Source organism: Staurois parvus, unplaced genomic scaffold, assembly GCF_062004578.1.
Source record: "Staurois parvus isolate SC_StPar_1 unplaced genomic scaffold, SC_StPar_1.0 ptg001376l, whole genome shotgun sequence".
NCBI lineage: Eukaryota > Metazoa > Chordata > Amphibia > Anura > Ranidae > Staurois > Staurois parvus.
This window is the reverse complement of record NW_028319172.1, coordinates 180,530-252,618: the sequence shown is the minus strand read 5'-3', so window position 1 is coordinate 252,618 and position 72,089 is coordinate 180,530. Positions and strand designations below refer to the sequence as shown.

The 72,089-nt window shown below is 45.4% G+C and overlaps 1 protein-coding gene across 1 annotated transcript; it reads right to left on the bottom strand.

The window, feature by feature from the left end:
• Nucleotides 1–11,870: 11,870 nt before the first annotated feature.
• Nucleotides 11,871–50,966, bottom strand: LOC149436329 (T-cell surface glycoprotein CD4-like). The gene is made up of 9 exons (XM_089661714.1): nt 50,841–50,966; nt 48,318–48,479; nt 42,465–42,602; nt 38,153–38,389; nt 29,856–30,176; nt 24,001–24,243; nt 20,692–20,822; nt 16,004–16,071; nt 11,871–12,747 (listed from the first exon to the last, which is right to left on the bottom strand). The coding sequence occupies exons 1-9, from the start codon at nt 50,887–50,889 to the stop codon at nt 12,714–12,716; spliced, it is 1,383 nt and encodes a 460-aa protein (XP_089517840.1). The 5' UTR covers nt 50,890–50,966; the 3' UTR covers nt 11,871–12,713.
• Between the last annotated feature and the right edge of the window lie 21,123 nt (nt 50,967–72,089).

Here is a 72,089-nt window from a genome sequence, read left to right as displayed (position 1 = left end):
CACCAACTGTTGTCACCTTCTCACCAAGCTGCTTGGCCATAGTTTGGTAGCCCAGTCCAGCCTTGTGTAGGTCTACAATCTTGTCCCTGACATCCTTGGACAGCTCTTTGGTCTTTGCCATGGTGGAGAGTTTGGAATCTGATGGTTTGATTGCTCCTGTGGACAGGTGTCTTTTATACAGGTAACACAATGAGATTAGCAGCACTCCCTTTAAGAGACTGATTCTAATCTCCGCTTGTTACCTGTATGAACGACACCTGGTAGCCAGAAATCCTGCTGAATGATAGGGGATCAAATCCTTATTTCCCTCATGAACATGCAGATCCGTCATCATTTGTTAGATGCATTTCTGCTGAATTTGTTGTTGCTATTCTGTCTCTTAGTGTTACAATACACCGAACATTCCATTTTTAGACCGATCATTTCTTTGTGAGGGGTGAACATTCAAAATCAGCAGGAGATCAAATACGCATTTCCTTCACTGTAGTTAGTCTGGCTGAAAAAAGACAAAAGATCATCCAGTTCAACCATTAAAAAAAAAAAAGTTATAATCCTACACCCACAGTTGATCCAAAGGAAAGCAAAAAAAACCAGCAAAGCACGATCCAATTGGCTCCTGCAGGGGAAAAGCATGATCAGATTTGCTCCTGCAGGGGAAAAGCATGATCCGATTTGCTCCTGCAGGGGAAAAGCATGATCCAATTTGCTCCTGCAGGGGAAAAGCATGATCCAATTTGCTCCTGCAGGGGAAAAGCATGATCCAATTTGCTCCTGCAGGGGAAAAGCATGATCCAATTTGCTCCTGCAGGGGAAAAGAATGAGCCAATTTGCTGCTGCAGGGGAAAAGCATGATCCAATTTGCTCCTGCAGGGGAAAAGCATGATCCAATTTGCTCCTGCAGGGGAAAAGCATGATCCAATTTGCTCCTGCAGGGGAAAAGCATGATCCAATTTGCTCCTGCAGGGGAAAAGCGAGATCCAATTTGCTCCTGCAGGGGAAAAGCATGATCCAATTTGCTGCTGCAGGGGAAAAGCGTGATCCAATTTGCTCCTGCAGGGGAAAAGCGTGATCCAATTTGCTGCTGCAGGGGAAAAGCGTGATCCAATTTGCTCCTGCAGGGGAAAAGCGTGATCCAATTTGCTCCTGCAGGGAAAAGCATGATCCAATTTGCTCCTGCAGGGGAAAAGCATGATCCAATTGCTTATTTCCACTGCACTGGAGACATAGCTGAAAATCAAAGGGAATAAGCGGACCACCCTCATACAAGTTTGCTGTGGTTGAACCAGGGGCGGACTAACCATTTGGAAATTCGGGCACTGCCCGAGGGCCCGGGGTCAGTAGGGGGCCCCATGAGATGCCCCTGGTACCTTTTTCATAGGCTTTTTTGAGTTTGGGCAAGGACACAGGGGCCCCATGATCCCCTATTGCCCCGGGGCCCCATGAGTTGTCAGTCCGCCCCTGGGTTGAACCACATGTCCCTGACATAGGCAAAGCTGTCCTTCTCCTGCTGCCCTTTTTTTGAAATATTCATAATTTTACAATTCTCTCTTTCAAGAAGTAAGAGGTCCTCGATCTCCGAAACCAACATAGAAAGGCCACCAAACAATCTGCTGATAAGGCCTGTGCTTGTAATTTCCACGGGGAAAAAATGCAATTGTAGATCCAGTTCACTTCCGGGGTGTTCACACTGAAGCCCTGATGAAGGAGGCGCTTGGACCCCCGAAGCGCATTGGATTCTTTTTAGATTGTACCCCTGACTTTCAATGGAATAAAGTTGTATCTGGACCTCTTAGCAGTGGTGTGTCACTTCAATTTCAGTTCTATTTACAAAACACTACAAGCAGGGGGCGGACTGACAACTGATGGGGCCCCCGGGCAATAGGGGATCATGGGGCCCCTGTGTCCTTGCCCAAACTCAAAAAAGCCTGTGAAAAAAGGTACCAGGGGCATCTCATGGGGCCCCCTACTGACCCCGGGCCCTTGAACAGTGCCTGAGTTTCCAAATGATCAGTCCACCCCTGACTACAAGCCAAGAAGACTGTGGAGATCCTCTGGGGTGTAGAAGCCGCCTGCCCAGGAAGCAGATCATTGTACACCAACATCAATCATTTACGCTAAAAAAAAGAAGCCGGATAATATTTTACGGCCAAGATTGCAGATTTTTTAGGCACCCTGAGAGGCCAAACAACGTATTAAAAAAAATAACTTTTATTTATATAAAAATCATATAAAAACCAATGTTAACATTGAGATTACATTCAGGAATCCCTCCAAGAAGGAGATGACTCCATGCTTAACCCTCTACACCATATGCAGTACACATCGCCATATTGGAAAAGTAATGTTGCATCAGATACTATTCCTGTACAATCAACGCGTTTCGCCTATGCGTATGGCTTCTTCAGGAACGTGAATTCTTTGTAGAGGGAAACAACACTACTGTATATGAAAAACAAGAAATAGACAACCTCAATTTCATATAACATAATATGATATCACATATACAGTGATTGAAATCCTGCAGTGCCCGCAAGGTCCCTCTGCTCAAGAAAGCACATGTCCAGGCCCGTCTGAAGTCTGCCACTGAACATCTGAATGATGCAGAGGAGGACTGGTGAAAAGTGTTGTGGTCAGATGAGACCAAAATCCAGCTCTTTGGCATCAACTCAACTCGCCGTGTTTGGAGGAGGAGGAATGCTGCTTATGACCCCAAGAACACCATCCCAACTGTGAAACATGGTGGTGGAAACATTCTGCTTTGGGGGTGTTTTTCTGCTAAGGGGACAGGACAACTGCACCACATCAAAGGGACGATGGACGGGGCAATGTACCATCAAACCTTGGGTGAGAACCTTCTTCCCTCAGCCAGGGCATTGAAAATGGGTCGTGGATGGGTGTTCCAGCACAGGGGCGGACTGACCATTTGGAAATTCAGGCACTGCCCGAGGGCCCAGGGTCAGTAGGGGGCCCCCTGAGATGCCCCTGGTACCTTTTTCATAGGCTTTTTTGAGTGTGGGCAAGGACACAGGGGCCCCATGATCCCCTATTGCCCGGGAGCCCCATGAGTTGTCAGTCCACCCCTGTTCCAGCATGATAATGACCCAAAAAACACGGCCAAGGCAACAAAGGAGTGGCTCAAGAAGAAGCACATTAAGGTCCTGGAGTGGCCTAGCCAGTCTCCAGACCTTAATCCAATTGAAAATCTGTGGAGGAGCTGAAAGTTCGAGTTGCCAAACGTCAGCCAACAAACCTTAATGACTTGGAGAGGATCTGCAAAAGGAGTGGGCCAAAATCCCTCCTGAGATGTGTGCAAACCTGGGGGCCAACTCACGGAAACGTCTGACCTCTGTGATTGACAACAAGGGATTTGCCACCAAGTACTAAGTCATGTTTTGTGAAGGGGATCAAATACTTATTTCCCTCATGAACATGCAGATCAGTCATCATTTGTTGGACACATTTCTGCTGAATTTGTTGTTGTATTCTGTCTCTCAGTGTTACACCGAACATTCGATTTTTAGACCAATCATTTCTTAGTGAGGGGCGAACATTCAAAATCAGCAGGGGAGCAAATACGCATTTCCTTCACTGTACAGTACATATAATATTCAGGAAACTGTTGGACTTACACAAATATGGCGGCAACCAATAAAATCCAGTCTAGGGGCTGGACATAGGGAACGCAAGTATAGATCGCCCATAGGAGGGTACAGAGAGACAGATCGGCATTTGTCTACGATCCCTTAGATAGAAGAAATATCAATACACGAGTACTACTGGACTCCCATTTGCTACATTGTATTCAAATGAAAAATGATCGATATAAGACTAAAGCAATACCAATGCCAACAACTACTTTAACCACTTCTGTGCCGCCCTATATGCGTATTTATTACAAAATATATAAAAAATATTTTAAAAAATACATTTCAAATGAACTGTATTTGTTTAAAAATACAAATCTACATTTTTGGAATGCATTTACAAATATATGGAAAAATATGTTAAAATGACTTTTTATATGTTAAGAAAAATCTGAAGAATATATTTTAAAAATAAATATTTTAAAAAATATATATTTTTTAAATATATTCTTCAGGTTTTTTTTTTTAACATATAAAAAACGTGCTTTCCTATGGGACAAGTTCACATCAAGTTGCCTTTTTGGTTCTATAGACTTCAATGGAAACGCTGCAGAAAAACACGTAGTGCCTAGAAACAAGAAAAAAAAAATGCAAAACGCTGCAAAAATGCAGGTGCGAAAAAAAAAAAATTCCGGACCCTGCATTCACTATATCCAGTCTCCCCGGACCCTGCATTCACTATATCCGCTCTCCCCGGACCCCGCATTCACTATATCCGCTCTCCCCGGACCCTGCATTCACTATATCCGCTCTCCCCGGACCCCGCATTCACTATATCCGCTCTCCCCGGACCCCGCATTCACTATATCCGCTCTCCCCGGACCCTGCATTCACTATATCCGCTCTCCCCACACCCCGCATTCACTATATCCGCTCTCGCCGGACCCTGCATTCACTATATCCGCTCTCCCCGGACCCTGCATTCACTATATCCGCTCTCCCCGGACCCTGCATTCACTATATCCGCTCTCCCCGGACCCCGCATTCACTATATCCGCTCTCCCCGGACCCTGCATTCACTATATCCGCTCTCCCCGGACCCTGCATTCACTATATCCAGTCTCCCCGGACTCCGCATTCACTATATCCGCTCTCCCCGGACCCCGCATTCACTATATCTGCTCTCCCCGGACCCCGCATTCACTATATCCAGTCTCCCCGGACCCTGCATTCACTATATCCAGTCTCCCCGGACCCTGCATTCACTATATCCGGTCTCCCCGGACCCCGCATTCACTATATCCGCTCTCCCCGGACCCCGCATTCACTATATCCGCTCTCCCCGGACCCTGCATTCACTATATCCGCTCTCCCCGGACCCTGCATTCACTATATCCGCTCTCCCCGGACCCTGCATTCACTATATCCGCTCTCCCCGGACCCTGCATTCACTATATCTAGTCTCCCCGGACCCTTACATCAGGGTCCCCGTCATATTGCCCCCTTACATCAGGGTCCCCGTCAGAGTGCCTCATAATGGGCACAGCGGGGCGTACAGACCCGGGATCTGGGTGCATGGCGTGTATGATTGTCATACTATCCTCTTTTTTTCCCCTCCATTCACCCAGATGTTACTGAAGCTTCATGTTCTGTGTCGGCATAATGACCACAGAACCTCCTATATCAGGTGTCCCCATCAGAGTGCCCCCTTACATCAGGGTCCTCATCAAAGTGCCCCCTTACATCAGGGTCCTCGTCAAAGTGCCCCCTTACATCAGGGTCCTCGTTAGAGTGCCCCCTTACATCAGGGTCCTCGTCAGAGTGCCCCCTTACATCAGGGTCCCCATCAGAGTGCCCCCTTACATCAGGGTCCCAGTCATAGTGCCCCCTTACATCAGGGTCCCCGTCAGAGTGCCCCCTTACATCAGGGTCCCCGTCAGAGTGCTCCCTTACATCAGGGTCCCCGTCAGAGTGCCCCCTTACATCAGGGTCCCCATCAGAGTGCCTCCTTACATCAGGGTCGCCATCAGAGTGCCCCCTTACATCAGGGTCGCCGTCAGAGTGCCCCCTTACATCAGGGTCACCGTCAGAGTGCCTCCTTACATCAGGGTCCCAGTCATAGTGCCCCCTTACACCAGGGTCCCCGTCAGAGTGCCCCCTTACATCAGGGTCCTCGTCAGAGTGCCCCCTTACATCAGGGTCCTCGTCAGAGTGCCCCCTTACACCAGGGTCCCGTCAGAGTGCCCCCTTACATCAGGGTCCTCGTCAGAGTGCCCCCTTACATCAGGGTCCTCGTCAGAGTGCCCCCTTACATCAGGGTCCTCGTCAGAGTGCCCCCTTACATCAGGGTCCTCGTCAGAGTGCCCCCTTACATCAGGGTCCTCGTCAGAGTATCCACTTACATCAGGGTCCCCATCAGAGCCCCCTCCCCCTTATATAAATTGTCCCAATCAGAGTGATGATCAGTGGATTCACTCTTCTGGAGGGGCACAACTAAAATCTGGGGGGGGGGGGGAGAAGTCCACCCCAGCACCCCCCTAGATCCATGCCTGATTGAAAGCATTTTACTCTGGCTGGTTGATGAGTGCAGAAATGACCTGTTGATCCTGCCAAGAATCCAGTGCCTTCTGCAATGGTAACATTTAGGCTTTAGGGGTTTTTTGTCCTCCCTTGGAAATCTAAAACCGCGTTGTGCAGACGTGTTCAGCCCAGGGGCGGACTGACCATTTGGAAACTCGGGCACTGCCCAAGGGCCCAGGGTCAGTAGGGGGCCCCATGAGATGCCCCTGGGACCTTTTTCATATGCTTTTTTGAGTTTGGGCAAGGACACAGGGGCCCCATGATCCTCTATTGCCCGGGGGCCCCATGAGTTGTCAGTCCACCAGCCATGTGTGAGCGTTCATTCATTCCATTGGGTAGAATATGAATTTATTCCGGCCATTTGAATGAATGAACGCTCAAGCACTGGACACGCATATCACTTAGGCGCGGTCACATGCGTCGCGTGTTTTGTGAGGGAGAACGTCCCTCTCCTGAACATGTATGTGATGGGTTTTTTTTCTGCCTCTCAGCTCCCATAAACACCTCTGTGTGCAAGAACACGCGGGCCAACGTAGGCGGGCGTTCACCTGGCAGATGCCTTTCAATGTGGCGTGTGCACAAGGCGTTACATTGTTTCCAGTTATCTCTGCCTACTACAGAACCCTTCCCTATGGTATGGAGATGAGGAGAGGGGGAGGGTTCTGAAGTCATAATTTCCTATCCTACAATAGAACATTTCCATGGATACAGTGCAGTGAATGAGCGTTGTCATCCTAGGACAGGAAGCGTGTTACTGGCAGGATCACCAGAATAAAACAAGGGGGAGGGGACGCCTTAAAGTGTTACTACACCTACAACAGTACAATCAGTCTGTAGATGCAGTAAAGCATGCTTGTTATACTCACTGTGGAACCTAAGGGGTTAATCCTCCGTATTGTGTAAAAAGGCTGTTTTGATCCTGTCTTCTCTGATCCTCCTCTTCTTTTACTGTCCCCAATCCATCTGCTGATAGAACAGAGCCTTGGGGGCACTCTGCATATGCTCAGTCTGGTGTGTTCAGGGGCGGACTGACCATTTGGAAACTCGGGCACTGCCTGAGGGCCCGGGGTCAGTAGGGGGCCCCATGAGATGCCCCTGGTACCTTTTTCATAGGCTTTTTTGACTTTGGGCAAGGACACAGGGGCCCCATGATCCCCTATTGCCCGGGGGCCCCATGAGTTGTCAGTCCACCCCTGGGTGTTTTTGTTTATTTTTTCTTGGGAGAGTGCATGTGATCAGCTCAGGGCCATCAGTGCTGTCCAGACAGAGGGTCAGGGGTCATGCAGCCTCATAGGACAATCAGGGAAGAATGAAAACGTCTCCTACAAGCTTTACCCAGTGCTGTGCTGGACACTGATAGAAGTCACAAGACTGCTATATACTGATGACGAGAAAAGGCATTTAGCAGTTTATATTTTACTAAACTAATTGCATTTCCATGTTGTGTGTACTGTAGGAGACCAGATATAGTGAATGCGTGGTCCACTCTGATGGGGACACCCGATGTAAGGGGGCACTCTGATGGGGACACCCGATGTAAGGGGGCACTCTGATGGGGACACCTGCTGTAAGGGGGCACTCTGATGGGGACACCCGCTGTAAGGGGGTACTCTGATGGGGACACCCGATGTAAGGGGGCACTCTGATGGGGACACCCGATGTAAGGGGGCACTCTGATGGGGACACCTGCTGTAAGGGGGCACTCTGATGGGGACACCCGATGTAAGGGGACACTCTGATGGGGACACTTGATATAGGAGGTTCTGTGGTCATTATGCCGACACAGAACATGAAGCTTCAGTAACATCTGGGTGAATGGAGGGAAAAAAAGAGAATAGTATGACAATCATACACGCCATGCACTCAGATCCCGGGTCTGTACGCCCCGCTGTGCCCAATATGAGGGGTTCCCGCCATCCCTGTGCCGAGTTCCCGGGTCTGTACGCCCGCTGTGCCCATTGTGAGGGGTTCCCACCGTCCCTGTGCCGAGTTCCCGGGTCTGTACACCCGCTGTGCCCATTATGAGGGGTTCCCACCATCCCTGTGATCAGTTCCCGGGTCTGTACATAGTAGATGGATGACCTCACAAGTTGGAAGCCCCCTTAGACATCTGATGGACACGGATTCAGTATGTTACCTGCTCTGTAATGGTTGTGCACAGGACAGCCCGAATCCTCTTCTTTTTGGGTCCCCCGCTGGTGGTCCTGGCTTCTCCTCCCAGCCAAGTGCCCCCAATAGTAGCCTCTTGCTATGGTGGCACTCCAGCAGGCTTGCTCCCAAGCTGCTCTCTTTTGAATGAACATTGTCTATTCACACACACAGAGCATGGCTCGGCCTCAGCCTCACTCTCTCCTCATTGGCTCACTGGCTGTGATTGACAGCATTAGGGGCCAGTGGCTTCCAGTGCTGTGTGAGCCAATGAGGAGAGAGAGACCCGGGAGAGGCGGCGGCTGAGGGGGGAGCTGCACTCAGAAGGTATTTTTACCTTAACGCCCAGTGCCCTCTCCATGCGTTTCAGTTGTTTTTTTTCTGCATCCAAAACGCACAGAAAGGAGGTGATATGGTTGTCAATGTCATAGTTCACATCAGCGCTTGCAGTTCCGGTGCGTTCCGGGTGCAGAAAAAAAAGTAGAACAGCATTTTTCCTGCACAGAACTGCACTGGAACGCGTTAAAATGCATAAAAACCGCACTGGAAAGCACTTCTTCCTACTTAAATTTAAGAAAAACAGAGGGAAAAAATGAGCGGGAACGCATCAGAAACGCACCAGTTGCTTTAAAAATGCACCGGGACACATCAAAAACACATAAAAAAATGCACATGTGAAAACACACCGGAACGCGTCAAAAAGGCAAAAAAAATGCACCAGGAACACCAAAAACATGCATGTGGAAATACATCCGGAACGCATCTGGACTGCGTTTCTATGGTGTGCATGTGAGCTGCTTTTTTTATGCATCCAAAACGCACAGAAAGTAGGTTCTATGGTTGTCAATGTCATAGTTCACATCAGCGCTTGCAGTTCCAGCGGGTTCTGGTTGCAGGAAAAAAAAAGTAGAACAGGCGGCATTTTTTGTGCACAGAACCTCACAGGAACGCAGCAAAACGCATCAAAAACGCAGCATAAACACCAGCGGGGGACTGACAATTCATGGGGCTCCTGGACAATAGGGGATCATGTGGCCCCTGTGTCCTCGCCCACACTCAAACCACACCCAAAGCAGCCTATGAAAGGTACCAGGGGCATCTCATGGGGCCCCCTACTGACCCAGGGCCCTCCAGTTTCCAAATGGTCAGTCCGCCCCTGATAAACGCACTTCTTCCTATTTATATTTAAGAAAAATAGAGGGGAAAAAACGAGCGGGAACGCATCAGAAAACGCTTTAAAAATGCACCAGAACACATCAAAAACACGTAAAAACTGCACAAGAATGCACCAAAAATGCACATGTGAAAACACACCGGAACGCATCAAAAAGGCATAAAAATGCACCAGAACGCACCAAAAAGCCCGTTCACACTCCATGCGTTTCAGTTGCTTTTTTTCTGCGTCCAAAACGCACAGAAAGTAGGTAATATGGTGGTCAATGTCATAGTTCACATCAGGGCTTGCAGTTCCGGTGCGTTCCGGGTGCAGAAAAAAAAGTAGGTCAGGCGGCATGTTTCCTGCACAGAACTGCACTGGAACGCGGCAAAACGCATCAACAACGCACCAAAATGCACTTCTTCCCATTTAAATTTAAGAAAAACAGAAGGAAAAAAAACGAGTGGGAACGCATTAAACCGCTTTAAAAATGCACCAAAAACACACATGCGAAAAACCCACCATAATGCATCAATAACGCACCAAAATGCACCATAAACGCACTTCTTCCAATTTATATTTAAGAAAAATAGAGGGGAAAAAAGGAGTGGGAACGCATCAGAGACGCACCAGAACGCTTTAAAAATGCACCGGAACACATCCAAAACGCACAACTGCACAAGAATGCACCAAAAATGCGCACCTGAAAACACACCGGAACGCGTCAAAAAGGCATAAAAAAATGCACCGGAACGCACCAAAAGGCCGGTTCACACTACATACATTTCAGTTGCTTTTTTCCTGCGTCCAAAACGCACAGAAAGTCAGAGATCTGGTTGTCGGTGTCATAGTTCACATCAGTGCATGCAGCTCCAGCTGCAGAAAAAAAAAAAAGTAGAACAGGTGGCATTTTTTCTGCACAGAACTGCACTGGAACGCACATGTCCCTATTGAGGGCCAGTTTCACTCTCCGTGCGTTTTAGTTGCTTTTTTTTTCTGCATCCAAAACGCACAGAAAGTAGGTTCTATGGTTGTCAGTGTCATAGTTCCCATCAGCGCTTGCAGCTCCAGTGTGTTCCGGTTGCAGGAAAAAAAGTAGAACAGGCGGCCCTTTTTGTGCACAGAACTGCACCGCTACGCGGTAAAACGCACCAAAAACGCACCAAAAACGCTCCAAAAACGCACATGTCCATATTTAAACTGAAGAAAAAGAGAGGGGAAATAATGAATTGGAACACATGAAAAACGCACTGGAAGGCAAGTGGAAAGGCCTCTGGACTGCGTTTTCCTGGTGTGAAGCGGCCCTTAGCATAGAATTATTTGGTGTCTCTACTTACAGCAATAAAAACGCAGAGAAGACGATCCTCACAAATATTTTTATTACATTTCATTCCAGTACAAAGAACAAGCGATTTCAGTCAATGTAACCCTAACTGGATGCCGTTTTCAGAAGCTCCGTGTATCATAAATAATTGTTTTTTTTTAAAGAAAATCCTGTATTAACCTTTTTTTCCCCAGAGCTGCTGATCTACTGCGACCTCTTTGCAGCTACTTCACGCCCGGCATTTCAACAGGAGGGCTTCTTGACGGTAACAGCAGTGGAATGTAATGTGTGTCGGCTCAGCTATTTCAAATCTCCATCAGTAGCCCATGCAATGGAGTGACAACGCAGGAGTGCATTTGTAACACCAAGGTCAGGTTGTTGTCACCCTGTAACAGGAAGTGCACCAGGACCCCCGGGGCAGGCTTACCACGTATTATTTTCATGAAAGCTGCAGATTTAACTCGGGGTGCTTTAATCAGGGGCGGACTGACAACTCATGGGGCCCCCAGGCAATAGGGGATCATGGGGCCCAAACTCCTTGCCCAAACTCAAAAAAGCCTATGAAAATGGTACCAGGGGCATCTCCTGGGGCCCCCTACTGACCCCAGGCCCTCGGGCAGTGCCTGAGTTTCCAAATGGTCAGTCCGCCCCTGCTCCCAACACAGCCAGAAAACTCACCATGCTGTGCAGGAGGGCATGTCAGCACAAGTCTAGGCCATTGGAGGACAGGCAGGCTGTGCTCCCAACACAGCCAGAAAACTGACCACACTGGGATGGATGTGCTCTCATGCCAAGTGTGGTCTGGGGACTGCAGGAACACCAGGGATTTCACACAAAGGAAGCAATACAAAGAGAACAGGAGACTTTTTAACCCAATTACACGGTACAGCCGGCACAGATCAGGAACAGGGCCGGACTGACCATTTGGAACTCAGGCACTGCCCGAGGGCCCGAGGTAAGTAGGGGGCCCCATGAGATGCTCCTGGTACCTTTTTCATAGGCTTTTTTGAGTTTGGGCAAGGACACAGGGGCCCCATGATCCCCTATTGCCCGGGGGCCCCGTGAGTTGTCAGTCCGCCCCTGATCAGGAATATGAAATGTTGGGGGTAACACATTCTTCAACGATCACCTTGTTGTCTATTATACATCGTAGGACCACCAAGTGATGGAATGCACAGTGTTCTGGGTTTCTGGGTTTTTATTCCCAGTGCAGACCACTGCAGGGCACTGGTGTAAACTGGGAGCATCCAATCTACAGCCAGGGGCGGACTGACAACTCATGGGGCCCCCGGACAATAGGGGATCATGGGGCCCCTGTGTCCTTGCCCAAACTCAAAAAAGCCTATGAAAAAGGTACCAGGGGCATCTCATGGGGCCCCCTACTGACCCCGGGCCCTCGGGCAGTGCCGAGTTTCCAACTGGTCAGTCCGCCCCTGTCTACAGCTATTATTCTGCAGCCCAGCGCTGGTGTGAATGAGCCCCGAATCCACGCACGGGTTTGGTTGCATCCATATTCTGACACATTCTGGTAATGAAAAGGTTAACGTAACTATATACAGCAGGTCTCTCGCCAGGGTACAATGCGGTAAAAAGCACGCGGCAGGAGCGGTTTTCACGTAGTAGTGATGAATTGTGCGTTGTTCTAATCATGGTATAGGATTAGCAGGTTAATACCGCGCAGTTCTATGGCAACCGGAGATTAGATGAGAAATACTCCGCATGACAATTTACACATACAGTATAGAAAGCAGAATGGAATAATACAGGAAGTCGCACGTTCCTGGCGGGATCAACCGGCTGCCAGCCTATGCAGGGAAGATGACGTCCTCCCTTAAGCCCTTTATGGAGAGCCAACCCGCTTGGCAATGCAATTGTGTCCTTGTAAGAATCATTATAAAACTTTCTTCGGAACAGTAAGGGATCACACGTTTTCTTTAAGTCGTTGCACTGGAAACCTAAAAAAAAAAGAGAATTTCGTGACTTACACTGGAAAAAAATGTAAAAAATGAAAAGGTTCAAAGAGAATGAAACATGAACCCCACAAGGAGCTCAACAATACCTACACTTGTGGTCCTCAACCCTACTGAGATCATGGTCCAGTACGTTCTTCCGAAACCTTCCCACAGTATGAAAAGTTTATACTAACCCAATAAAAGTATGGGGATGCAAAATATGTGGGGGGTTTGGGGGGATCTGTGGGGGCTGAGGGCTCTCAGGGGGCCTGGGGGCACTGTGGGAGATTGAGGGGCATGGTGGACCACTATTGGAGGTTGATTGGCACTAACACAATAAAAGTATAGGAATACAAAATATGGGGCTGGATATCACTGTTGGGGAATTGGGTTCTGAAGAGGGTTTTCAGGAGACTTGGTGGCTCTGTAGGGGATTATGGAGGGAGCTGGGGTCAACTGTGGGGGATGGGGTCTCTGGGTCTTCCTAGGAGGCTGGGGACTTTATAACAGCACTGCAGTAGACTGGGGGGCAAACTGTTGGAGATGGGGGCACTATGAAGGGTTGGAGGCTCTGCAGCAAGCTAGGGGGCACTTTAGGAGGCTGGAGAGCGCTGTGCGGACGGATAGTTCTCAGGGGGTTTGGGGGCACTGTGGGAGATTGGGGGGCATGGTGGACCACTATAGGAGGTTGAATGGCACTAAGATTGACAGTAAGGGTATAGGAATACAAAATATGTGGCTCTGTAGGGGAATCTTGAGGGAGCTGAGGTCAACGGTGGGGGGTGGGGTCTCTGTAGGGGGCTGTGGGTTTTCCTAGGAGGCTGGGGGCTTTATAGAGACACTGGGGTAGACTGGATTGCACTGCAGGGACTGGGGGCAAACTGTTGGAGATGGGGGCATTATGAAGGGTTGGAGGCTCTGCAGCAAGCTAGGGGGCACTGTAGGAGGCAGGAGAGCACTGTGGGGACTGATGGCTCTTAGAGTGATGGAGGGCACTCTGGGAGATTGAGGGGCATGGTGGACCACTATAGAAGGTTGATTGGCCCTAACATAATAAAAGTATAGGAATAAATAATATGGGGTTGGATTTCATTGTTGGGGGATGGGTTTGGATATCACTGTTCGGAAATTGGGTTCTGAAGGGGGTTTGCAGGAGACTTGGTGGCTCTGTAGGGGATTATGGAGGGAGCTGGGGTTAACTTTGGGGGGTAGGGTCTCTGTAGGGGGCTGTGGGTCTCCCCAGGAGGCTGGAGGCTTTGAAGAGGCACTGTGGTAAACTGGAATGCACTGCAGAGACTGGGGGCACTGTTGGAGATGGGGGCACTATGGAGGGCTGGGGGCTCTGCAGCAAGCTAGGGGGCACTGTAGGAGGCTGGAGAGCACTGTGGGGACTGATAGTTCTCAGGGGGCCTGGGGGCACTGTGGGAGATTGGGGGGCATGGTGGACCACTATAGGAGGTTGAATGGCACTAACATAATAATGGTATAGGAATACAAAATATGTGGCTCTTTAGGGGAATCTTGAGGGAGCTGAGGACAACTGTGGGGGATGGGGTCTCTGTAGGGGCTGTGGGTCTCCTTAGGAGGATGGGGGCTTTATAGACACTGGGGTAGACTGGAATGCTCTGCAGGGATTGGGGGCAAACTGTTAGAGATGGGGGCACTATGGAGGGTTGGAGGCTCTGCAGCAAGCTAGGGATCACTTCAGGGGCCTGGAGAACACTGAGGGGGATGATGGTTCTTAGGGGGCTGGAGGGCATTGTGGGAGATTGAGGGGCATGGTGACCACTATAGGAGTTTGATTGGCACTAACATAATAAAAGTATACGAATAAAAAATATGGGGTTGGATTTTGTTGTTGGGGGATGGGTTTGAATATCACTGTTGGGGAATTGGGTTCTGAAGGGGGTTTGCAGAACACTTGGTGGCTCTGTAGGGGGCTGATGGCTCTCAGGGGGCCTGGGGGCACTCTGGGAGTTTGGGGGGGCATGGTGGACCACTATAGGAGGTTGAATGGCACTAACACAGTAAGGGTATAGAAATAGAAAATATGTGGCTCTGTAGGGGAATCTTGAGGGAGCTGAGGTCAACTGTGGGGGGTGGGGTCTCTGTAGGGGGCTGTGGGTCTCCCTAGGAGACTGGGGGCTTTATAGAGGCACTGGGATAGACTGGAATGCGCTGCAGGGATTGGGGGCAAACTGTTGGAGATGGGGGCACTATGAAGGGTTAAAGGCTCTGCAGCAAGCTAGGGGGCACTTCAGGGCTCTGGAGGGTACTGTGGGAGATTGAGGGGCATGGTGGAGCACTGGAAGGGGCTTTTTAGCAGTCTTGTTGTCTCTGTAAGGGAGCTGGGGATGATTGGGGGGGGGGTCTCTGGAGGTGGCTGTGGGTCTCTCCAGGAGGCTGGGGGCTTTACAGAGGCACTGGGATAGACTGGAGTGCACTGCAGGGACTGGGGGACACTGTGAGACACTGTTGGAGGTTGGGGGTTCTATAGGAGGTAGGGATGCCACCTTTTCTTCATACGAAACCTCAACACTTTACCGGTGCACAGCACAGGGGGAACACTGTAGACTCTGATGTAAAGGGAAATTCTGATGTAAAGGGGTTTCTTCTCAGCAAAAGCCCCCCACTTACATCAGATTCCCACGTATTAGCACTCGGCGGTTGTGGTACTCGGTTACTTGGGGAGCAACAGTTCGGTCTCAATAATGTGTCTGGGTTTTACTGCCCCCCCAACTGCTAGTGTGAATGAGCCCTTAAGGGAGTTATTAAGTGTTAGCGTCAGAATAAGTGTTAGGTGATAAAGCCTGACTCCATTTCAGTGTTGGGTTAAGAGTAACTGTTAAAGTGGTTGTAAAGCTCAGACACGAAATATGAACAAAGCATATCCCTGTATAGTGTGTACTTGTCTTAATCCAGAGCACTAAGTGTCATTTCTGTCTGCTTCCTCTGTTATCTACACGAGTCACTTCTGACAAGTTTTCCTGACACCAAGAGAAATATGGTGACAGGGAAGCAGGGGCGGACTGACAACTCATGGGGCCCCCAGGCAATAGGGGATCATGGGGCCCATGTGTCCTTGCCCAAACTCGAAAAAAAACCTATGAAAAAGGTATCTTATGGGGCCCCCTATTGACCCCAGGCCCTCGGGCAGTGCCCAAGTTTCCAAACGGTCAGTCCGCCCCTGCAGGGAAGGGACCTCCATCAGAGTATAAGGCCCCGACAGCTAGTTTACAGCACAGATCTGCAAACTTACCCCTTACACTCGCACCTCCTCTGTTGGTGTATATTCTGGATCAGCCATGCTCTCTTCCGGGCCCGCCTCTGTAAAAAAAGAACAGACAGGGATCAATATAGCAAGGAACATCTGTGGACATAATAAAAGTGGCCCAAACAAGGGCTTAGACCAGGGTCCCCAAGAGGTGGGTACAGGCAGCCTTCCTGTACTAGGCCCAGGCCCCACTGGGGTAGGAGGGATGTTCTGCAATGGCTGCCTCTGGACGGCCCCTACCAGAACTCCCAGCCTGGACTGTATGCATCTTGAAGAACTGGACTGATGAAGATTGTCTTCTCCAGCCCACAGTCCAACCCACTCTTAGCCAGCAGTGTTGAGGTTTTATGTTGATGGGTGACGCAGCACCCAGAGTCTCAATAAAACGTCATCTAGTGGTTGCAGGGCTTTGTTTGGTGTGTGCCGGGTACATGGCGAGTGATGAGTGGAGGGACCAAGAGGGTGCTGTGCTGGGTAAAGGGTCAATAGAGGGATCTGGATTGCTGGTAATGGTGGGCACGGTCTGCAGTACTCCAAGAATAAGAAGGTCAATGGGAGGCCAAGGAGAGTCCTGACCCCTCTATCACCCGCATTTTGTGCATTATATACCCCTGCACTCTGTTACATACCCCTGACCTCTGCATTGTTACATACTCCTGACACCTGCACTCTGTGGGTTTTTTTAACACACTCCTGAACCCTGCACTCTATTTTTACATACTCCTGACACCTGCACTCTGTTTTTTTGTACTCTTGACACCTACCTTCTCTTTGTTACATACTCCTGACACCTGCACTCTGTGGGTTTTTAACATACTCCTGACCCCTGCACTCTGTTGCATACTCCTGACCCCGCCCTCTATTTTTACATACTCCTGACACCTGCACTCTGTTTTTTTGTACTCTGGACACCTACCTTCTCTTTGTTACATACTCCTGACACCTGCACTACATAAACCTGACCTCTGCACTGAGCGTAGGATTACGTTTTTAACCCCTGCCACTGTTAACGCAAATTTTTCTATACCTAAAATTCTTTCCCAACTTCTCTCATCATATACATTACATTTGTCTGACCCCTGCACCCTGTACATTACAAGCTCCTGGCCCCTGCACTCTATACTTTACATACTCCTGACACCTGCACTCTGGCCCCTGCATTCTGTATGTACTCCTAATACCTACACTATGTACATTACATACATCTGACCCCTGCACCCTGTACATTACAAGCTCCTGGCCCCTGCACTCTATACTTTACATACTCCTGACACCTGCACTACATACATCTGACCTCAGCACTGAGCGTAGGCTCAAGTTTTTAGCCCCTGCCACTGCTAGCGCCAATTTTTCTACACCTAAAATTCCTTCCCAATTTCTCTCATCATATACATTACATTTATTTGACCCCTGCACCCTGTACATTACAAGCTCCTGACACCTGCACTCTGGCCCCTGCACTCTATACATTACATACTCCTGACACCTGCACTCTGGCCCCTGCATTCTGTATGTACTCCTAATACCTACACTATGTACATTACATACATCTGACCCCTGCACCCTGTACATTACAAGCTCCTGGCCCCCGCACTCTATACATTACATACTCCTGACACCTGCACTACATACATCTGACCTCAGCACTGAGCGTAGGCTCAAGTTTTTAGCCCCTGCCACTGTTAGCGCCAATTTTTTTACACCTAAAATTCCTTCCCAATTTCTCTCATCATAAACATTACATTTATTTGACCCCTGCACCCTGTACATTACAAGCTCCTGACACCTGCACTCTGGCACCTGCACTCTATACATTACATACTCCTGACACCTGCACTCTGGCCCCTGCATTCTGTATGTTGCATACTCCTAATACTTACACTATGTACATTACATACATCTGACCCCTGCACTCTGTGAGTAGGCTCAAGTTTTTAGCCCCTGCCACTGTTAGCACAAATGTTTCTACAGCTAAAATTCCTTCCCAACTTCTCTCTTCTGGGCGCCCAGGGGGAGGTGACAGGGCCATACCTACAGGGGGTGCAGGGGTTGCAATTGTGACCCAGCCCCATGCTGCAAGGGGCCTGTGCACCCCCCTGTACACCTGAATAGGAGGAGCAGCAGGGACGGCTGCATATAGAAGAATCAATCTCTCCATTTTCCTCCAGCGGCTTTATCTATCCAGCCTTTTCCTGCTGTGTGTCATTTACCAGCCCCTTCCTTTTCTAAACGGACAGCCAGTGATCTATACCGATCACTGACTCTGTCCATTCATAACTGAAGCATAGTAAACTGTTTGCTATGCTCCAGTGTATGAATGAACAGGAATCTCTGTACAGAACTATTCCTCTCCACTCATACTGTGCAGCAAAGGAGATTGAGGGCTGTGTCCTCAGTCTCTTTTCTCTGTCCCAAAGGTGGAACATTAGAGGTCTGCTTAAACCCCTGATATTTCACCAAAGCTCCCCAATGGGGCTCATAAAAAAAATTGTAAACACAATTAAAAAAAAATTGTAAAATATGGTAAACAAAATAAAAAAACAAGAAGAAACTACTGACACCGGTGATGGAACTACCAGGGTCACAAAGGTCGCACTTGCAACTGGGCCCTGGCTTTCCGCCACTGGGCTTGAAGGGAAGGGTCAGGGGAGCCCTTTATAATTTCTTGCACAAGGTCCTGAAGGTTCTAGTTACACCACTGGGAGGTGGGGCCTATCAGGTAGTTCTTACGGGGTCCAATGATCTTTCATGGCAAGCAGTTGCTGTATTTCTTCCAAGGCATATATGTAGGCCATACTCCCCAACCTGCCTGCAAAATTTCAAGAGTGGGCAACCTCCCCTAGGCCCCTCTTCCCTGGGCACTGGAGTCGCTAGAGGTTTGGATCCCCCTACCGTCCTGCACAGCCAGGCAACACGCATCTTCATAATGATTTGCACCAGAAATCAGTCCTTTTATTTATGGGATTTGAACTGGGATGGGGTGAAGGGTGTACAGGATGCCCAAGGGTACCAATAACTGAGGACAATGTTCTGGAACGATTTACAAGCCTTCACTACAACACATTCTCTGATGGAGAGCTAGGCAGAGTCTCCTAATGTTCCACCCCAGGTCCTAGATGACCTCCTCTTCCTTCACCCAGCAATCTGGAGGTGTTCCTGAACAGGGGAGCCGGTTTCTGTCACTTTAAGAAATAGACAGTCACTGGCAGGTGGTAAATCTGGATTCCCACCAGAGTGTTCCTTCCCCTATCCGCCCAGGGGGTGCAGGGGTGATCACTCAGATCCTCTCCTGTACTGCTGGTGGGTGTTATCAGGCCCATTAGCTGGGCCACTCCTTCCCTGCTGTACAGGTGGTCCTCACTCTGGGGGCCACTGAAGCTCTGAGCTTTCTTCCTTTCCAGCTCCAGGCCTGTAGGTGGGCCTCCTCGCAGTCTCCTGCCTTCAGCCTCACATCATCCTCTCTGTCTTCCACCCGAACTCTCCTGCAGCTAAGCAGGCTCAGTTACTTTTAAGGGTTGTCCTAGCCCTTGCCAAGCTTCCTGTTGGGGATTGGCTAGGATCCCTCAAGAGTACAAACCAGCCACTCCTCAGATTCACCCACTGTCTCTAGGCCTTCCTCCAAAGCTGTAGAGCAGGAGGAAATTCCAGAAGGCCTGGCCTGCAGAGCCTTTCAGCTCCTAACCGCACTTTGACCTTCTATTGCACCCAGGCTGCTACTTAACCCGCCTTTCTAACAATCAGGACTCTAGCTCCCCCTAGCTAACTGGCAGGGTACAACACATGGCTCCATCAGAGCAGGAATGATTGCTCTGGTTGGTTCAAAACCTGCATGCGAGAGAGTGCATTGGGCATATGCAGGTGTTAAACAAGCCAGCATGCTTGTTCCTGCGCTAATGGGGCCACGGTCCAATTCCAATGGCCCATCCTGCCATTTTTCTTGGCGTTTTGGCTGGGGAGAAGCTGATGGGGCCAGGCGTCCAATTCCAATATCCCATCCTGCCATTTGTCTTGGCGTTTTGGCTGGGGAGAAACTGATGGGGCCACGCGTCTAATTCCAACGGCCCATCCTGCCATTTTTCTTCGCGATTTGGCTGGGGAGAAGCTGATGGGGCCACGCGTCCAATTCCAGTGGACCATCCTGCCATTTTTCTTGGCGTTTTGGCTGGGGAGAAGCTGACACTAGAGAAGTTGGGGTGTGTAGGTATTTTGGGAAGTTGATGTGAAGGTGAATTAACCCTTTAAAAACAAGTTGGCAACCTTTTTGGCTCTATCCTGAAAAAAAAAAAAAAACGTTGATCGTTCTGTAATCCTATGGTGCCACCAATGATTTTGAAAATCGGTCGCTTTTCAGGAATTTTCCAACACGCCCAATAAACAAAATGGGGAGGAACCACGAAAATCGGCTGATGCCATTGCCCCACTAACAGAGCAAAAATCGTCTGATTATTTTTAGGTCCCATTTTCTTACAAAAATTGTTTGGAAATCGACCCATGTTTGGCTGGCCTTACACAGACTTCTCCTCTAACAAAGAGAAAAATATACAATGTATGTATAATGTTTGTATACAACATATCCTTTTCTCAATTCAAGAGGAGAAACAATTCATTGGCACATAGAGGGTCAGACTGTAAAGCGAAGATCCATCAAGGGATCCGATATTTCCTTTACTCACCAGCCTGCGAGAGCGGGCCACTGCAATGACAATGATCATCACAATTACAAGGAAAAGGAGGACTCCGACTCCGATCGTCACCCAGAACAGGTAGCCTGACAGATGCCGGAACTCCGCCTGCACTGGTAGAGCTAGAAGGAAGAGGACAGGTTTTATGAGGAAGAGGACAGGCTTTATAAGGAAGAGGACAGGCTTTATGATGAAGAGGACAGGTTTTATGAGGAAGAGGACAGGTTTGATAAGGAAGAGGACAGGTTTTATGAGGAAGAGGACAGGTTTGATAAGGAAGAGGACAGGTTTTATGAGGAAGAGGACAGGTTTTATGAGGAAGAGGACAGGCTTTATGAGGAAGAGGACAGGCTTTATGAGGAAGAGGACAGGTTTTATAAGGAAGAGGACAGGTTTTATGAGGAAGAGGACAGGGTTTATGAGGAAGAGGACAGGTTTTATGAGGAAGAGGACAGGCTTTATGAGGAAGAGGACAGGTTTTATAAGGAAGAGGACAGGTTTTATAAGGAAGAGGACAGGTTTTATGAGGAAGAGGACAGGCTTTATGAGGAAGAGGACAGGTTTTATGAGGAAGAGGACAGGTTTTATGAGGAAGAGGACAGGGTTTATGAGGAAGAGGACAGGTTTTATGAGGAAGAGGACAGGCTTTATGAGGAAGAGGACAGGTTTTATGAGGAAGAGGACAGGTTTTATAAGGAAGAGGACAGGTTTTATGCACTGGAAAGATTCTCATTCATTCTGCTGTGTCTCCGCTTTTGCCTAGTTATACTAACGCGGCCTTTCTTCTCATGGATTGACTGACTTTGTATTATTTACTTGTCTATGGCCAATTAGTTGGCTGTAAAGTTGTCATATCCGGCAGCCCCCATGGGAGGGGGGGGGGGCTTACAGTCCTGACCCTGGTCTGATATCTCTGCTCTGCCAGGAAGTAAATACAAAAGAATAACAGCTCACATAGCCATCCTGGAGAAAGGGTAAACTGATCACAGCTTAAACACCGGAGTTCTGCAAAAAGTTTCCACACTTTTTTAACACACACACATATATATATATATATACACACATACATACTCACACAGTGGTGTCCCGAGGCAGGTGTGGGGGGTGCGTGCAGTAGGGGGTGACACCTACTGCACGGGGTGACACCGGACCCGCTCCACCAAAAGGTAAGTTGTAAAGCAAACCGGTGATCCCCGTAGGATATATACATACCAGGGTCGGACTGACCATGTGGAAACTTGGGCACTGCCCGAGGGCAGTAGAGGGCCCCATGAGATGCCCCTGGTACCTTTTTCATAGGCTAGGATGGATCAGACCTGCAGATTGAGGAGCATAATGGATCAGACTCCGATCCATTACGCTCAATCTGCAGATCTGATCCATTCTGCGGGGATCGTCGGAGGGGGTGTCACTAAGTGTTATTGCCCGAAGTGACACCAACCCTAGGGATGCCCCTGTATGTGTGTGTATCAGGGGCGGACTGACAACTCATGGGGCCCCCGGGCAATAGGGGATCATGGGGCCCCTGTGTCCTTGCCCAAACTCAAAAAAGCCTATGAAAAAGGTACCAGGGGCATCTCATGGGGCCCTTTACTGCTCTCCGTCAGTGCCCAAGTTTCCAAATGGTCAGTCGCCCCTGGTGTGTATATATATATATATATATATATATATATATATATAGTGAAGGAAATGCGTATTTGCTCCCCTGCTGATGTTGAATGTTTGCCCCTCACAAAGAAATGATTGGTCTAAAAATCGAATGTTCGGTGTATTGTAACACTGAGAGACAGAATAGCAACAACAAATTCAGCAGAAATGCGTCTAACAAATGATGACTGATCTGCATGTTCATGAGGGAAATAAGGATTTCATCCCCTTCACAAAACATGACTTAGTACTTGGTGGCAAATCCCTTGTTGGCAATCACAGAGGTCAGACAAACTCGAACTCGAACTTTCATCTCCCTCCACAGATTTTAAATCAGATTAAGGTCTGGAGACTGGCTAGGCCACTCCAGGACCTTAATGTGCTTCTTCTTGAGCCACTCCTTTGATGCCTTGGCCATGTGTTTTGGGTCATTGTCATGCTGGAACACCCATCCACGACCCATTTTCAATGCCCTGGCTGAGGGAAGAAGGTTCTCACCCAAGATCTGACGGTACATTGTCCCTTTGTCCCTACATTGTCCCGGTACATTGTCCCGTCCATTGTCCCTTTGATGTGGTGCAGTTGTCCCTGTCCCAGAAGAAAAACACCCCAAAAGCAGAATGTTTCCACCACCATGTTTGACAGTTGGGATGGTGTTTTTGGGGTCATAGGCAGCATTCCTCCTCCTCCAAACACGGCGAGTTGAGTTGATGCCAAAGAGCTGGATTTTGGTCTCCTCTGACCACAACACTTCCCACCAGTCCTCTGCATCATTCAGATGTTCAGTGGCAAACTTCAGACGGACCTGGACATGTGCTTTCTTGAGCAGAGGGACCTTGCGGGCACTGCAGGATTTCAATCCTCGTCGGCGTAGTGTGTTACCAATTGTTTTCTTGGTGACTGTGGTCCCAGCTGCCTGGAGATCATTGACAAGATCCTCACGTGTAGTTCTGGGATGATTCCTCACTGTTCTCATGATCATTGACACTCCACGAGGTGAGATCTTGCATGGTGCACCAGACCTAGGGAGACTGACACTTGTTTTGTGTTTCTTCCATTTGCGAATGATTGCACCAACTGTTGTCACCTTCTCACCAAGCTGCTTGGCCATAGTTTGGTAGCCCAGTCCAGCCTTGTGTAGGTCTACAATCTTGTCCCTGACATCCTTGGACAGCTCTTTGGTCTTTGCCATGGTGGAGAGTTTGGAATCTGATGGTTTGATTGCTCCTGTGGACAGGTGTCTTTTATACAGGTAACACAATGAGATTAGCAGCACTCCCTTTAAGAGACTGCTTCTAATCTCAGCTTGTTACCTGTATGAAAGACACCTGGTAGCCAGAAATCCTGCTGAATGATAGGGGATCAAATCCTTATTTCCCTCATGAACATGCAGATCAGTCATCATTTCTTAGACATGCATTTCTGCTGACTTTTTTGCTGCTACATTTGCAATATTTGTTGGTTTTACAAAGCAATAGGGAAATACAGATTAATGTCTGCATGGGCCCCGAGGAATGCATAAAAAGTGCTAAAGGGCCATATGCAGCTCCTGAGCCACAGGTTGGGAACCAGAGCTATAAAGTGTCCCTGGAAAATATTTTTCTGACCCTCTGCACACATCTGACAGACAACCTCTGCCAGGCGAACACTTACTGAGTGTCAGATTAGCGCTGACCACCGTCTTCTCTTCAACCACGACGCAGCAGGTCCAGTTCCCCAACGTCTCCGGTAAAACAGTCACATCCTGGGCGAGCTTTAGTTTCCCGGGAGGGCCGCAATTTCCTTGATTTATGTTGGTGTTTTCCCAGCAGAGCCTCCCATTCTCACCCAGGCAGTTTGTTTCACACAGAAGGGTGACGATGGACTCCATGGAGAGGGCGGCTTCAGAGGAGGACACTGCAATGGGGGGACAGAACACAAATCTGCGTTAAGGTCATCGGCTCTTCTCAGAGGACACTATTGGAGAACATCTAATTAACAGAATGTATGATGTGATATTTAAAGTGATTATAAACCTCAGACATGAAATATGAACAAAGCATATCCCTCTACAGTGTGTACTTGCCTCAATCCAGAGCACTAAGTGTCATTTTTGTCCACTTTGTTGTTCCTTTGCTATCAGCATGAGTTACTTCAGACGAGTTTTCCTGACACCAAGAGATAAGTGGTGACAGGGGAGGGCCCAGCCTGTGATTGACAGCCTCATCTCTGTTCCTGTGTGCTGTGTGAAGGGGGCGTGTGTCCCTTCCCTCCAATCGGCTCTCAGAGCTCTCCTCACTGATGTAACTTCAGCTCCCCGCCCCCTGCTTTTTCGAGCTGAGAGATCCTGTGTAATGTTTGCACTTTGAATGAATGTAGGGGAAAGATGGCTGCAGATAAACAGGTACAACTTATGTAGGAGGATTTGTTTCATCTCTGTGTATCACCTGAGGTCAGTCATTTCACTTGGTATATGTGAGGGTTTACAACCGCTTTACCCATCACATAGTTATTATTGCAGTACTTCTGTACGGCTTCAGACACTTTAAGGGCCGGTTCACACTATAGAAATGCATTCCAGATGCGTTTCTACATGTGCAATTTTGATGCACTTTTGGCGTGTACCGGTACATTTTTGATGCGTTTGTGTCGCGTCAGTGTTTTTTTTATGCATTCTAGTTAATTTTTTCCCCTCTCTTTTTCTTCAATTTAAATAGGGACATGTGCATTCCACTGCATTTAGGTGCATTCCAGTGCATTTTTGATGCGTTCTGGTGCGTTCCAGTGCAGTTCTGTGCAGAAAAAATGCAGCAGGTTCTACTTTTTTTTCTGCAACTGGAACGCACTGAAACTGCAAGCGCTGATGTGAACTATGACACTGACAGCCATATAACCTACTTTCTGTGCGTTTTCCATGCAGAAAAAAACGCAACTGAAACGCATGGAGTATGAACCAGGCCTGAGGATATGCACAAAGCAGTGCTGCGCTCGTATGCAGTTTACACTTCGTGTGATTCGTTTTGTTTACTTTCGTTTTTTGGCATCGGAATCTCCAAATTGACACAAAAGCAAATGGCAACGAATCCAAAAAAACCGTTATAATGAAATTAGCAAATGCATTTGTTTCTTTCGAATGACATCATGGGGTTTATTTACTAAAGCTGGAGAGTCCAAAATCAGACTCCCTTCTGCATAGAAACCAATCAGCTTCTAACCTCAGCTTGTTCAATGAAGCTTTGGCAATGAAACCTGGAAGCTGATTGGTTTCTATGCAGAAGGGAGTCTGATTTTGGACTCTCCAGCTTTAGTAAATAAACCCCCATATGATGGGACAGGCTCATGGGGAAATTAATTCAGTTTTTGAATTTGTTGGCCAGTCTGGTTAGTCTTCTTGGCTAAAACGGTCCTAGGGTTATGTCCGAGATGCCCCACCTGAAGAAGGACTTCCATCTGCAATGATCACCTTACGAGAAAAGGAATTGTGAGCTTTTGGCATGATTGAGATCACCGACTCAGAGAGACCATGTTCTGCTAGTGCCTGGGTTTCAACTGCCATGGCATGACTAGTGCACCCGAGATAGGTTCATCCAGACCCCACTACACCACCATTACCCTTCCATACCAACCACTTTTACTTACTATACTTACAGAAAACACAACACCAATTTTTGGAGTAAAATGGCCAACACGGCCTTTTATTAACCAATCAAGTTTAAACACATCAACCGTTCCTTATAACAGAAAACATAAAGAGTTGTCGTTGGTCTTTGAAGGCAACCCAAAACAATCCGAAATGCAACCATATTCCACTAGGCCTCCAGCCGCAACCAACCAGCTCGGAGACAACCATACCGTCCGCAGTGCAGCACCACCACCTTCCAGTTAAACCTTGGTTAACTGGAATGTTCCCGGGCACACCATACCAACGATGGGTCCCACACCATTTTTGTACCTCCAAGATAAGAACCGCCTGCAAAGACCAACCACCGCCCAGGAACCGAAATAACCCCCCCCCAGGAGGAACACAACACTCACCAAACAGGGAGGGCGGGAGGGAAGCTCTCTCTCCCATGTCCAGCTCCAACTGATGCCCCTCCCCAGGACAACCCACCCTAAAGTGCAGAAGACCCCACCTACACTCTCTCTACCAACCAGATCCCCCAGCTATCCTTTACCAACCCTAAAACTGTCATTAACCCTCACACGTCTTCCTTCCCACTCTGGGCCTAGTCATGCCTGCCCTGCGCTAATTCTTTTCTTCTTTTATCGCTGCGGGCATTTCTTTAAAGCCAGTGACTGAGAAGCAGGTGCAGGACCAAACCTTGAGAGAAAAAATCTGGAGGGGTCAAGGTCAATGACAGGATGTCTGTGACCAGATGAACTAGGTTGGAGTACTCTACTCATCCTGGCCGGTCTGGTTAGGCTTCTTGGCTGAGAAGGTCCTAAGGTTAGGTCTGAGATGGTTCCTTTATCTGAAGAAGGCCTTCCAACTGCAATGATGCACTTTAAAAGAAAAGGAATTGTCAGACCTTGGCATGATAGATATCACTACCTCGGAGAGACCATGCTCTCCCAGTGACTTGGCTTCAATGCCTCAACACTCATGCCATTAAAGCCAGTGACGGAGAAGCAGATGCAGGACCAAACCTTGAGAGAAAAAATCTGGAGGGGTCAAGGGCAATGACAGGATGTCTGTGACCAGATGAACTAGGTTGGAGTACTCTACTCATCCTGGCCGGTCTGGTTAGGCTTCTTGGATGAGAAGGTCCTAAGGTTAGGTCTGAGATGGTTCCTTCACCTGAAGAAGGCCTTCCAACTGCAATGATGCACTTTAAAAGAAAAGGAATTGTCAGCCCTTGGCATGATAGATATCACTACCTTGGAGAGACCATGCTCTCCCAGTGACTTGGCTTCAATGCCTCAACACTCATGCCATTAAAGCCAGTGACGGAGAAGCAGATGCAGGACTGAGCCTTGAGAGAGAAAGTCTGGAAGAGTCACGGAATGTCTGTGACCAGATGAACTAGTTCAGAGTACTCTGTTCTTATTGGCCAGTCTGGTTAGGCTTCTTGGCTGGAAAGGTCCTAGGGTTGAGTCTGAAATGCTTGCTTCATATGAGAGAAGGCCTTCCACCTGCAATAATACAACTTATAAGAAGACATTGTGAGCCCTTTGTGAGTACGTTGGGGCCTCGGTCCATGCAGTTTCATCCCGGATGTCCATATTTTACAATTGCTCTGATAAATATTGATTTTCTGGCAAAAGTGACCTGGCAGAGGAGGCTGAGTTGTACTACATTAGCCAATTAACAGAGATCCCCAGTTGTGTGGAGCACTATTGCTTAAAGCGTTGTGGCCCTTAGGGGTTGCATAGATTACGTGAGGGGGCACTCCACATTTTTGGATTACGATATACACGTGTGGCATGTTAACACGCATCATGTTTGGAGTGAAGAATTGAAGCACTGATATCGCGTTGTTTGTTTGCACATCAACTGTCAAGCACCTATTATTGCACTTTATTATGGACTCTATTTTGACCCGCATTTATATTTATATATTTTTTTAGAGCTCTTGTCACTTTTATTTAGAGTGTGCAATATATTTTCTTGGATGTATCTTTTTCGCAATACTTTATTTTGGCACTATTAATAATAGTCAGCAACTGCATGACCTGTCTGCACTTCAGCACTTGTCAATCATATATTTGGGCAATATCAAGCACTAGTTTATTCATTTAATTCGTTTATCCACACAGTGTGGCCACTTTATGCGTATTTAACATTATTGTATTATACACATCGAGTTTTTATGTGAAGCGCTTCACCAATATTGTTTATTTATGTTATACATCCTGAGGTATTGGGAATAGGTGGTAGCAGCTTGCATTAATCTAGGGTTTTGTCTATTTATACACAGTCCACCACCCCCTCCTCCTCAAAAAACTACACTCCCTCGGCCTCAGAGATTCTGCTCTCTCCTGGCTCTCATCCTACCTGTCACAACGCTCTTTCAGTGTTACCTATAACGCTACCACCTCCCCCTCACTCCCCCTCTCTGTTGGGGTCCCTCAAGGCTCCGTCCTCGGGCCCCTTCTCTTCTCCATCTACACCTCCTCCCTTGGCCAACTCATACACTCTCACGGCTTCAACTACCACCTCTATGCTGATGACACACAAATCTATCTCTCAACCCCCACCTCACCCCCTCGGTCTCCGCCCGAATCACACACCTGCTGATCAGATTGGATGTCGCTCCACTTCTTTAAACTGAACCTCTCCAAAACCGAGTTTTTTGTCTTCCCCCCAGCGCCCCCCCCCCCCCATTGACTTCTCCATCACATCCAACAATGCCACCATCAAACCCGCCCCGCAGGCCAGAGTACTTTGTGTTATTCTGGACTCCAACCTATCCTTCCAGCCCCAAGTCCAATCTTTAACAAACTCGTGCCGCCTCCACCTCCGCAACATCGCCAAAATCCGCACGTTCCTAACCCCAGAAACCACTAAACAGCTCATCCACTCCCTCATCATATCACGACTCGACTACTGCAACTCCCTCCTCACTGGCCTGCCTCGCCGCTGGCTATCCCCGCTTCAGTCCATCCTGAATACGGCTGCCAGACTCATTCACCTTTCCAACCGCTCCGTTTCCGCCACCCCCCTCTGCCAATCCCTCCACTGGCTTCCACTCAGTGTCCTCCACCCCCCTCTGCCAATCCCTCCACTGGCTTCCGATTGCGCAACGGATCAAATTCAAAATCCTAACGCTGACGTACAAAGCCGTCCACCATACTGCCCCGAACTACATCACTGACCTAATATCCAAGTACCACCCAACACGCACACTCCGCTCCTCACAAGACCTCCTTCTCTTTAGTTCCCTGGTCTCCTCCTCCCATGCCCGCCTCCAGGACTTCTCCAGGGTGTCACCCATCCTCTGGAACTCCCTGCCCCAACCCATCAGATTATCACCTACTCTCCTCTCCTTTAGGCGCACCCTGAAAACCCACCTCTTCAGGGAAGCCTACCTCACCCCCTGCTAACCTGCCAACCTCCTCCACTCTTCCTACCACTCCATCCCCCACAGCTATCTCCTCCTGTGCCACCATCCCCTCCCTCCTAGATTGTAAGCTCGAAAGAGCAGGGCCCTCGAACCCCTCATGTTGTGCATTGTATTGTATTGTTATTGTTCTGTCCCACTTTGTAATGTACAGCGCTGAGCGAACTATTGGCGCTTTATAAATACTGTATAATAATAATAATATGTATTGTGAGCCCTTGGCATGATCAATATCACCACCTCAGAGAGACCATGCTCTCCCAGTGCCTTGGCTTCAAAAGCCATGCCATTATAGCCAGAGACTGAGAAGTAGGTAAAGGACTGAACCTTGAGAAAAAAAAAGTCTGGATGAGTCAAGAACAGCCACAGGACGTCTGTGACCAGATGACCTAGGTTGGAGTACTCTGCTCTTCTTGGCCAGTCTGGTTAGTTTTTTTTTTTAAGCCTGCTAAGGAAATACATACACACCTGTGAGTTTCGCCACACACACTTTCCTCTGCAGCCTCTTCCTTCTGCCCTCCATCTCTAGCACAATCTCCATCTGGTAGTCTCCAATTTCGGGATTAGAAAGATGAATATCTAAACTTTGCACATCACTATTACAGCCTCCAGGCCAGCAGAGAGCACCATCAGTGACGGAAAGCTGTTGAACGACCTTGGATGGGTTAATGACTTTCCCTTCCACAACCTTGGCTTCACTGGACTGCACTTTGAAAATGGACTTCCAGGGGAGGATTACAGACTTTGGGTTCTGTATATACACAATACCTGAAGAAGCACTAGAAGGACCTAAAAAAAAAAAAAGCAAACAAGCAAGCAACATGGTGAGGGAAGGGTAAAGATCAAAAACGTACTAAAAAGTCTCATTCCCATCAAAATGTATTGGAGGTGTTCATGAGGGTTTGATCCTCTGCCTAGTTTTTAATACTATCTGTGACTTTGGTGTGGAAATTACTTTGGCAGAGGATACCCCATTTCAGATTCTGATACGTCAGCCAGGGCACTGCTTCAAGCTAAATGTCCTAGCTCCCGTGTCTATAGTGCATTTGTTATCTATATCTATGGAGTATCCACTAGGGAGCCAGTGACACCAGTATCATGCTTCATCTAGTACAGTCAGTCTAAACCAAGATTCCATGGAACCCCAGATTTCTTTCAGAGGTTCCCAGGGGTACTCTGAACTGTAGCTGATTGACCTGTCATCTGATGAGAAATTCTGTTTCCAATGCCACTTGGCAGAGGTGGTGGCATGACCCTAATGATCTTTTTAACTGTCAATAAATGTGCCCTCCTAACCATTACAGTAGGGGGAATTCTTCCCACTGACCACCAATGTAAGGGGCGTTCTTCCTACTGACCTCCAATCGAAGGGGCATTCTTCCCACTGACCACCAATGTAAAGGGTGTTCTTCCCACTGACCCCCAATGTAAGGGGCATTCTTCCAACTGACCCCCAATGTAAGGGGCATTCTTCCCACTGACCACCAATGTAAGGGACATTCTTCCCACTGACCACCAATGTAAGGGACATTCTTCCCACTGATCACCAATGTAAGGGACATTCTTCCCACTAACCACCAATGTAAGGGACATTCTTCCCACTGACCCCCAATGTAAGGGACATTCTTCCCACTGACCCCCAATGTAAGGGACATTCTTCCCACTGACCACCAATGTAAGGGACATTCTTCCCACTGACCACCAATGTAAGGAGCATTCTTCCCACTGACCACCAATGTAAGGGACATTCTTCCAACTGACCCCCAATGTAAGGGGCATTCTTCCCACTGACCACCAATATAAGGGGCATTCTTCCCACTGATCACCAATGTAAGGGACATTCTTCCCACTGACCCCCAATGTAAGGGACATTCTTCCCACTGACCACCAATGTAAGGGACATTCTTCCCACTGACCACCAATGTAAGGGACATTCTTCCCACTGATCACCAATGTAAGGGACATTCTTCCCACTGACCCCCAATGTAAGGGACATTCTTCCCACTGACCACCAATGTAAGGGACATTCTTCCCACTGACCACCAATGTAAGGGACATTCTTCCCACTGACCACCAATGTAAGGGACATTCTTCCCACTGATCACCAATGTAAGGGGCATTCTTCCCACTGACCACCAATGTAAGGGACATTCTTCCCACTGACAACCAATGTAAGGGACATTCTTCCCACTGACCTCCAATGTAAGGGACATTCTTCCCACTGACCACCAATGTAAGGGACATTCTTCCCACTGACCACCAATGTAAGGGACATTCTTCCCACTGACCACCAATGTAAGGGGCATTCTTCCCACTGACCACCAATGTTAGGGGAATTGTTCCCACTTTTTCTTTATTAAAAGTCTTGCAATCATTAAACAAAATAATATACAGAATATACATAGATAAATAATTATATACATATTTACACAAAAACAAAAATAAATATAGCAAAATATGCTGTCAGTCAAAGCAAACCTCTCAGAAATGAAAAGACATAACTGGGGGAAATATAGCTTACTACTATCACTACACCAGACATCACACCTGAGAGGTCAAGAAACAACCCCGCCCCCATTACGCATGCAGTCCCTCTTCAAAAAGAAGATCTTAACCAACAAAAACTAAGGGAGTGAAAAGAACAGCATAAGAAAAGAACCCCTCACCCAGAGATGGACAGTTCACCAAAGGCAGGTCTGATATTCCTCCACGCCCTTATCCAGACAGCCCGAGGCTCCCTGCCCTTCTCAAGACCCTGAATCTTCCCAACCTCACCCAGAATATCGTGCACCACCACCTCAACAGGGAGGACTTTCATCCGCAGGGTAATCTGACACCGTGCATTCCATGTGAAGTAACAAACAACTATACTAACTAAAAAAAGTATATCCAAATCAAAGTCCCAGCGAGCTGGGAATGCCCCGTACACCCACTCTGCATAACTCATGTGATAGAGAAAGGGGATGCCCAGCGCCCTCCCCACCCTTTTATACACCTCTATGTTAAAGGGGCACTGGAGCAGAAAGTGGTCCATAGACTCCACTTTACCAACACACTCTGCTCTAGGACAATCCCGATCATCCACAGGGCGGTGCTTCAGGTTCCCTCTCACATAGAGCCTTCCATGGAAAGCGAGCCAGGCTTGATCCCTAAACGTCAAAGGGATTCTCTCCAGGTTAAACGCAATCCCTCCCTCATTACGGAGCCTGGGCAATCCTTTAAGGCCAGTGACACACTGAAAGCAGAAGCCAAAATCCTCTCCCCCAGAAGCATCCTGGGAAGGCACCTGATATCCTCCACTGTCACCTGCCACTGCCAAAGTATTTTCAGACATGGGGCAACATAAGCCGGGAGCTTGCCATGTCGGACTCTCAGACTTTTCACTGGGCCGCCATCTTCCCAGCAATGCAGAAATGCTTAAACCAAGACTGAAAAATACCCACCCATCCCGACGGGGTCTCTGCTAACATATTACCAAGATTGTACTTTAAAAAGAGCAAAGAAAAGAAAACTAACGGGTTGACCATTCCTAGGCCACCCTCCCACCTGCACAGATAAGTTACATTGCGTTTGATCAAGTTCAGCCTATTTCCCCATAACAGTTGGAAAAAACAGCTGTAGACCCTTGCATAGAGATACCGGCAAGATACAGACGAAGCTGACATATAAAAAGATCGGGATCAGGTAAGGTTTGATAAAGTCAACCCTCTCCCTCAAGGAAAACCTCCATCTCTTCCAGCTCGCCACTTTGGATTTGGCATCTACCAACCTGCTTTCCCAATTTCGATGATCATAGTCACCAGGACCAAATTTGATGCCAAAAATTTCCTGCTTGGGTTGCAGGAAGGCATCCGGAAGTTAGAAGCTTTCACCCTCCTCACCCATCCAGAAAACTTCAATTCTTTTCATGGTTGACTTTAGAGCCAGAAGCCTCTGTGTACTGCTCTATCATAAAGACCACCTCCTGCGACTCCTCAGTCCCAGAGATAATAACAGACACATCATCAGCATAGGCCACGGCCTTCAAAGGCGGCGCACCAGCAATGCCCAGAGGCACCCCGCACAACGATGCACCCTCTAGCCTTTTTACAAAAGGGTCGATTGCGAAAGCATATAGCAGGAGGCTTAAAAGGACATCCCTGGCGCACACCAGAGCCGACCTCAAAAGGCCGCCTAACCCAACCATTAACAAGTGGGAAGCTCTCAGCCCCTTTATATAATGTCTTCAGCCAATCTATAAACCTTCCCTGCAGGCTGTGTCTACCAAGTAGCAACCACAGATATTCATGATTCACTCGATCAAAAGCTTTTGCCTGATCCAATGCCAGCAAGTACTTTCTCCATCCAGAAGCCCTGCATCGTTCCAAAGCCTTCCAGATAGCCAAAACTGCTGAGAAATCACCTGCTACTGACGACAAGTGCCACAAAAGAATCTTTGCCAAGATCTTTCTATCAACATTGAGAAGACTGATGGGGCGCCAGTTCCCAAGCATTGGGGGGGTCTTTACCTTTTGACAGAAGAATCCCAGAGGATGGCCTCATGGAGGGAGGGAGCGAACCCTCTTCTAGACATATGTTAAAAACCTTCGCTAAATAGGGAGCCAGAATGGACTTAAAACACTTGTAAAATTCAGCTGTCAATCCATCTGGTCCAGGCGATTTTTTGGTAGCCAGCTTGTCTATAGCACGAACCACCTCATCCACTGAAATTGGTTCTGTCAAATTCATCAAAAGCAATGTACCATTTCCCAATCCTGGAGTAGAATCCAGAAAGCTTTCCATCCTGTCCTGGCTAAGGTCCTTTCTTCCCTGGAGGTCTGCATAATACGACCCAAAGATCTCCAAGATCCCTGATCTGGACTTTATCAAGGAACCCGTACTGTCTTTCAGGCCAATAACCGTCTTAACTGCTATGCCTTGCTTACAGTTCTGGTAAGGATCAGGCGAGTGATATTGCCCATAATCCCTCTCCAGAACCAAGGAGACACGGCTATCGCATTGACACTTCCTAAGAAGAAGCTTCACTTCAGAAATCTTCCCTGGATCTCCTCCATACGAGACAAGATGATCAAGCTTCCTCTGCAAATGCTGGTAGGCAATATACATAGCAAGCTGCTTCTTCTTACTTATAGCCTTGAAAAGTCCAATCGCCCTTTGTTTCACAAGCTCCCACCACTCTGACTTACTGCTGCAAAAGTCCAGAATAGAAACCTGTGCCTGAAAAAACTCCTCAAAGGATTGTCTTACCTCTACATCTTCCAGGAGAGCCGAATTCAGTTTCCAGACACCCCTTCCCCTGGGTGGAGTGCCCGAGACATTCATACAGACAGCATACAGTGGTCAGAGAACTCCACCACCCTCAACTCAGGAGCCGAGAAAGCAGAGATCTCCTTTAAAAAAAACCTGTTTATCCTGCTCTGACTATTCCCTCTCTGAAATGTGAACCCCGTGCTGCCAGGGCAGTGCTTAATGTGCACATCTACCAGGCCTGCCTGTCTATTCAAATCTCTGAGAAAAACGCTATCATAACCCAGCCTGTCTATGGAGCCTCTCCTGTCTTCAGGCCTAATTATGGTGTTAAAGTCACCTCCAAAGACAACCTGCTGGGAAGTAAAAAGGAAGGGCTTGATCTTTGTGAGGAGGCATTTCCTGCCCCATTTTGACTGCGGTCCATAGATACTGATCAGGCGCAGGTCCTGCCCTCTAACAGAGACATCTAAGACCATGCATCTCCCCATTTCTACCTCAACTGGTGTCATTGGAAGGAATTGTGTCCCATCATTGGCGTCATTGGTAGGAATTGTGCCCCATCATTAGTGCCACTGTGCCCCATTGTTGGTGTCATTGGGAGGAATTGTGCCCCATCATTGGCATCATGGGAAGGAATTGTGCCCCATCATTAGTGCCATTGGGCCACATTGTTGATGTAATTGGGAGGAACTATGGCCCATCATTGGTGCCATTGGGAGGAACTGTGCCCCATTATTAGTGATAGTAAATGAAATACTGCCCCAGGGACCGAATAAAAGCAAGCAAAGGGCTGCAGTTTGGAGACCACTGTTCTAGATCTAAGAGGATCACTGTTCTAGATCTAAGAGGATCATGAAAGAAAAATAAAAAAAACACAGCATTTTTGCTTACACATGACTGGATGAAAGAAATCAGCAGAGCTTTGCCTCATTTTAGAGCTTCCCCTCCGATATAAAGCAACAGACTATTTGCCTTTAGTAAATCAATGCCTTTATGTGAATGGACACAGGGGATAACACGGAGGGCCGTTTGAAATCGGTAAAAAAAAAACAACCGCCCGATGCCCCTAAAAGTGGCTGCCAAAAACGCCCTGTGTGCATCAGGACTAAATAGTGTATGTTGATATTGTGCAGTCTTCTATCCACCCAATAGAGGGCGCTTTAGCCTCAATTTGGGAGGCATTGTAGCATTGTCAGCTGTTCTGCAAGAAGGAGTCCAATACTTAGAAACTCTGATTTACGAAAGTCGTAAAGACTGTTCACCTAGAGAAGTCAACTTCCAGCCTGTATTCACTTTAAAATTAGAAACCAGGGAAAATACAAGAAAACAGTTTGTACGAAGCAGTGACGGCCAGTGAAGGCCAGTGACGGCCAGTGATGGCTAGTGACAGCCAATGATGGCCAGTAATGGCCAATGACGGCCAGTGATATATCTCGCCTTGACTATTGTAACTCCCTTCTCATTGGCCTCTACCTAATCACAGGCTATCCCCTCTTCAGTCTGTCATGAATGCTGCTGCCAGACTCATCCACCTTACTAACCATTCTGTATCAGCCATCCCTCTCTGCCAATCCCTCCACTGGCCTCCACTCAGTGTCCTCCACCCCTCTCTGCCAATCCCTCCACTGGCCTCCACTCAGTGTCCTCCATCCCTCTCTGCCAATCCCTCCACTGGCCTCCACTCAGTGTCCTCCACCCCTCTCTGCCAATCCCTCCACTGGCCTCCACTCAGTGTCCTCCACCCTTCTCTGCCAATCCCTCCACTGGCCTCCACTCAGTGTCCTCCACCCTTCTCTGCCAATCCCTCTACTGGCCTCCACTCAGTGCCCTCCATCCCTCTCTGCCAATCCCTCCACTGGCCTCCACTCAATGTCCTCCATCCCTCTCTGCCAATCTCTCCACTGGCCTCCACTCAATGTCCTCCACCACTCTCTGCCAATCTCTCCACTGGCCTCCACTCAATGTCCTCCATCCCTCTCTGCCAATCCCTCTACTGGACTCCGCTCAGTGTCCTCCATCCCTCTCTGCCAATCCCTCCACTGGCTTCCCATTGCCCAACGAATAAAATTCAAAACATTAACAATAACGTGTAAAGCCATTTATAACTCCGCCCCAAATTACATCACCAATCTTGTCTCCAAATATCACCCAAATCGTCCTCTCCGATCCTCGCACGACCTCCTGCTCTCTAGCTCCCTTGTCTCCTCCTACCATGGTTGTCTCCAGGACTTCTCCAGAGCTTCCCCATCCTCTGGAACTCTCTACCCCAAATTTATCAGACTATCACCTACTCTGCTCACTTTTAGGCGATCTCTGAAAACCTCTCTCTTCAGGGAAGCCTATCCTGCCCTCAGCTAATAATGGAATCTTCTAATCCTCCTACCAGCCCATCCCCCACAGTTACTACCTATTGTACCACTAGCCCATCCCTTCTAGATTGTAAGATCCCAGGATCAGGGCCCTCCTAACCCTTCTGTATTGAACTGTATTGTTGCTGTATTGTCTCCCGTTATATTTGTAAAGCGCTGAGCAAACTGTTGGCACTATATAAATCCTGTATAATTATTATACAGTATTTATAAAGCGGCAATAGTTCGCTCAGCGCTGTACATTACAAAGGGGGACAGAACATGTGACAGAACAATACCAATACAATGCAAAACATGAGGGGATTGAGGGCCCTGCTCTTTCGAGCTTACAATCTAGGAGGGAGGGGATGGTGGCACAGGAGGAGATAGCTGTGGGGGATGGAGTGGTAGGAAGAGTGGAGGAGGTCGGCAAGTTAGCAGGGGGTGGGGTAGGCTTCCCTGAAGAGGTGGGTTTTCAGGGTGCGCCTAAAGGAGAGGAGAGTAGGTGATAATCTGATGGGTTAGGGCAGGGAGTTCCAGAGGATGGGTGACACCCTGGAGAAGTCCTGGAGGCGGGCATGGGAGGAGGAGACCAGGGAACTAGAGAGAAGGAGGTCTTGTGAGGAACAGAGTGTGCGTGTTGGGTGGTACTTGGATATTAGGTCGGTGATGTAATTTGGGGGAGTATGGTGGACAGCTTTGTACGTCAGTGTTAGGATATTGAATTTGATCCGTTGCGCAATAATAATTTTTAATAATAATAATAATAATAATAAAAGTGATGACTAGCGACGGCCAGTGACGGCTAGTGACGGCCAATGACGGCCAGTGATGGCTAGTGACAGCCAGTGATGGCCAATGACAGCTAGTGATGGCCAGTGACGGCCAATGATGACCAGTGATGGCTAATGATGACCAGTGACAGCTAATGATGGCCAGTAACGGCCATTGACAGCTAATGATGGCCAGTGAAGGCCAATGATGACCAGTGACTGCCAGTGATGGCTCCGTTCGAGGTTTCAATCAAAGGAGGCCTCAAAGCAAGCATTGTCTGCAGTGTTATCTCTTTAGCTAACCAGATAGACAGACGGAGATAAAAAATAATCGTTTCAAATGTAAGCGTGTTAAAAATTCCATAAAGATCGCATCGTTATAGTCTTTCATTACCGAATACTTTGATCTGTGTGGAGATCTGGATATCATTACCACCTTCCATCTTAATATGACACCAGTATTGACCACTGCTCTGCACATCCAAATTCTTTAACTCTACACTCGTTCCTCCTGCAAGATGCTCGTGGTCACCCTTCGTCCAATGGACCTGAAGACCCGGGACATTCTCTGGAGACAACGTCAGTTTCAGGTCCTCCGATGACATGAGGTTTTTGGAAGGTTTTGCTGACACTGCAGGGAAAAAAAAAAATAATAAAACAAAAAGTTGCATCTGGGAACCACCCAAGTAGCGTGGTGGTGTTCACTGGCATGATGGGGAAGAAAGCTTTTGGCCTTGTCTTGTGTTGGGACTGAACTAGGCATGGTTGTCCTGTGTGGACGGGCCCTTAAAACACATAGAAAGAATGTGTGGTTCACTATCTGTCTACGAGGAGAGAAAATGACCGGAAAGCTCTCCGATGGGACATAGACAACCAAAAAAAAAAATGGATGGGGCCTTAACCTTTTTGTTTGGTGAAGATGGGGACCTCCACCAAACAAAGGGTATTGATATTACATATACTTTAAAATGATAAAGGATAACAGCGATTATGTGGAAGTTCCTGTAGCAGTGATAACATGTACTGGACTAGTATGGACATCCCGTTCCACAACCATGGACAGTAATATGGAGCGGGCATCGTAGGCAGCCTCCACCCCTCTGGGAAGGCTTCCCGCAGGATCTTGTGTGGTCTGCGGCTGATTCAGTCAAAAAGAGCATTTGTGAGGTTAGGTATGGATGTCGGATGCAGGGGTGGACTGGCAACTCATGCGGCCCCCGGGCAATAGGGGATCGTGGGGCCCCTGTGTCCTCACCCACACTCAAAACCACACCCAAAAAAGCCTATGAAAGGTTCCAGGGGCATCTCATGGGACCCCAGGCCCTTGGGCAGTGCCCGAGTGCTGGAATGGTCAATCCGCCCCTGGTCGGATGTGAGGAGCAGGTTCTCAATCAGTGTTCCAGTTCACCCCAAAAGGATGTTCATTAGGATTGAGGCAGTGGCGTATTTAGGTTTTGTGCTGCCCTAGGCAACACTAAATTGCACCCCCCCCCCCCCGGAGAGAGCCTGACGTTGACCAACAACACCCCTGCCCAACTGGGAGAACCTTCCACTACCATTGCCTCCATACACCGCGGCCACTCCCCTCCCAGCCAGAGAGGAACTCACCTTCACAGCTCTGGACATCCCCAGGAACGAGTGTCAAGAAGCCTGCAGCCTCTCTCAGATCCCACCTGCTCCCCAAGCCGCATGTGTCCCCTCTTCCATCCCTTCCTCCATAGGAGCGCTGCTGCCCCCCTGAAAAATGCCGCCCTAGGCAAATGCCTTGTTTGCCTTGTGCTAAATACGCCCCTGGATTGAGGTCAGGGCTCTGTGAGTTCCTCCACACCAAACTGGTCAGACCAGATCTTTATTAGACATGTGCAGAACGAAAAAAATCTGTTGTTTCGATTCATTATGTTTCTCATTTTGTTTTGTTGAATTTGTTACAAAATTTGTTTTGTTTAATTTATTCATTTTTGACCAGAATAAAATGTTTCCATTGGATTTGATTCGAATTAGAATCAAATCGATCTGAATTCGTCTGAATTTTGAAAGACAGTTATATTCCTGTTATTTTATTCTGTTCTATTCTAATCTAGTCTATATATTCTATTCCTTTATTTTCTATTCTATTCTTTTTTATTCTATTTTGTTATGTTTTATACTAATCTATTCTTTTCAAAATGTAAATTTCGGATGGCAGCTATATTCTTTTGATTCTATTATTTTCTATTCTTTTGTGCCCTTATTTTTCATTCTATTCTATTCTGTTCTGTTTTACTGTTCTATTCAAATGTATTATATTCCATTCAAATCTATTATTTCCCTTTATGTTTCTATAATGTTCCTTTCTATTATGTTTCCTTTATGTTTCTTCTATTTTATTCTATTCCTTTATTTTTTCTTCTATTTTCTTCTATTCTTTTATTTTCTATTTTATTCTGTTCTCTTTTACTCTATACTAAAATATTAAAATCTATTCTACTCCTTTATTTTCTCTTCTATTTTATTCTATTCCTTTATTTTTTCTTCTATTCTTTTATTTTCTATTCTATTCTGTTATCTTTTACTCTATACTAAAATATTAAAATCTATTCTACTTTATTTTCTCCTCTATTTTATTCTTTTCCTTTATTTTCTCTATTTTATTCTACTCTTTTATTTTCTATTCTATTCTGTTTTACTCTATTCTATTCAAATCATATCAAAATCAGTTTTTACTCAAATGAGTTGATGCAAAAATGAATCCACCCCACAACAAAAACTCCTCCATCAAGAATTTGTATGACCTCCATGATTTGTAAGGACGGCACCGAGTCTTCTAGGCATGGGATGAACAAGTTGGGGACATACTGCAACATCGATCTTTTTCCATTCTTCAAGAACAACCTGTTTTAGATCCTGGATGCTGGATGGGGAGTGATGCACAACTTGTCACATCAGAATTCCCCATAGATGTTCGGTTGGGTTCAGATCAGGAGACATACTTGGACACTGAATCACTGTCACCCGGTTCTTCTTCAGAGATGCAACAGTGGCCTTAGATGTGTGTTTTGGATCATTGTCATGCTGGAAAAGTGCACGATGACCAAGGGCACGGAGTGATGGGAGCATCTTCTCTTTCAAGAGCAGTACATCTGTGAATTAATGATGCCATCAATGAAATGAATGTCCCTGACACCAGCAGCACTCATGCAGCCCCACAGAAGGACACTGCCACCACCATGTTTCACAGTAAGCACCATGCATTTTTCTTTGTACTCCTCACCTTTGCGTCACCATACAGTTTTGAAGCCATCAGTTCCAATAACATTTATCTTGGTCTCATCATTCCAGAGTACAGAGTCCCAGTAGTCTTCTTCTGTTTCAGCATCGGCCCTGGCAAATTCTAGGCAGGCTTTTTTGTGCATGGGCTTTAGGAGAGGCTTCCTTTGTAGACGACACCCATGCATGCCATTCCTCTGTACGCCGTATTGTGTCACGGGAAACAATCACCCCGGTTTTGCTTTCTACTTCTTTTGCTTACTGCAGTGAACTTACATGGCGATTTCTTCAACCTTTCTCATCAGAAGACGCTCCTGTCGAGGTGTTAACTTCCATGGATGGCCTGGATGTCTCTGTGAGATGGTTGCAGTTCCATCTTTGTTACATTTTTGTATCACTTTTGCTCCAGTGTTCTGACTGATAAGTAAAGCTTTGCTGATCTTCTAGTGGCCTTCACCTTTCTTGTGTAAAGAAATTATTTTCTTTCTCAGGCCTTGTGACATTTCGCTTCCATATGGTGCCATTGCTGGCAGCATGAAATGGGCGGGGTTTTCTTTGTTAAGTAACGCCCTTTTATAATCAGCTGTCTGCTGAACACCTGTTTAATGAATAATTAGACTCACCTGTAGCTGAATTCTTGTTAATTAGGATTTTGTTGTCTAACATTTAGCTCATTCATTGGGGTGTGTTCATTTTTGCAACATGGTCTTGAATGAATTTGTTAGGAAAAATACTTTTTTGTGTGCGCAAATGAACAAATCTTGTTTGCAATCAATGGTTGACATTTGTGGGAGGATTTTGTAGTATAGTGTCTCATAGAAAAAGTTGATTCTGAAAGGAAAGTGAAGGATTTCTGTCAAATCTGTTGGGGTGTACTTTTTTTATGCTGAGCACTGTATTTTTAAAACCCAACCGTGTAAATTTCAACCTAGTGTCAGCTTCCTACAGTTCTAGTGCAGCAAACCACAGCGGTGGGGGGGGGGGGGGGAGAAGCAGCACAAAGAGCCAATCAGATTTGCTACCGTGCTGATAGAAGTAGAGAGCAGAGAGAGCTGAGTTCACCAGCTCGCTGATTTTCCTTTCACTGCCTTTTAACAGGGTGGAGGTGGGGAGGAAACCTGTAAGTGAAAGTGAAACTGCAACACAGAAAGACCAGGTCTCCTCCTCGGACAGACAGGGCTGTGTAAATCTAAGTACTGGATAAACGGAAATGCAAAGCCTTTGGCAGGTAGTAAAACAAAAAAAAATGTGTTTCACCTGTGGCTGTAGGCCTACAGTTCAGTTTAAATGTGATAAATACTGCAAATACTTGATTGCACCGCAGTGTAAGCCCCAATGTGTGGAGCCATAGCACTGGGCGTATCACAGTTGGCATATATGCACTGATGTGTTTCCCAGGTAGAATTAGCAGCTCACCCATTGGTTGAAGTTACTCTTCAAAAAGGTAATGCTGTACTTACCTTCAAAGACTATGAGTTGCACTCTGCGAAGAATGGCCTTGTCTTTCTCGCAAGTGTAATTCCCTGAATCGCTGATCTGCACATTACTCACTTCCAGGTCATTTGTTGAATGGTCATATACATTGAAACGGTTTGAATCTGCAAACACAGTTATCAACAGGTCAAAGATTTTTAAATATGGGGCTAAAATATATATATATATAAAATTATATTTGTTGTTGTTGTTTTTATTATTATTTTTATTATTATTATTATTATATGTATAATATTGTTGTTATAATAAATATAATAATAATTATTATTATTATATGTATTATTATTACTGTCATTATTATTATTATTATATGTATTATTATTATTATTATTATTATATGTATTATTATTGTCATTATATGTATATTATTGTTGTTATAATAAATATAATAATATAAATTATTATTATTATTATTATATGTATTATTATTATTATATTTATTTTTATTTTTTTTATTTATTTATTTTTAGGGTACGAGGTAGGTAGAAAACAACCAATTTTACTACTATGTTAGTAGCAGAATACTTGAAGTACAATGCCTCCCTTATCCTTTTTTGTCTTCTTTTTTTTCTCATAAAAATAATCTGCTTTAAAATATTAGAATATCATAAGCAGATGCGGACTGACAACTCATGGGGCCCCCCGGGCAATAGGGGATCATGGGGCCCCTGTGTCCTTGCCCAAACTCAAAAATGCCTATGAAAAAGGTACCAGGGGCATCTCATGGGGCCCCCTACTGACCCCGGGCCCTCGGGCAGTGCCTGAGTTTCCAAATGGTCAGTCCGCCCCTGCCCTTGACTACAAACATAAACAGGAAATAGTTAACTCTATTATACAATTTGGGGATCTATTTGGGGTAATAGCGTCTTTCCAGATGCTGGAGGGTTTTGATCTTTTAGGGAATTTTCCCAAGAGCTTATTATATATTCATTTATGAAAATATATCACGCTAGCTGTACCAGCACATATTGTTCATTGGCTGTCTCATGGGGCCCCCTACTGACCCAGAGCCCTCGGGCAGTGCCCGAGTTTCCAAATGGTCAGTCCGCCCCTGATCATAAGTCATAAGGGTTCAACAACATGGCAGCTCAACAGTTTACAGCTATTAATCTTCCAGCACTAAGCTTCTGAGATCAGTTCCCACTAGGACCCCTATCTGCATGGAATTTAACATTTTTTTTATTTTTTTGTATTTTCAAAATCTTACAAACACACATAATAATTAAAACATATTTACATACTGTATATACAAAATACATTTTATATGTATATTTATATACTGTATATCCACCTGCCGACCAGTCACTGATCTTCATAAGATTGTATCGGGGGGCATCATTCCGGACCGTTTTTTAGAGTTGGCGGCCAGCTTTCTTGTAATAGTGATCAGAGCATCTAACCAGCCACTTGATTGCTATTACAAGCAGCAGGAGGGGACATCCCCCCGCGCCACCTTCCACGGCTTGCAGGGTAGCCACCAGAAATTTTGGGGCCCCTTACACAGCTTTAGGCCTGGGACCCCTTGGACCGGACCACCCATATTCCCCAGGGCCTGCCTACTGGCCATACCACTGAGTCTTTCAGTGAACCCACTTTTATTTAAACACCCTTACAACTTAATATATCCTGCATCCCATGTCCTCCTCCTCCTCCAGCCCCATCTCCTTCTCCTCTAATGCCATATTCTCCATCTCACATCCTCCTCCTTCTCCACCAGTCCCATCTCCTCCATCCCATGTCCTCCTCCTTCTCTAGTCCCATCTCCACCATCTCATGTCCTCCTCCTGCAGTCTCACCTCCCCCATCCCATGTCCTCCTCTTCCTACAATCCCATCTCCTCCATCTCACATCTTCCTTCTTCTGCAGTCACATCTCCTCCATCTTATGTCCTCCTCTTCCTACAGTCCCATCTCCTCCATCCCATATCCTCCTCCTCCTCCAGTCCCATCTCTTCCATCCCATGTGCTCCTCCTTCTCCAGTCCTATCCCCCCCATCCCATCTCCTACTCTTCCTGTTTCATCTGCCCCATCCCATGTCCTCCTCTAACAGTCTCATCTCCCCAACATATGTCCTCCTCCCTCCAGGCCTCCCCCATAACATGTCCTCCTCCATTCCATGTTCTCCTCTTCCAGTCTCATCTCCTCGCTATGTCAGTCCTCTCTTGCAGTGTTCCCCCTCTGTGGACCTTCTATCCCTCCTGCACCAGCAGTACAGCGTTGATCTATGTGATATACTTCTGTGTACGGTCCATCCTCAGCCCAGGGGCTCACCTCGCTCTCTCCAGACACACAGCTCCCATTGATCACACCTCCATATTTAAACTTCCCACTGCTAATCTCTCATCCCGCTGTAGCCTACTCCCCGTCTCATCAAAGGGGACAGGTATGGATGGCTCACTAAGCGCCCACGATTGGACAAACTTGGGGGCCAAGAATTATGGTGGGGGGAGATGTTTCAAGAGGTCTAGGAGAGAGAAACAGTGGTGGGGGAAGGTGAAGCAGCTGAAGGAGATAGCAGACAGGACTGCTGCTATACCTGTAGGTCTGATTTCCATTACTCAGGTCACGGGCATCTCAGGACAGCCTAATGAAAATCATGGCAACCATGTGGACAGCACGGGCTCAAATATCAAAGGGAAGCTGCTTTGGGCCTCACAAAAATGACTAGGTCTGTTGCAGCTGCTCCTTTTGCCCCGTGTTAAACACAGCCCTGGTTGGGGCTCGGGCCCCTCGGGATGCCAGGCCCACTACATGTGTATGAGCTGTCCCAGCTCACTTACCAGCCAGCCTGCAACAAAACCAAATTGCCCTGTCTAACAGTTCACATTACAAACCAGTTGTTTAGTTTGAACTCATTTGCAAATATATGTGTAAGCTGCAGGGGCCATGTCACGGCACCCCAGTGTACTGTAGTCCTAACTCTATAATTTTGAGAGTCCTCCAAGTTGGAGCACATATATAGTAGTAATAGATAGATTAAGGGCAGGTACTCCTGGAGGAAGCCCACCCCTCCTTAAAAGTATAATTACGCACCGGACACTCAGCAAGCGCACAATGGCAGCCAAGGGTATCCAGAATTGGGCGTCCAGTGGAGGGAGGGGTGCACTCCCTCCAGGCATACTTTATTTAATCTGTCCATTACTACTATATATGTTCTCCAACTTGGGAAACTCTCAAAATGATAGGACCACACTGGGGTGCCGTGACATGACCTATGCGGCTTACGCATTAATTTGCAAATGTGTGCAAACTAAACCCCTTGGTTTTAACGTGAACTGTTAGACAGGTCAATTCAGCAGTCTAGCTGGTAAATGATCTGGGAATTTTTGCTTGTTGTTGTTGACATGCGTTCCCATTTCATGTGCTCCTTGTTGCAAAGGCCAATTATAGGTTGGGGTGATTGCCATTTGTTTGTACAGTAATGAGGAGGTCAATCTATAGTTAAGGCCCTGAGGTGTTAACCACAGCAATAAATGTGGAGGTCAATCTGTGGTTAAGGCCCTGATGTCTTATACACAGTACTAAATGTGGCGGGCAACCTGTGGTTAAGGCCCTAAGGTCTTAACCACAGTATTAAATGTGGAGGTCAACCTGTGGTTAAGGCCCTGATGTCTTATACACAGTACTAAATGTGGCGGGCAACCTGTGGTTAAGGACCTAAGGTCCTAACCACAGCATTAAATATGGAGGTCAATCTGTGGTTAGGGCACTGAGCTGTTAAGCACAGCAGTAAATGTGGAGATCAACCTGTGGTTAAGGCCCTGATATCTTATACACAGTATTAAATGCGGAGGTTATCCTGTGGGTAAGGCCCCAAAGTCTTAACTACAGCACTAAATGTGGCGGGCAACCTGTGGTTAAGGCCCTAAGGTCTTAACCACAGTATTAAATGTGGAGGTCAACCTGTGGTTAAGGCCCTGATGTCTTATACACAGTACTAAATGCGGAGGTTATCCTGTGGGTAAGGCCCCAAAGTCTTAACTACAGCACTAAATGTGGAGGTCAACTTGTGGTTAAGGCCCTAAGGTCCTAACCACAGTACTGAATGTGGAGGTAAGCTAGTGGTAAAGCCCATGAGACCTTAATTACATAACTACATGTCGAGGTCAACCCTTGATTAAGGCCTTGAAGTGTTCTGGCCTACTGTCACATACCCGGTGTAGGAGCCTGACACGATGAAGAAGGCCTCTCCTACACCTTTGGAGTGGACAGCAGGCACAGGATCGCAGAGTGGCATGAGTGCCTGTTGATCTTGCTAGCAGCAAAGCCAAGCATGGGGTTTAAGCTGCAGCAGTAGGAAGCCAACAGTGGACCACATTGGAATGGACTGGCTGGGTTTAGGCAGGTAAGTAGTAGGCTGGAATATGCAGGTATTAGCTGGTCAGCGAGCAAGCAATGAGCAGGTACTGGCTGGCAGCATACTGGGGATGAGCAGGCACTGGCTGGTAGTAGGTAGGTGACAACCAGGTGCAGGCTGGTCAACGATCAGCGATGAGCGATGAGCAGTTACTGACTGGTAGGTGCTTGGAGCAGATTGCTAGGCAGTGGGTAGAGGAACATCAGAGTCAGAGACTGGTTTTTGGATCAGGTACAAGTACATAGACAAGATAATGGTCAGGATGGAGGAGTCGGTATTTGAGCAGCAGTACAGTGGCAAAAGCAGAGGTTAGAAAGCAAACTGAAGTCAGTGCAGGCGGAGTTCAATGGATGACCAGGACAAACTGGTTCGGTAACTGGTATCAGATGCAGGTAACAGATCACACGGGAAATGCTGAAGACGAGTCAGCACTGAGTGAGCACTGTCTCCATTTAAATAGCCCGCCTGGTGCCATCATTAGTGACAAATGCACGCATATGCAGTGGCGTCACTATGGGGGTGAGGTGCTACGGACTGCACCTAGGTGACACCATCAAGTAGGTATATTCTGGAATATGAGGTGACCTCAGAGGAGGGGTGGTGACCTCTGAGGAGGGAGGACATGAATGGTCAGTTCTCTGTTTGCCCCACCTCTCCTCCCTCCATTGCAGAACAAGCCTGGTTCGCTTCTTCCCTGGATGTAGTGACGTCATCACGCGACGTGCACTCCTCGGTTGTCCTAGTAATGGGAGGTTGTTTACTAGCCAGAGCCGGATGTAGTGATGAAGGGAGAGGCGAGAGATCTTCCTGGAGGAAGGGGGATGCAGGGGAATTGTATGCAATGTGAAATTGTGGGGTGTGAGGGACTTAAAATGGAAGGGAGGGGGGCTGCAGGGGAATAATAATTGTGTAGAGGAGGGTAATTATAAGAGAAGGGGGGGCTGCAGGTAAAAATTGTGGAGAAGGGTAAATATAATTGAAGAAGGGGCTTCTGGAGAATTATAGTTGAAGGGGGGCTACAGAAGAAGTATAATTAAGGGGGGGGGGCTGCAAGGCGCCTTTGAAGGGAGGCTTTTGAGGTGTCGCCTATAGAAAATATAGGATACTGAAGTTTGTGACCAACTCATGGGCGCAATCCAATTTAAGGTTTGACATGTTGGAAATCTATTTTCTCAATACAACCTCAACTTTTATATTTTACCAAAAATTTGGGTAATTGTTTGTGTTGGCTTGCCCTAAAATTTACTGTAGTGTGTTTTTTTAGCGGTAATATCGCGTGTCGTAAAAATGTGGAACTACCACTATTTTATACTCTAAGGTGTCTGTTTTCAGAAATGATGTAATATTTGGGGGTTTTCTCTCTTCAGGACTGAAATGATTTTTTAAACATGTGCAAAAAATGCAAAAACGGCTCTGGCTGCGAACATTTCTTATATAATTCTTGTTAGCTTCCACTTTTTACCTTTTAAAAGGTTACTTGTGTACTTCTGGTTTTTTATGTATTTGAGGACTGAGGCTCCATTCTTAAGCCATGCAATGTCCCCCTTTGAAACCACCCCACACGGCAGAATAATCTTCTTCTCCACTTCTGTTATGATGTTTTTACTGGAATCCACTGGTACACCTGAAAAACAACGTACAGGTCAATGATAAGGATGGGGTTTGGGTTTGTAGCAAATCTAACATTCACAAATCTTGGCCAAAAACATTGCTGGTTGCCCGCCAGGAACAAGGAACTGCCTATAATCCAATGCTTAGCCTTTACGCTTGGTCAGCTGAGTCGCAAGAGCCAATAATTTGAAGGAATGGGTAATGACATTGGCCACATGGCCAAAATAGGTCAATGATATTAAGCTCATATGGCCATGTGGCCATATTAGATCAATGATGTTGCTAGCCTGAGGGCCCCTTTGTGTACATGCAGTAGCAGGGTGGGGACTGGAAATCCCCTGCCCACAGCTGATTGGCTCGGCACTGACTGCTTCCTTTTGCCAAACATAAGTTAGGACCTAATCCAAGCCCTAACCACAGCTCATCTCTACTTGCTTATTGACCACCACCCCTCTCCACTGACCACCTCCCCTCTCCACTGGTCACCTTCCCTCTCCATGGACCACCAACCATCCCCATGGACCACCTCCCCTCTCCATTGACCACCTCCCCTCTCCATTGACCACCTCCCCTCTCCATTGGCCACCTCCCCTCTCCACTGACCACCACCTCTCTCCATTGGCCACCTCCCCTCTCCATAAGCCACCACTCTTCTCCATTGACCACCACCCATTTCCATGGACCACCACCCATCTCCATGGACCACCTCCTCTCTCCGCTGACCACTTCCCCTCTCCATTGACCACCTCCTCTCTCCATGGACCACCACCCATCTCCACGGACCACCATCCCTCTCCATTGACCACCTCCCCTCTCCATTGACCACCACACCTCTCCATTAACCAACTCCCCTCTCCACTGACCAACTCCCCTTTCCACTGACTAACACCCATCTCCATTGACCACCACCCATCTCCGTTAACCACCACCCCTCTCCATTGACCACCGCTCATCTCCATAGACCACCACCCCTTTGCAATGAATTTAAATGGGTTCACCACAAAGTCTGTGAACTTTGAGCAAGAGTCCCCAAAACTGTTTGTGAGCCAAGCCCAGGCACACTTTTATGGAGTCCAATGCCATAGGCCTTCAATGAAGGCAGGAGCTGGAGGATACTGAAGGATGGTGCCATAGTTCAAACTTTTAAAATTGCCCCAGAAAAAACAGGATTTAAAGTGTTACTAAACCCACACTAGTAAAATCAGTCTGTATATGCAGTAAAGCATGCTTTAGTATACTCACTGTGGAACTTAAGGGGTTAATCCCTCCCAATGTGTAAAAAAGGCTGTTTGATCCTGTTTTCTCTGCTCCTCCACTTCTGCTGTCCACAATCCATCTGCTGATAGTACAGAGCCCTAGGAGGCACTCTGCCCATGCTCAGTTTAGTGTGTATTGCTAGAGAGTGATCAGCACAGGGCTAATCAGCACTGTCCAGACACAGGTTGCTCTTAAGATAAGTGTAGCCCCATCAGTGCCATCTGTCAGTGCCCATCAATGCCACCTGTCAGTTCCCATCAATGCCAAATATCAGTGCCCTTCAGAGCTGCCTTTCAGTGCCAACTAACAGTGCCGCCTGTCAGTGCCAGTCTGTGATGCCAATAAGTGCCACCAAGCAGTGCCACCTATCAGTGCCACCTATCAGTGCCACCTAACAGTTCAATCAGTGCTGCCTAACAGTTCCATTCAGTGTCGCCTATCAGTCACAGTCAGTGCCACCAATCAGTGCCAAATAAGAGTGCTGCCTTTCAGTGCCTATCGGTGATGCCTGTCAATGCCCATCAGTGCCACCTATCAGTGCTTCCTCATCAGTGCTGCCTATCAGTGCAGCCTCATTAGCGCACATCAGTGAAGGAGAAAAATTACTTATTTACAAAATTTTATAACAGAAACTACAAAAAAACTTCTCTTTTCAGTCTTTTTTAGTTTGGCAAAAAATAACTCCCCCCCCCCCCCCAGTGGTGATTAAATACCAGCAAAAGAAATCTCTGTCTGTCTAAAAAAAAAAAAAGATACAATTTTGTTTGGGTACATTGTTGCATGACCGCACAATTGTCATTCAAAGTGCAACAGTGCTGGAAGCTGAAAATTGGCCTGGGCAGGAAGGGGGTGAAAGTGCCCGGTAGGCAAGTAGTTAAAAACAGCCACAGCTTGAGTACAAAAGCCAATCCCTTGCTAGCATGCTGCAGACTTGCTCCTTGTGTGGAATCAGTGGTCATCTGATTGTCCGGCTATGAGTCAGGCTCAGCGGGGGCTGTAAGACAGGAAGTGAAGGGAAATTCGCAAAAGGGGACATGAGCAGCCAAAAAAAAAAAGGGGTTTGTATTGTGTCCGCCTTGATCCAACAAAAGATGATACATATATATTTGAAACTCACATTTGTGGAAATACAGGAAGAAGATGATGAGTCTGTGGAATGTCTTCATCTTGGGAATTCCAAGCTTTCTGGGGAAGTCTCCAGCGACTTGAAGAGTCTGCGGACAAGATACAGGATAAGTCAACAGCACCGTCATGGTCCTTATGTAAAGCTGAGCTGGGGGCCGGGGGCCACACCACTGAGATATAAATATGGGAGCTGCTTCATCTACCAAAGGATGTTGAGCAATACATCTGTGTGAGAGCAAAAGAACACTTGTGAACAGGGGCGGACTGACAACTCATGGGGCCCCTGGGCAATAGGGGATCATGGGGCCCCTATGTCCTTGCCCAAACTCAAAAAAGCCTATGAAAAAGGTACCAGGGGCATCTCATGGGGCAACCTACTAACCCCGGGCCCTCGGGCAGTGCCCGAATTTTCAAATGTTCAGTCCGCCCCTGCTTGTGAAGTCACCCATTTGTTCAATCTATTCCAACCTCCTGATGGCACGTCCCCTGTCAGCACATTTGCATGCAGCACACTCAATTGGCCCTTAGTGTTAGCCCCTCCCCCCAGTCTACTATGGAGGGAATTGCAAATGCTAATACAAAATCAAATTGAGTTCTTTACTAGTTACAAATGGCATTAAGAAATGCAAATATTCTTCCTTTGTAATGACTATATCATGAACCCCTTGGGGCCGAGCATACACATAGATGCGGCCTCATGTGGGTCATTATTGGTGGGTCCACATATATACGCTGCTCTGTTCCTGCTGAGGGCTCCTGGCACAGACATCGAGCTCTAATCAAGAGGCCTGAGTCCCGTCCCGTGCTAATGATAGGGAGCCAGCAGTCCCGATTCCTAATCACCTGATCTCTGTGACAGCCTCTGATTGGCTCTCACAGTGATCAGTCACTCTACAGTCCGCCCCTATGTTGTTTTTTCTTCTTGAATGGAGAAAAAGATACATTGTGTACATACAGGATCCGTTATATAATACATTGTATACATACAGGACCCATTATATAATACATTGTATACATACAGGATCTGTTATATAATACATTGTATACATACAGGACCCGTTATATAATACATTGTATACATACAGGACCCGTTATATAATACATTGTATACATACAGGACCCGTTATATAATACATTGTATACATACAGGACCCGTTATATAATACATCGTATACATACAGGATCCGTTATATAATACATTGTATACATACAGGACCCGTTATATAATACATTGTATACATACAGGACCCGTTATATAATACATTGTATACATACAGGACCCGTTATATAATACATTGTATACATACAGGACCCGTTATATAATACATTGTATACATACAGGACCCGTTATATAATACATTGTATACATACAGGACATGTTATATAATACATTGTATACATACAGCACACATTATATGTTAAATTTATACATACAAGATACATTATATAAAACGTTATATCTTCTTCTCCATACTAAAAGGAGAAAATTGTAAGCAATGAACATTGTGTGTATAAAAATAAAGATAAAATAGCTAGATCAAGGTTTGATCTCGGTTAGTGTCAAAGATCATGGTCAGAGTCAAATGTCAGGGTCATAGGTCGGGGAAAAAAGAAGAAGAAAAACATTTTTTAATTTCGTATCAGTGTCAGTCAGTATTAATGTCAGTCAGTATCAGTGTCAGTCAGTATTAATGTCAGTCAGTATCAGTGTCAGTCAGTATTAGTGTCAGTCAGTATCAGTGTCAGTCAGTATCAGTCAGTATTAATGTCAGTCAGTATCAGTGTCAGTCAGTATCAGTGTCAGTCAGTATCAATGTCAGTCAGTATCAGTGTCAGTCAGTATTAGTGTCAGTCAGTATCAGTGTCAGTCAGTATCAGTCAGTATTAATGTCAGTCAGTATCAGTGTCAGTCAGTATCAGTGTCAGTCAGTATCAATGTCAGTCAGTATCAGTGTCAGTCAGTATTAATGACAGTCAGTATTAATGTCAGTCAGTATCAGTGTCAGTCAGTATTAATGTCAGTCAGTATCAGTGTCAGTCAGTATCAATGTCAGTCAGTAATAATGTCAGTCAGTATCAGTGTCAGTCAGTATTAATGTCAGTCAGTATCAGTGTAAGTCAGTATTAATGTCAGTCAGTATCAGTGTCAGTCAGTATTAATGTCAGTCAGTATCAGTGTCAGTCAGTATTAATGTCAGTCAGTATCAGTGTCAGTCAGTATTAATGTCAGTCAGTATTAATGTCAGTCAGTATCAGTGTCAGTCAGTATTAATGACAGTCAGTATCAGTGTCAGTCAGTATTAATATCAGTCAGTATCAGTGTCAGTCAGTATCAGTGTCAGTCAGTATCAATGTCAGTCAGTATCAGTGTCAGTCAGTATCAGTGTCAGTCAGTATCAGTCAGTCAGTATTATAAAATTTTGCAAATAAGTAATTTTCCTTCTTCACCTATGTGCACTGATGAGACTGCACTGATGAGCACTGATGAGCATTGATGAGGATGCACTGATGAGCACTGATGAGCATTGATGAGGATGCACTGATGAGCACTGATGAGCATTGATGAGGATGCACTGATGGGCACTGATGAGGCCGCACTGATGGCCACTGAAGCTGCACTGATGAAGAGGCACAGCTAGGCTACACTGATGGGCACTGATGAGGCTGCACTGATGGGCACTGATAAGCCGTACTGACAAAGAGTCACTGATGAGGCTGCACTGATGGGCACTGATAGGCTGCACTGATGGGCACTGATGAGGCTGCACTGATGGGCACTGATAGGCTACACTGATGGGCACTGATGAGGCTGCACTGATGGGCACTGATAAGCTGTACTGACAAAGAGGCACTGATGAGGCTGCACTGATGGGCACTGATAGGCTGCACTGATGGGCACTGATAGGCTGCACTGATGGGCACTGATAGGCTGCACTGATAAGGCCGCACTGATAGCCTTTTTTTTTTTAATTAACAAACACAACATACTTACCTGCTGTGTGTAGTGGATTTGCACAGAGCAGCCCTGATCCTCCTCTTCTCGGGTCCCCTGCCGGCGCTCTTGGCCCCTCCCTCTTGTCAGGTGCCCCACAGCAAGCAGCCTTCTATGGGGGCACCCACTGTTCCACGTGTCCATTAAGGCTCCGTTTACACCTATGCAGTTAGCTTTTTTGTCCGTTTTACAGTGCTTTTCACGTTTCATTTTGCTTTTTTCTACATGCATTTTTTATGCATTTTTATTATGTTTAGCGTTCTGTTCAGCTCTTTTTTTAGGTGAAATGTAATTTTATTTGTTGCTGGGCAGAATAAAAATGAAAACCGCAAAAAACGTGGCAAAAACACACTGCCATGCATTTCAGAGGCTTCTCCATTGAACTCTATTGTACCAAAAATGCTGCTTTTTGCTTTTAACCCCTTCGCAACTGCACTATAGCTATAGCTGAATGATGGCTACAACGTGGTTATCCAGTCCTGGGAGGGCATCATATGACGTTCTCCCAGAACGCGCCCTCCCACACGCCCCCAGGGGCGCGCACCCGGCAATCTCCGTGATCGCTGTGTCCTACAGACACAGCTGATCACGTGATGTGGTAAAAGACCAATCACAGCGGCCTTTTACCACATGATCAGCCGTGTCCAATGACACGCCGATCACCAGGTAAATGCAGTTGCCGGTTCTCGGCTGCACTTTCCTCACGCTGTGACAGACTTATTTGTGACAGTGTGAGGAAAGTACTGCCAATAACCGGCAACTGTCAGAACACAGATCGGCACTGATGATCAGTGCCCAGCAGTACCACCCACCTGTGCCTAGCAGTGCCAATCAGGGCCACCCACCTGTGCCCAGCAGTACCACCCACCTGTGCCTAGCAGTGCCAATCAGGGCCACCCACCTGTGCCCAGCAGTACCACCCACCTGTGCCTAGCAGTGCCAATCAGGGCCACCCACCTGTGCCAAGCAGTGCCACCCACCTGTGGCCAGCAGTACTACCCACCTGTGCCTAGCAGTGCCAATCAGGGCCACCCACCTGTGCCAAGCAGTGCCACCCACCTGTGCCCAGCAGTACTACCCACCTGTGCCTAGCAGTGCCAAGCAGTGCACCCACCCATGCCCAGCAGTACCACCCACCTGTGTCTAGCAGTGCCAAGCAGTACCACCCACCTGTGCCCAGCAGTGCCAAGCAGTGCCACCCACCTGTGGCCAGCAGTGCCAAGCAGTGCCACCCACCTGTGCCCAGCAGGGCCACCCACATGTGCCCAGCAGAGCCAAGCAGTGCCACCCACCAGTGCCCAGCAGTACTACCCACCTGTGACCTGCAGTGCCACCCACCAGTGCCCATCAGTGCCACACAGCAGTGCCACTCATCAGTGCCTATCAGTGCAGCCTGATCAATGCACATCAGGGAAGCAGAAAAATTACCTGTTTGCAAAATGTTATATTAGAAACAAAGTTTCAAGTTTTTTTTAAATTTTTTGCTGTTTTTTTGTTTATAGCGCAAAAAAGAAAACACCCATTTTTAAATACCACCAAAAAAAAGCTCTATTTGTGTGAAAAAAAATTATAAAAATGTCATATGGTTACAGTGTTGCATGACTGCGCAATTGTCATTCAAACAGTGCTGAAAGCTGAAAATCTTCCTGGACAGGAAGGGGGTGAAAGTGCCCTGTAGACAAGTGGTTAAAAAAGTCCCTGACCCGTTCCAAAAACGCAGCGGCTCAAAAAAAACTAGATGTGAACATGTTCCATAGGAAACCATGTTAACTGGACCGTAGGGCGTTTCTGCAAAAAAACACTAAAAAACGCATCGGTGTGAATGGAGCCTCACACACGGAGCCGTGGCTTGGCCCCGCACCCTCTCTCTTCTCATTGGCTCACTGACTGTGATTGAAAACAGCGGGGGCCAATGAGGAGAAGGAGTCCCGGGATAGCAGAGACTCCAGTGCACATCGCTGGATCGAGAGGGGCTTAGCTGAGTATTGGGGGGGGGGGGGGGAGCTGCTGCACAGAGAAGGTTTTTACCTTCATACATAGAAACCTTCAGCCTTTAGAAGCTCTGTTCCTCCTCCAATCAGTACATTCTTCGCAGTTATACATGGAGGATGGCATGGAAATATTTTCCACCACCGAAGAACATTCATGTTAGAAAGGTTTGCTAGGGGCTGATATCTGTAATCAGACAGCAAAGCATTGATTCGCTCCGTCTGCACACAATCTGCGTCTCTATAGATGGAGCTGGAGAACTGGGGGGGGGTCTGAAGTGGTTTTGTGGGTGCCTCCCGCCCACGTCTTCCGCTCTTTGACAGAACATTTCCTGTTGATGTGAGGAGCGCCAGAAAGGGATAAGAAGGTGAAGGAAGGTCTTACAATAGAAGATTAGGTTGAAAATTGCAAAACAAAATTCAAAGTTTACCAGGCGCTGGGCATGACCGAGGGCGTAATCGGAAAAAGGGGCGCAAAACGGATCCAGAGGAAGGCGAAAAAAGCTTCCCAGTTTCTTCCAACAGAAATCCTTCTTGATCCAGCAAAGCAGCCTTTCTCAACCTTCTTACCCCATAGCAGGCGCGTCCCTAGGGTTGGTGTCACCCCCTCCGACGATCCCCGCAGGATGGTTTGGATCTGCAGATTGAGTATAATGGTTTGGACTCGGATCCATTATGCTCCCCAATCCGCAGATCCGAACCATCCTGCGGGGATCGTCGGCATGCAACCTATACAGGGTGACACCGAACTCGCTCCACGAAAAGGTAAGTTGTAAAGAAAGCCGAAGATCCCTGCAGGATGGATCCGATCCATTATGCTCAATTCTCAGATCCCATCCATCCTGCGGGGATCGTCGGCATCCAACCTATACGGGGTGACACCGGACCCGCTCCACGAAAAGGTAAGTTGTAAAGAAAGCCGACGATTCCCGCAGGATGGATCCGATCCATTCTGCGGGGATCGTCGGTTTGCTTTACAACCTACCTTTTTTGTGGAGCGGGTCTGGTGTCACCCCGTGCGGTTGGTGTCACCCTGTGCGGGCTGCACCCCCCGCACCTGCCTTGGGACGCCTCTGCCCCCCGAGGAACCCCTGAAATCATTTTCAGTCTCAGGGAACCCCTGCTTAAACCAATGAATTTTGGGAGTCAGCAGGAAAAATGGCACTTACATTGGTAGCCAGAGATTGGAGATGGGGGGGGCATTTGTGCTGGGGGGGGGATTTAGCGTGAGGGGGGGATGTGTACTTGGAGGGGAAATTTTAGGGGTAGAGGATATGTGCTAGGAGGCTAGTAGGGGTGTTTTTTTTTGGGGGGGGGTCATTTGTGCTGGGGGGATTTGGGGGATAAGGAGGCAAAGATTTGTGTTTTGGAGGGGGGATTTCAGCACGGCATTGGTGGATTTGTGGATTTGTACTGGGAGGAGAGGGAATTTATGCTTGAGGGGTAAGCATGCAGATTAGTGCGCAATTTGATTTTTGCTGACGCATAATACTCATACATCTTGTGGGAGGGGCACAGTTTGGCATGTTCACCCTGGACTCTAGATGACCTTACCCCAATAAGTAAAAACACCTCCTGCGCAAAAGTGTGGTGGACCAGGGACTATTCGCTCATGCTTCTTAATAATGACATCCACAGAGGTGTCAGGGTGGGGAAGTCCGGTAACAACTGTAAAGAGATAAGTGACAGGGGGCGCACCAGCCTAGTGCATTATCCTAGGGGTACGTTATAATTTAGGGATAAAAACATACTCACAAACAACGAAGAAAGCACGTCAAGCCACTGGCTCGTGGTGCAGTGGATAGTGAGACCCAGAAGGAACCAAGTGGTCCAGGATCTCCGCGATCCACAAATTCTTGCATGTTTAGAGGGAAATCCCTCTTCACCACAGCCAAAAATAAATGATTAAAACAATAAAGAGGGGTTCCTCTTGAAACGCGTAAGTCGTTTTTAGATCTCGGACAGCATCCACTTGGCCTTGGTTCCTTCTGGGTCTCACTATCCACTGCTCCACGAGCCGGAGGCTTGACATGCTGATTTTTCTTCATTGTATGTGAGTGTTTATTTTCTTAAATAATAAAGTACCCCTGGTATAATGCACTAGGCTGGTGCGCCCCCCGTCACTTGTCTCCCTAGATGACCTTGTCCAGGCACTGGTTGGGGATGATGACCCCATTGACCATTGTGGCCATATTAGGTCAGTGTTGCCACCAGCAAATCCTCCCCTTTGTATAATTACAGCTGTGGGGTGGAGAATCTCTCACCCAAAGCTCATTGGTCCAGCAATGCAGTTCAAATTCGGACCGAACCTAAGCTCATCCCTGGTATGCAGAAACCCAAAATCCAAGCAACTGAATGTTCATGGTGGACCTCCATTCTACCAGGCAAACTGAACCTCTCTCTGCAATGGAAAAAGGGTCATTGAAAACTCTTGTCACTCTACTGCTCAAAAGAACCACTGTAGTCCAAATTTTGGATCACTGTAGTTAAAATTTTGGATCACTGTAGTTAAAATTTTGGATCACTATAGCTCAATCACCGTAGTCCAATTTTTATATCACCGTAGTCCAATTTTTATATCATCGTAGTCCAATTTTTGGACCACTGTAGTCCAAATGTTAGATCACCTTAGTCCGAAGTTTGGAACACCGCAGTCTAACTCTCTCAGCAATTGCTGTTGGCTCCTACCCTTTGTCCACACCCTGGTGGGGCACAGAAGAAGCACACTCAACCCATAGTACATGCATACACTTTTCAGGCACAGAGGAAGGCTTGCAAGAGGGGTGAAGATCTGTGCATAGATCTGTATATGTGTGGGTGGATGTATACCTTTCTCTAGAGATATTCGGAGGGCTTGTGGTGGGTTCCTGGGAGGTTTGATCTTCACCAGAGATATATTCTGATTTACCAGCCACTTCCGAATACACATATACTGCTCACATCCCCCCTCCTGACACAAGACCCCTAACCGCACGCACCGCAGCATATATATATATATATATATATACACATACATACACATACACACAGAACACACAACTTGCTAGAATCAGAGTTCATAGTTTTTGTAATTTATATCGTGGCGAAGAAGACAAAGGGCCAAATAGACTATTGTTGGTGCCCCAGACACTTACTTTTGTGGATGCACTAAATACCAATTCGGTTTTGGAGGGTTTGAAATGAGAAATGAGACTAGAGCAACAATTGTAAAAAAAAAAACCTCCTGTGTCCAAGGCAATCCAAGCCTAGCTTCTGGCTCCTGGTTGTGATGTGGCCCCCATTCACCCCCTGTGCGCTGACAGAGGGACACGATGGAATAAAATTTGTTCCGCAACCAGAGCATCTGTATACTGCCATCTGACTGTCTTTGCAGCCTAAGAGGGACAGTCAGGGGATGGTAAAACCATCCCCTGGGCAAAAAAAGACTGCCCTTCTATAACAATGGTTGGGTACAGAACTACCACCAAGTTGGAGTTGAGTCCAGCACCTTAATCCCGATACTCCTCCAGACTGACATCCACCCATCAAAACTTTTTTATAGTTGCTTAACCCTTCCCAAGGGCCGACCCACTGCTTCCATAAGGGCTTCCATAAGGGCTGAGGGCTCTTGAGAGAAGTACTGAGGCAAGGTGCTGTGATTAAATGAAATGGATCCGTACTATACCTCCATTGCTCTAAAATCTGTGTTTTATTGCATCGACTACAGTAAAAACGTCACAGTTACAAAGGTTGACGCGTTTCGGCTTAGCAAGCCTTAGTCATAACCCAAGTCATTATAACTAAGGCTTGTTCAATACAAAAAATACAAAAGGCCCCTTGGGTTTGTCCATGTTGAATATATCTGTCAGGAATGGACTGGCCAGCAATGGTGGGACTCACCTGCCTTTTGATCTGCAGTACCAGGGCTGGCCAGCGGATGCTCCCAGCAATCAGAGACTCAACTTTGCAGCCAGCTAACACCTGGAACTGATTATGCTGGGGTATTTAAGGGATGGCCAGACCCACAGACTCTGCCTTGGTGTTGTGTTTGTCCTGGGCCCTGTATCCTGTTCCTGCTCTCTGTTCCTGTCTGATTCTCTGCTACCTGTTCTGATCCCTGGCTTGTCTGACCATCCCTCTGCCTGACCCTCTGTACTACGCTGCCTGCTACCTGTTCTGATCCCTGGCTTGTGACCCTGACCATCCCTCTGCCTGACCCTCTGTACTACGCTGCTAGCTACCTGCTGAACCTGGCCTGTGACCCCGACCAATCTCCGCTTGCTCCCCCTGTACCTACCTGCCCAATTGATATCGACCCGGCCTGCCTGACGACGCTTGCTTGTATGTACTGTTATCTGTGGGTGGTTGGTTTGGTTTGTTTGCACTGTATTATGTTTAGTATTGCACTGCGTTTATGTTTGTATTGTTAGTGTTAATAAATTATATTGTTTATAACATATCTGAGGTCTGCGTTTCCCTGCGTCAGCCACACACCTCTGGTCACACCTGGGAGCCCTGACAATATCTGTGAAGGTCCTCATTTCTGTTTCAATATGTTTATTGTATATTCAGAGAAAATATGATAGGATCATGGTTGTCATGTCAAACAGTCATGTGTGAAAACAAGCACATGTAGGCATCATGAATTGTGAAAACAGCAAAATTCCAATCAAAACTAAGGAGGACCAGCAAGAAGTTAGGGTAAACATTTTAATCAACACTAGGCAGTCCACCACAGGGTTTAGGAGGGTGTCAATGTGAAGGATTGACCAACCTTCCAGAAGCGCATTTGTCAGGTCAGGCACTGATGTTGGATGAGAAGGCCTGGCTCGCAGTCTCCGCACTAATTAATCCCAAAGGTGTTCTATGGGGTTCAGGTCAGGACTCTGTGCAGGCCAGTCAAGTTCCTCCCCAAACTGGCTCCTCCATGTCTTTATGAACCTTGTTTTGTGCACTGGTGTGCAGTCATGTTGGAACAGGAAGGGGCCATCCCCAAACTCTTCCCACAAAGTTGGGTGCATGAAATTGTCCCAAATGTCTTGGTATGCTGACGCTTTAAGAGTTCCCTTCACTGGAACTATGGGGCCAAGCCCAACCCCTGAAAAACAACCCCACACCATAATCCCCCCTACACCAAACTTTACACTTGGCACAATGCAGTCAGGCAAGTACCGTTCTCCTGGCAACTGCCAAACCCAGACACGTCCATCGGATTGACAAACAGAGAAGCGTGATTGGACACTCCAGAGAACACGTCTCCACTGCTCTAGAGTCCAGTGGCGGCGTGCTTTACACCATGGCATCTGACGCTTTGCATTGCACTTGGTGATGGAAGGCTTGGATGCAGCTGCTCGGCCATGGAAACCCATTATATGAAGCTCTCTACGCACTGTTGTTGGGCTCATCTGAAAGCCACACCAAATTTGGAGGTCTTTAGCTATTGACTCTGCAGACAGTTGACGACTTCTGCGCAGTGTGTGCTTCAGCATGCGCTGACCCCGCCCTGTCATGTGACGTGGCCTACCACTTGGTGGCTGAGTTGCTGTTGTTCCCAGTTGCTTCCACTTTGTTATAATCCCACTAACAGTTGAGCGTGGAATATTTAGTAGCCAGGAAATGTCATGGATGGACTTATTGCACAGGTGGCCACCTATCACGGGACCACGCTTGGAGTCATTGAGCTCCTGAGAGCGACCCATTCTTTCACCAATGTCTGTAGAAGCCGTCTGCATGCCTAGGGGCTTGATTGTATACACCTGTGTCCATGGAGGGGATTGGAACACTGGAATCACATGATATGGAGGGGATTGGAACACCTGAATCACATGATTGGGAGGGCGGGGCCAATACTTAGGGCAATATAGTGTATTAGTCATACATGAAACAATTATCTCGTACTTGCTCAATACTCTTTCAGTTATGTTTCATAGAATATATTGAGCAATTGCAAAAGCAGTAAAAAAAAAAAATACACAAAAATTTTTGCTTCTGTCCAGTGAGCAAAAGGCAAGAGGTCAACAAGGCTATGCAAGGAGCAGCAATTGGGCACCAGTGTTCTAATCTGCAGTAAAATGTGTCACTTGTATCTTAGTGAAGACTTCTGGGAAAATCAGTAAGCCAATCACACAAGCAGGAAATGACTTTGTCAGGGGGTGAGATGTACACACCTCCAGGTAGCCAGAACATTTATTGAAAATATAACTTGAGTCACAATTGTAAACGCTATATTAGTTTTTTTTATTTGCTAAAAAAAAAAAAAATTTTCCTACGAACGTGGAGTTACCCTTTAAATAAAATAAAATGTATTGATTACAATTAAAGTAGCTAATAGTTGAAACAATAGTGACAACAGTCACCACATCAGTTTGCCTAATCTGCTTTATAAGGATTCTCTTTTGAAATATTGAGACAAACTGGGATCCCATTGCTGAATTTTAACTTCATCGAATTATAACTCGCTTTTTTACATTTTCAAATATGTCACTTTATAATATTAACGCAACTGTTGACAGAGTATAGAAAAAAAGGACGTATTCACAACCAGGGGTGGACTGACCATTTGGAAACTCTGGCACTGCCCGAGGGCCCGGGGTCCTTAGGGGGCCCCTTGAGATGCCCCTGGTACCTTTTTCATAGGCTTTTTTGAGTTTGGGCAAGGGCACAGGGGCCCCATGATCCCCTATTGCCCGGGGGGGCCCCTTGAGTTGTCAGTCCGCCCCTGTTCACAACTAATCTAGATTTTATTGTAGAGGTGATCAGAGTTCAAAATGATGCTTTTTACTGCTTACTGTCACATTAAATAAATAAATACATTCATATATAGAAATTTCATGTGAAAATAAAAATGAACAAATATGGGAATCCAAAAGTGCATATAAATACAGTAAATATCCATAAAAATCCACAAGTGCATAAAGTGAATAAAAATCCATAAAGTGTCACAAATGATAAACTTGTAAAGTCCATGTATGAATTTCTTAAAAAAATAATACTAATCTAATACGCCACCTAGAAGAAAAAAAAAAGGTCCACCATGAAGAGAACGAAGAATTGTGTATAGATCCTCCTTCGATACAGGAAGAAAAATCTGTACACAATTTGTCTTTTTTTTTATGGTGGGTATTTTTTCTTCAAAGTGGAGTTTTAGATTGTTATTAATATTTTTTTATAAAATGAATTCATGCACTTTATAACCTGATGATTCGTGACACTTTATGAATTTTTATGCACTTGAATTTTTATTTGTATTTATATATATGCACTTTTGGATTTCCATATTTATTCATGTTTATTTTCGCTTTAAATTTCCATATATGAAATTATTTATTTATTTAAAGTGACAGCATTGCACGTTATTGTAATGATTTCATTCAGGTTTTTTTGTGCACAAATATTAGTGAGAGCAGCTGTTTAGGGTATATTTTGGTGAACACTTTAGCGCATGGTTTATTTAGTCTAGAGATACATCAAAGAAAAAAATACAGAAACATAAAAAACAATTTCAGTACTAAGAGTAAAACTGAGATTCAAACTAATTTAACAAATTAAATTGGATATATTAAAGTTGTTTGGTAATTGTATAATTTTTCTTTGATATATCTCTAGACTGCCTTGGCGGTAGAATTTTCTTTAAAAAAAGAAGCCCGTGAGGACGAAACATGTAGGGAGTAACTACAATTACCTAACCAAGTTTGAATCTGTTTTACTCTTAGTACTGAAATTGTTTTTATGTTTCTGTATTTTTTACAAAAATACAAAATGAAAATTATATAACTTTTTAATATGTTTTGTGCTCATGTTCATGCACCCTGAAAGTCCCATCTTCTCTATTGAATAATAAAACCTGGAAGTTGATTGGTTTCTATGCACAGCTGAACCAGATTCTGAGTGTTCCGGTTTTAATAAATCCCCCCTACTTAACTCCATATTGCACTCTGTCTCAGCATTGATACTGGCTAAAAACACCCCACAATGTACACATCATTTAAACCAGGGCTGTCCAAACTATGGCCCTCCAGCTGTTGAAGTACTACAAGACCCATCATGCCTCTACCTCTGGGTGTCTTGCCTGTGAATGTAAGAGTCCTGCAAAGCCTCATGGGACTTGCAGTTCCTCAACATCTGGAGGGCCATAGTTTGGACACCCCTGATTTAAACCAACCTCAAGCAGCCTTCAGAAGCTTGCAAATGGATGAATTCCTCCTACCATCAAAACAGGGTTGCCACCTCATCCCTCTAAAACCGAACACATATTAATGACACAGGTTCTGAGGCTAATTTAATGCAGATAAGGCACTAAGTGAGTTTAATTGCCATAATTGCCACCTTAATCAGCCACAGAACCCGTGTCATTAATATGTGTTTGGTTTTAGAGGGATGAGGTGGCCACCCTACATCAAAAACAGCTACCTACACTGAGTAATGATTTATAGTGAAGGTGATGATACCACAACTTGCACAGCCGTTGTTGCAATTAAAAGCTTGAATTATCTGAAAATTGCCATGTGTAATTAGCAATAATAATCCAACCCGAACACATGCATTCAATTTGAACCACGTTCCATCTCTCGGGAATCACACATACTTGATTGCAAGTAACTACCAGAAAATAAGCAATCTACCAACCATGAGTTCTATCAACCACCAGATTTCAGTCAATTGTGAAGCCAAAACTGGAAAAAAAAAATGACAGCATCAATACAATTGACTTGCAATATCAAACCCAAAAAAAAAGAAAAAAACACAATTTCTTTGAAAGCGATCAAATGTTCTCACCCAGTTATGGTGCGCTTTCAAACCCATATCCTTGTGGTCAATCAAAACCACCACTGTATGTCTTTGCTTTGGGACTTTAACAAAAATAAATAAAATAGTTTGATCACTGTATCAAATGTCCATGTATATGGCCAGCTCAAGAGTTTAACCTCTTGCCGTCCGCCTGCTGTTTATAAATGGCAGGGCGGTGGCAGTCCAGGGGCGGGTTGCCGTTCCTAAACGGCACCCGCCTTTTCTAGCTGTGCGCGCTCCCTAGGAGCGCGCACCACCGCGATCCGGTGTCCGCTGTGTCCTCCGGACACAGTGAAACACCGATCGTTGGACGGGACCTCTGTACGAGGTCCCGGTCATGTGATCACTGATTGGCGAATCAGTGATCACATGCAAAGTAGTAAGCAAGATGTCACTTGTGACATCATTGCTTACTACGTGTGAAATCTGTGAATGATCACAGAGGTCACATGGTACAAGGCTATTCACAACAGCCTTGTACCATGTGACAAGCTGTGACCAATCACAGCTCACACAGTAGTTCTCAATGGCTGCAAGAATGCAGACAGAGAGAAAGAGAAATGATTGCTTTTACATGGGTGTAAAAGCAATCAGTGTAAAAAAAAAAAAAAATCTTCATCACCCCCCACAAGTAGTACAGTGTCACCATGGTGACACTGTACGGCTAGGGTGACAGTATGTAAAAAAAAAAAAAAAAAAAATAATAATAATAATATAAAAAAAATAAAATAAAAATGTAAAAAAAAAGTTTAAAAATTATAATTTTTGGTTATAAACTAATTTGGATTTTTTCTTTTTACTAAAAAAATAACGGAATAAATTTTGGCCAAGATTTAGGATGAAATATTATTTATTTGCAAAATTTTATTTAAAAAAACACTATTTTTCAAAATTTTTGGACATTTTCATTTACATAGTAAAAAAAATAAAAATCCCAGCGGTGAATAAATACCACCAAAATAAAGCTTTATCTGTCTCAAAAAAATGGTAAAAAATTCATATGGGTACAGTATTGCATGACCGCGCAATTGTCATTCAAAGTGTGATAGAGCTGAAAGCTGAAAATTGCCCTGGACAGGAAGGGGGTGAAAGTGTCCGGACAGGAAGTGGTTAAAGACTATTGGGTAATTGGGTTATGAAAAAAATATACATTTCCTTCTAAGAGATCAGATTTTCCCACCCAGTTCAATTGGTGCAGTTTCCAACCCATATCCATATATCGAAAACATGTATGTCTTTGATTGCTTCGGGACTTTTTTTATATCAAAGTTTTTTTTATATATGTCAAGGGACTTTGACAAAAAATAACTCGAAGGATCTCTTTCTGTTCGTGAGACGGCCCTTAAGGTTTTAACTAGATGGTATTATACCCCATCAAGACTACATAGATTGTTCCCACAAACGTCCCCTCTATGTTTTCGGGGCTGTGGCCTTACAGGCACTTTGGTGCATATATTTTGGGATTGCCCATCCATTTCTTTGATTTGGTGCAGGATATCCGAGGTGGCTACCTCACTGGCGGGTACCCCAGTACGCTTATCTATACAGACCTGTCTATTGGGGGCTCATATCCCAGGGGTCCCTGATGCCATTATGAGATTGATACATACTATGTGTATTGCCACTTTATGGTCTATTGCCTTACACTGGAGGTCCAATGCTGTGCCTTTGGCCTCCATCCTACACAGAATTGATGCTGTCATGCTCATGGAACGCATTCATTATACTCTGCTGGATAAGATGCACTTATTTGATAAAAAATGGGAGTCATGGAGGGATTATAGACATTTATTGCATGATTAACAACGTTTCCAGTGAAAAATGACTGACAAATACTGTTGACAGATGTCTCATTCAACCTATCTTATCATTAACGCATTTCATGTACTTGCAATCTACTTTTTTTCTGTTTCTTCTCTTTCTTACTATAATATACTTTTCGGATCTGTACTTTTCATAAGTGCCTTGTTTTTGCTGTACATATAATTTGAAAATGTGTTGTTGTTTTACTGTCTACTTTTTTTCAATAAAATCGTTTGTAAACAAAAAAATAAATAACTCGAAGGTTTGATCACTGTATCAAATTGCCATATATTTGACCAACTCAAGAGTTAAAAGACTGTATTGGGTTAAGAAAAAATATATCGATTTCTTTATAAGAGCTCAGATTTTTCCACCCAGTTGATTGGTGCAATTTCAAACCCATATCCTTGTGGTATATCGAAACCATCATTGTTGGTCTTTGATTGCTTTGGGACTTTGACAGTTTGATCTCTGTATCAAATTGCCATAATTATATGACCAGCTCAAGAGTTGAAAGACTGGGTAATTGGGTTATGAAAAAATACATTTACAAGAGATCAGAATTTTTCACCCAGGTCAATTGGGGAAATTTCCAACCCATATCCATATGGTAGATCAAAACCACCATTGTGTGTCCTTGATTGCTTCAGGACTTTTTTTATATCAAAGTATCAAAGTTTTTTTATATATATATATATTATATCAAAAGCTTTAGGACTTTGACAGAAAATAAAATTGAAAGTTTGGTCACTGTATCAAATTGCCATATATCTGGCCAGCTCAAGAGTTTTAAAAGCTCTATTGGGTCACTGGGTTATGAAAAAAATATATCAATTTCTTTGTAAGAGATCAGATTTTTCTACCCAGTTGAATTGGTGCAATTTCAAACCCATATTCTTGTTGTACATCGAAAACCATCATTGTTTGTCTTTGGTTGCTACGGGACATTTTTTATATCAAAAGTATCAAAGTTTTTTTTTAATATAAATTATATATATATATATATATATCTCTCAAAAGGTTTGGGACTTTGAAAAAAATGTAATTGAAAGTTTGATCTCTGTATCAAATTGCTAAAATTATATGGCCAGCTCAAGAATTAAAAGATAAGGTAATTGGGTAATATTTACAAGAAATCCGATATTTACACCCAGTTCAGTTGGTGCAATTTCCAACCCATATCCATATGGTATACCGAAAATACCATTGTATGTCTTTGATTGCATCTGGGCTTTTTTTTTTATATCAAAGATTTTTTTTTTTTTAATTATATCAAAGTCTTTCGGACTTTGACAAAAAATAAACTCAAAGGTTTGATCACTGTATTAAATTGCCATATATTTGGCCAGCTCAAGAGTTAAAAGACTTTATTGGGTAATTGGGTTATGAAAAAAAGATATCAATTTATTTATGAGAGATCAGATTTTTCCACCCAGTTCAATTGGTGCAATTTCAAACTCATATCCTTGTGGTACATCGAAAACCATCATTGTTTGTCTTTGGTTGCTTCGGGACTTTTTTTATATCAAAGTATCAGCGTTTTTTTTTATATATATCTAAATCTTTGGGACTTTGTAAAAAAATAGAATTAGATCAAAGTTTGATCTCTGTATCAAATTGCCATAATTATGTGGCCATCTCAAGAATTAAAAGACTGGGTAATTGGGTTATAAAAAATATATTTACAAGAGATCAGATTTTTCCACCCAGTTCAATTGGTGCAATTTCTAACCCATATCCATATGGTATATCGAAAACCCCATTGTATGTCTTTGATTGCTTCGGGACTTTTTTTTATATCAAAGATTTTTTTTTTAATTATATCAAAGGCTTTGCGGCTAAAAATAAACTCAATGGTTTGATCACTGTATTAAATTGCCATATATTTGGCCAGCTCAAGAGTTAAAAGAGTTTTTTGGGGTAATTGGGCTATGAAAAAGAGATATCAATTTCTTTATGAGATCAGATTTTTCCACCCAGTTCAATTGGTGCAATTTCAAACTCATATCCTTGTGGTACATCGAAAACCATCATTGTTTGTCTTTGGTTGCTTCGGGACTTTTTTTATATCAAAGTATCAGCGTTTTTTTTTATATATATCTAAATCTTTGGGACTTTGTAAAAAAATAGAATTAGATCAAAGTTTGATCTCTGTATCAAATTGCCATAATTATGTGGCCATCTCAAGAATTAAAAGACTGGGTAATTGGGTTATAAAAAATATATTTACAAGAGATCAGATTTTTCCACCCAGTTCAATTGGTGCAATTTCCAACCCATATTCATATGGTATATCGAAAACCCCATTGTATGTCTTTGATTGCTTCGGGACTTTTTTTTATATCAAAGATTTTTTTTTTAATTATATCAAAGGCTTTGCGGCTAAAAATAAACTCAATGGTTTGATCACTGTATTAAATTGCCATATATTTGGCCAGCTCAAGAGTTAAAAGAGTTTTTTGGGGTAACTGGGCTATGAAAAAGAGATATCAATTTCTTTATGAGGTCAGATTTTTCCACCCAGTTCAATTGGTGCAATTTCAAACTCATATCCTTGTGGTACATCGAAAACCATCATTGTTTGTCTTTTATTGCTTCGGGACTTTTTTTATATCAAAGTATCAACTTTTTTTTTATATATATATCAAAAGCTTTGGGACTTTGTCAAAAAATAGATTCAAAAGTTTGATCTCTGTATCAAATTGCCATAATTATGTGGCCATCTCAAGAATTAAAAGACTGGGCAATTGGGTTATAAAAAATATATTTACAAGAGATCAGATTTTTCCACCCAGTTCAATTGGTGCAATTTCTAACCCATATCCATATGGTATATCGAAAACCCCATTGTATGTCTATGATTGCTTCGGGACTTTTTTTTATATCAAAGATTTTTTCATTTTAATTATATCAAAGACTTTGGGGCTAAAAAGAAAACTCAACGGTTTGATCACTGTATTAAATTGCCATATATTTGGCCAGCTCAAGAGTTAAAAGACTTTATTGGGTAATTGGGTTATGAAAAAAAAGATATAAATTTCTTTATGAGAAATCAGATTTTTCCCAACCAGTTCAATTGGTGCAATCTCAAACCCATGTTCTTGTGGTACATCGAAACTACCATTGTAAGTCTTTGATTGCTTTAGGACTTTTTTTATATCGAAGTTATATATATATATATATATATATATATATATATATATATATATTATTTATTTTTTTTATAAATCAAAGGGTTTTTTTAATATATATCAGAGTTTTGTTATATCAAATGGGTTTTTTAATATATATCAAAGGTCTTTTTTTAAACCAAAGGTTTTTTTAAAATATATATCAAAGGTCTTTTTTTAAATCAAAGGGTTTTTTTTACAATATATATCAAAGTTTTTTTTTTATATTAAAGGTTTTTTTTTTTAAATATATATCAAAGGTCTTTTTTTAAATCAAAGGTTTTTTTAAAAAAATATTTATCAAAGGTTTTTTTTATACTAAAGGTTTTTTTTTCATATCAAAGGTTTTGGGACTTTGACAAATAAACAGAATCAAAAGTTTGATCACTGTATCACATTGCCCTATGTACAAGGGGTCTTCAAAAAGTTTCCACACTTTTAAACATATATATATATAAAAAATATCTTATATACAGTATATATATATTTATTTATATATATATATTTAAATGTGTTAAAAAAAAAAGTACGGAAGCTTTTTGAAGAACCATTCTATATGGTTAGCTCAAGAGTTAAAATACTCAGTTCCAATTGGTTCAATTGCAAGCCCATATCCGTGCGTTCAATCAAAACCACCATTGTATGTCTTTGTTCCTTTGGGACTTTGACAAAAATTACAATCAAAGGTTTGATCGCTGTATCAAATTTTCCATGTGTATGGGTATTTAAAGAGCTAAATCGCTCTACTGGGTAATTGGGCAATTCAAAAATATAACAATTTATTTAAAAGCAATTGGATATTCCAACCCTGTTCCATTGGCCAGCTTGGAGTGCATCTCTTCGCCTTCATCAAAGCCATCATTTCATGCCTTTAATTGCTTTCGGATTTTGACAATTAGAATTGAAGGTTTGATCAGATTGCCTGGTGTATGGCCACATTAGGCCATACACGAGGCAGCACTTCACCATCGACCTAAAGGCAAATCATTCACATTTGCGGATTGCAATATGTACTATATAAATGTAAACCGAAAAAAAAAGAAAGGAAATACAGATTTTGAATCAAGAAAATATGTAGCCAGAAATTTTAACTGAAACAAATAAAAAAGGCTTTTAAAAATAAACTGTAATACAAAAAATTTGCATCTTACCTGCAGGATCTGGGGCACAGATGTCAGTGCTCCTGCCAGTGGTTTGAGTTTTGGGTTCACATCTCATGTCTCCGCCCCTTGAGTACAGGAAATGTCTAATCTGGGGCCACAAAATAAATACGGGGAAGTGAGCATGTGCTAGATCAAAGGACGGAGATATACAATGATATCATATACTTCCTAAATAAAGAGCAAAACAAAAAAACATTTGTTTATATATATATACACACACACACATCTCGTGCCTTGAAAAAGGATTCACAATCCTTGAAATGTTCCCCATGTTGTCATGTTACAACCAAAAACGTCAATGTATTTTATTGGGATTGGATGTGATAGACCAACACAAAGTGGCACATAATTGTGAAGTGGAAGGAAAATGATAATTGGTTTTCAAAAAAAATAAATTTTGAAAAAATAAATATCTGAAGTTTGGCATGCATTTGTATTCATCCCCCTTTACTCCGATACCCCTAACTAAAATCTAGTGGAACCAATTGCCTTCAGAAGTCATCAAATTAGTAAATAGAGTCCACCTGTGTGTCATGTGATCTCAGTATAAATACAGTTGTTCTCTGAAGTCTTCGGAGGTTTGTTAGTGAACATTAGTGAACAAACAACATCATGAAGGCCAAGGAACACACCAGACAGGTCGGGGATAAAGTTGTGGAGAAGTTCAAAGCAGGGTTAGGTTATAAAAAATTTCCCAAGCTTTGACCGTCTCACTTTGCACTGTTCAATCCATCATCCGAAAATGGGAAGAGTATGGCAGAACTGCAAACCTACCAAGACATGGCCTTCCACCTAAACTGACCGGCCGGGCAAGGAGAGCATTCATCAGAGAAGCAGCCAAGAGGCCCATGGGAACTCTGGAGGAGCTGCAGAGATCCACAGCCCAGGAGGGAGAATCTGTCCACAGGACAACTATTAGTCGTGCACTCCACAAATCTGACCTTTATGGAAGAGTGACAAGAAGAAAGCCATTGTTGGAAGAAAGCCATAAGACGTCCTGTTTGCAGTGTGTAAGAAGCCATGTGGGGGACACAGCAAACATGTGGACGAAGGGGCTCTGGTCAGAGGAGACCAAAATGGAACCTTTTGGCCTAAAAGCAAAACACTACGTGTGGGGGAAAACTAACACTGCACATCACCCTGAACACACCATCCCCACCGTGAAACATGGTGGTGACAGCATCATGTTGTGGGGATGCTTTTCTTCAGCAGGGACAGGGAAGCTGGTCAGAGTTGATGGGAAGATGGATGGAGCCAAATACAGGGCAATCTTAGAAGAAAACCTGTTAGAGTCTGCAGAAGACTTGAGACCGGGGCGTAAGTTCCCCTTCCAGCAGGACAACGACCCGAAATATCCAG

Bases quoted from the DNA above. Each gene is read 5' to 3' on its own strand.
- LOC149436329 (XM_089661714.1), bottom strand. From the start codon at position 50,889: ATGAAGACATTCCACAGACTCATCATCTTCTTCCTGTATTTCCACAAA. The intron at 48,480-50,840 runs GTGAGTTTCAAA...GTTGTTTTTCAG, and splicing joins CTTCCTGTATTTCCACAAAT to GTGTACCAGTGGATTCCAGT. The intron at 16,072-20,691 runs GTGAGTAAAGGA...CTTTTTTTACAG, and splicing joins TGGCCCGCTCTCGCAGGCTG to AGGCGGGCCCGGAAGAGAGC.